At 39.0% G+C, this 72,089-nt stretch overlaps 1 protein-coding gene across 8 annotated transcripts; it reads right to left on the reverse strand.

Annotated features, from left to right (window-relative positions):
* Positions 1-20,151: 20,151 nt before the first annotated feature.
* Positions 20,152-56,583, reverse strand: arhgef37 (Rho guanine nucleotide exchange factor (GEF) 37). Of its 8 annotated transcripts, none has more exons than XM_035949684.2 (17): positions 56,452-56,583; positions 53,607-53,706; positions 47,067-47,149; positions 46,551-46,655; positions 43,266-43,771; positions 41,261-41,390; positions 40,211-40,358; positions 39,915-40,114; positions 39,676-39,806; positions 38,272-38,376; positions 36,737-36,850; positions 36,408-36,577; positions 35,015-35,162; positions 34,661-34,789; positions 33,084-33,279; positions 32,315-32,484; positions 20,152-26,109 (listed from the first exon to the last, which is right to left on the reverse strand). In XM_035949684.2, exons 5-17 carry the CDS (start codon positions 43,758-43,760, stop codon positions 25,891-25,893), a joined length of 2,355 nt encoding a protein of 784 aa, XP_035805577.1. In that variant the 5' UTR covers positions 43,761-43,771; positions 46,551-46,655; positions 47,067-47,149; positions 53,607-53,706; positions 56,452-56,583; the 3' UTR covers positions 20,152-25,890. The 8 variants fall into 8 exon arrangements, with proteins under 8 accessions (XP_035805577.1, XP_035805576.1, XP_023129431.1 ...); XM_035949683.2 differs by having other exon boundaries at positions 46,551-46,658; XM_023273663.3 differs by having other exon boundaries at positions 46,551-46,661.
* Between the last annotated feature and the right edge of the window lie 15,506 nt (positions 56,584-72,089).

Raw genomic sequence — 72,089 nt, forward strand, 5'->3', positions numbered from 1 at the left:
TACATAAAAAATGGTACTCAAAACAAATACTTGTTATAAAAAGACACTGTATAAGGAGATTCAGTATTCACACCTTTTAAATTCGTCATTGAAAGTACTGTATTGGAATTGCATGCTGCCAGACTTTGGAGGTTCTCTGATTTGTAGCTACATGGTTTCCATCAATGGTGCCCAAACACACTGGGAACTTCTGAGTTTTCCAGAAATCCTGTGCTATGTCCACACTCTGCGCTCAGCACACATCAGGAATAATCACACTGACACGTTCCTACAGTCAAATCTGTAACCAGCTGCTCTGTTCTGGAAAAACTGCACAGTCACAGTCAGCCTTTCTGAAACATCCACAGGAGCTCTGTGTGTCTTCCTGTGTTTGATATTAGAGGAAATGCGACTGTCTGCATTGACATATATTCCAGTATGTGTTGTAGTTTCTGTCAAAATCAACACTGGTCAGCACATAGGGATGCAGAAACCACGAACATTTCATTTTTGGGAAAGAAAAGATGAGCAAAAATTACATAGAAGATCTGCAGAGTAGTGTGAAAAGATATTAGCAATAAAGAGATTTTAGCAGTCAACTAACAGACTGATGAAAATGTCAACATGCCAGCTCCATATGTCAGGTTCTTACTAGAAGTTAATCAGGTCTGTTTCACATCATCTCTGTAAGTTTTCTGTTAAAATGTTTGAGGATTTCTGCTGGAGGACAGAAATGGGTGAAACACATGATCTCTATCAGCTTATAGGGAAAGCACTGAGATAAGAGGAGAGACTAAATCAAATCTATGTCCACTTTCATTATAAATATTGACCTTTACCACAACATTTCCATCTTTTTGTACTTTGTAACACATGATTTAATGCTCCAAAAACTCAAGCAAAGTTGGACTTTTCCTGTTAGAATAAGCAAGCACGTATGGAATATACACAAACACCACCATTCAAAAGTTTGGGGTCATTCAAGTAATTTCATGTTTTCCATGAAAACTCCCACTTTTATCCATGTGCTAACATAACTGCACAAGGGTTTTCTAATCATCAATGAGCCTTTCAACACCATTAGCTAACACAATGTAGCATTAGAACACAGGAGTGATGGTTGCTGGAAATGTTCCTCTGTACCCCTATGGAGATATTCCATTAAAAATCAGTTGTTTCCAGCTAGAATAGTCATTTACCACATTAACCATGTCTACACTGGATTTCTGATTCATTTAATGTTATCTTCATTGATAAAAACGACTTTTCTTTCAAAAAAATAAGGACATTTCTAAGTGACCCTAAACTTTTGAACGGTAGTGTACAGTGAGGCAATTCGGGAACCAACAAAAGCAATATAGTAAAGCACAATGATGTAAACAAATTAAATGTGAGCTAAACTTATTGGTCATTTCTTCTTACAGTCTGTCATGCTATTGCTTTGAAAAATTTTAAATTCAGGTCAATCGAGCTGAAAGTAAACACATCGCACTGCAACAAGTAGAATAAATGAACTGCAGACAACACGACTCACGGCTGTTATTTTGAATATTCATTCAATAATATCAAGTAACATAACATCATTAAAGTCAAACTATATTTAGCATCCTCCACATTTTAAACTCAGCTGCACTCAGTCTGTAATTTAGAACACGGTTCGACAGCTAATGAAGAGCGACAGTTCAGGCTGTAAGATGAGAAAGATAAGTGGGTGTGCTCGTGTGTTTGTCTCTTAGAGAGCAACACAGTTTAGATGTGTGTGTGTGTGTGTGTGTGTGTGTGTGTGTGTGTGTGTGTGTGTGTGTGTGTGTGTGTGTGTGTGTGTGTGTGTGTGTGTGTGTGTGTGTGTGTGTGTGTGTGTGTGTGTGAGTGTGTTGTCAGGACTTCAAATCTAAGTCAACGATCACCTGATACATGTGGAGCATGAAGGCCTCTGTCTAAATATAAACTGCACTGCATCATCAGGGTGTAATGTTTTTGGAAAATGTGTGTGAGTCTGGGTTAGGAGTATCGTATGAATCAATTTACTGAGAGTCTGTGATTTTATAACCTTTACTTACCATTGTTGCACTGTACTTTAAAAAAAGCATCCTCTGATCTTCCAAGAACGCAGCCACAACTTGAAATCCACTGCCGAGGCTGCTCCCCCCTGAATCTGAGTACCACCTATAGAGTTGCAAAGAGCAAGAAGAAGCTGTTTGATGAAAAGATCGATATCACTCACATATCTGCCCATTAAATATAAAACTGCAAGCAGCAGGCGGTGAGCTCAGCTTGAATACAGACAGTTTGGTTGTGTTCACAGGTAAAATCTGGATGCTGGCACCTCTGAAGCTGATCAATAAATTATCTTTCTTTTGTTTAGTGTGAAAATTGGACCGTTTCTTAACTGAAACAATGACTTCTGTGTTGAGTTAAGCTAACAGGCTTGTGGTACCACAGAGACATTAGAGTGGTATTGATCTTCTCGTCTAACTGTCGTCAAGAAAGTGAATCAGTGCATTTCCCAAACAGACGTGAACAATGCAGTCTTTCCCCTTCATATGTAGTTTCTTTGGTCACACCAGTGTGCCTGACAGAAAGCAGAGTGTCTGTGACTGTTTCTAGGTAGCCCAGGAAGATAGAAACACTTAATGTCAACATCAGTAAATCTGACATCACAACACTATATTCTATTGCATTGTGGTGCATTTCGAGCAACGTTGCAGCACGTCGTCCCTGAGTTGTCTGCAGCTCATTTGCATAAAGCAGATTTGACTTCTACTTTATGCATATAAGGCACCGGGAGTCTGACACCTCGCGAAACATTCGTAAAACGTCTAAACAAGCCGTTGTTGAACTAACATGAGGACAGAATCAATAACTGCAACTATTTCTTGCCTCAGAAGCTATAAAAGAGAAACTTGACAACCAAGCCGCCATGTTGGTCTGACGCTTCTACAGGACTGAAGGTCTGAAGAGCTGTCATGTGACCACCTAGTGGCCAACTAGTGCACGACCACCAAGTGGGCGATATTCAGATGCGGCGTGTTCCCTTGCGAGAAAAAAAGCTGCTGTGGACATGTACTATAAGGGTCCTTACTGGATAATTGCTCCCTGAATGGGATTTGAACCACTGATCTACTGTGCCAGATGTTACTGAGCCTAGCTACAGTTTCATTTAGCTTTTATCCAAAGCAACGTACATCAGAATGTAGATAAAGCACAAGCAAGGAAATAATCAGGAGAAAACAACCTGGATAAGTGTCATAAAACAAGTTTAAGTGTGAGTGAGTTTGAGTGTCCAGCCATCACCCATACGAAGATGATTTCTGACCAGTTTGATTTCTTTTTCTAGGATCTCCTCATTCCAGACAAAGAGATCCCATTTGGTTCGCACTAGAGACCTAAGGTGCCGTTGTTGAATGGTTCTTAACTGATTTACATGTTTTTGGTGAAGGGTCCATGTTTCATTGCCATACAAAAGAAGACACTGTTCATAGACTTTAACTTTCATTGTCATAGTCAGTTCTCTACAATCAAACACTCCTTTCTGTAAGCGACCAACAGCTGATGCACTTTGTATTCATACTTTAATGTTGCTACGTTCCCAAACACAAAACTTTACCTATGCCAAGTGGAAAAATTCAGTTGTCACGCATTGATACATAGCTGCAGTGCTGAACTTTCAGAAAGCCTTTTTTCCACATAATTTCACTGGAGCTGGTCAGAAATTACAAAAATATTGTATGAAACCAGTAAGCTTGAGATCACTGTAGACACATCCACAGTGTCGACTCCGAAGACATTTATCACACAATCATACTTGTTTAAAATGAGTTGACGCTTCGCTGACACGTGTCAGAGATGCTGAGAGAGACGAGGATGAAGTCAGACAGACATTTACTTATAGCGCTGATGAGACATGGATGACACAGCAGAGCCTCAAGAAAAAATGTGTGAGTGAGCTTATTGCTGTTGCTGTTTTTGGTTTTCTGCCCGTGTGTTTATGAGGGATGTATTGTACACACACATATACCCAGACTCTACACTACACAGGAATGTACTGCATGTTAAATCTACTGACCTTTTGCACATATGTATATAGAGGGAACGTGTTGATGGGTCTTTTTAATGTGACACCACCCCGCTGACCTCCACTGACGAACAAAACAAAGTCACTGCAGCTGTACTAATTTCATCATCTGCCCAGAGTCCATGTAAACCAGTCTACTGCACATGTATTCAATGCATACTCCAAGTGTACCACAAATGAATATAATCTAGAACACGTAGGCATTCGTGTTCTCTGCAGCTGTTTGTATGCAAGGAAGCATAATGCTGGTCTAAGAAAGTATATAAGAGATAGACATGACCTCTGGGTTTGAAAATTAAAGCCTTAAACCTGCATTTTCCCCAAAACCCAGCAGGGGGCGACTCCTCTGATGAAAAAACAAAGTCTGATTGTATCGAAATCTGTGATAGAATGATGCAAGTTTTTATTTGATCTACTTCCTCATCAAACATGTTTCTACTGGTTTCAATTGCTAGCTTCAAGACTTTTCGAATACAGAAAGATGTTTTCATAAATTGTGAACTTAAACTAGGCGGTAAAGTAGATTATTTTATAAAGTGGGGCTACCTTGTGATTGACAGGATGCTACTGTATTTCAGTACATACAGTCCTCAGGTCCTGAAGTCATATCTACCCTTAACTCCAGTGTCAGATGACGAAACGCCAAACTCAAGGCTAGTTTATAAAGCACTGGGTCACATCAGAGTGGATACATCCATCTTTTATATATGGTCTATGATCTCTGCTTAAACAGATGTTGATGTGGAGAGATACCTGGTCTGACAATGGAGATTTTTCAGTAAAACTCAGGTAAAATTAATAATATTGACAATGGCTGCATTCCATACTGGTGTCACGGTGAAGTCAGCAAGCTAGCATGCAAAAATATTACTGCTTTGGAAACCTGAAACAAAAAGTGGTCTTAGTTATAGGTGTTGAGGTTATTAAGTGTTGTTATGGTTAAGCATTGTTTGCTGGTATGAATTATGGTCTTACAAACACTGTAAACCTTCAAAAACGTAACAGCGGTGAAAATTATGGGAATTACCCGTTAAAATACAGAAGGAAACTGCGCATTTTTTACAAACATAAAAGAACAAATTTCAGATAGATAGATAGATAGACAGATAGATAGATAGATAGATAGATAGATAGATAGATAGATAGATAGATAGATAGATAGATAGATAGATAGATAGATAGATAGAACACCTCAACAATGAACAGCTGGTTTCAACTTTTGTTTCCTACCTGATGAAGAGTTTACCATAAAACCCTGGCCTGTAATGGAGACTGACAAAGCTGCCAATAAAGAAGGTAAATCCACCAATCAACTGTGTGTCTATTGACATGAAAATGAGTGACCACCATGAGGCAGTGACTCAGTCTGTTAAGGGTTTGCACTTTTTTGCAAAGCTGATGAATGAGAGGGATATACTATATGTTTACTTGGCATAAGGACATCGCGTTTATTTGCTCATTTGGACGACTCTTGGAAAATCACATGATAACACATTAAGGCCTTGTTTACACACCCGAAAACACAAAAGTATATCCTAAGCCTTGTTGGGTTTACACGACAACGGAGTGAAAAGAAATCTGCATTTACATTGGAATGCTGGAAGGACTGAAAACGTAGTAGGTGGCTGTTACATTTTAGAAAAATTCCACTCTGGAAGCGGTATTCAAAAGTTTCCATTTCAGGTCGTCTAAAATGCCATTTCTGTGTAAATAGGAGGCCGAAATGCTACAAAACTTTTGTTTCATTGTAAAGCCGTTGTCGTGTAAACTGGGCCTATGTTTCAAAATATGATGATTTATTACGATAAAATGTCACACGAATCATCTTTAAATTCTTGATGACTCTGATGTGGGGAGAAATATAAAAATGTTGTGTGAGCGGACTGTGTGTTTCCATGTGTGTCGTGTCAGTTCAGCCCAGCACCTCTCTGTCTCCTCGGGGGGTTTGACTTTGGCTGCTCCTAATTTCAGACATCAGCTGTCACCCAACACACACATAGACACAGAGGACATGGCATTGGCCTACATTCATTCCAGGAGACTCACCAAAACCAGAAACACCACTACCCCAACCTTAAACAAAACCCACCCTGACCAGAGCCTTAAAACAAGTCGTCACTCCAACATTTTGAATGATATCATGAAATCATGCTATGGGGACTCATGTTTTGCCTCTAATAAGGAGGCAGGTCCTCACAAGGTGACTGTGTAAACCCGAGTAACACACACATTACACTTCGCTCTCACAAGTGTGTTGCCAAAGAGTTGGCTGCAGCATCAGAGCCAAGTGACTATAAATCATGACTTTCAGGATCAGCTGTAAATAAGGCAGCCACCATGCAACACACACACACACTCTTCTTGCACGCAGAGGCGCAGATGGCTTGCTCTCACCCTGAGGCTGCCATTAGCAACATGAACAGTTTGGTTGACCGTTGTTGCTCTGAACACACACACACACACACACACACATACTCTCTCTCACACACACTCTCGGCAGCTCCCTAACCAGGATGAAGACACAACATGCTGGTGGAACGACGACGACAAACCACAGCTCTTAAACACGCTGTATGCAAACATCTGACATGTTGTAAACAACGAAACATAAAGAACAACACAAGCATGCAGAGAAAGGAGAATAGAGAATGGCCACTAGGGGTAGGAATCGATGGGCACCTCACGATTTGGTAACGATTACGATTCAGAGGCTATGATCTGATTATAAATCATTTATTGATGCATCTTTATTTTATGTATATTGTAGAGTGTCGGAATGACCGTGTCGGTGAAATAGTGTCGGGATGGGACGATGTATCTGGGCTCCAATGTATGCAGCAGTGCATAGAATACATATAACGTGGCTGTTGTCCAGTTCGCTTCTGCTGTCGATGTTGTAAAAGCTGAAGTGTTTCCACACGTTTGCTTTTAAATTAGAAGGAGCTGTTTGGATCTCAGGGCGAGGTGGGTGGCTGTCAGCCATGTTTGTTTTCCTCTGTGTGGGTGTCTGCGTGTCTGATTCAGGTGCGCATCCCAAAGTGTCCTGGACATGAAGCGTACCGCGCTTCTTAGTTCTGCATTATTTAGAACCTTCTGTATTACTTTAATTATAAGATTTGAATAATCTAAATTTGGATGTTTATGAAACGATTCAGATTCGTCCATGTCTGAATCACGATGCATCAAAGAATCGGAAATTTCCCCCACCCCTAATGGCCACAATGAAAAATTGGATTGAAATACAGAGGATTGTCCTGGAAACTGCAGCCACTAATGGCCTTCCTCCGGTCCACACAAAGCTGAGCTGCTCTTTTGAAATTATACATTGTGGAGGTTCTGTCACATCTCAGTAGTTTAACAGTGAATTTTATGTGCCATGAAGACTAGACAACTAAAACAATCCTTTGTTTTCAGACAGCCGGCTGTATCAGAACATCTGTGACTGAGTGGCGACGCACTTGGCTGTGTTGTGGGATCAAATGTGAGCCAGCTCTGGCAGCATTTAGGCCAACATTCTTCCAGTGACACCACGAGGAAAAACGCCAGCAAGCAGGTGCATCACTTAGTGGACGTCTGCCAATGAATCCAGGAAGATGTGCTAAATGTAGGTCACCATTTTGGTGAGCTGGGGACGGTCAAGTGTTCTTTTTCTGCTTTCGAGAAAGTACATTTTGTGACCACTTTTCATTTCTCCATTCAGCTCAAACTGGAGCAGGAAGCAAACATCATGTTCTGTGTGAGTCAGCAGCTGGATCCTTTCTTTATGTGAAAGATCATCACTGGTGGCTCTGCAGCTATCACCCAGAGAAAAACAAGTTTTCACACGAAAGAGCTGCAGATTCCAAAGTATTCGCAGCATGCTCGTTGTTTTCTTCAACACTCACGTGGTTGTGCACCATGAATTTGTCACCCTGGGTCAGACTGTCAGTGCAGATTTCTGCTGTTACATCCTGAAGTGTCTGACGGAGAACTTTCAGCCGCAGATCACAATTGCTGTTCCCCCGTCCTACTCAAAAGATTTAGCTTCCTGCAACTTCTTTTGAAATTCAAGTTGAAGGGTTTGACACAGTTTAAGAGGCTGATCCGTGATCACAGATGCTGCTTGACATGTTTACATATCAGGACTTCCAGGGAGTGTTAGAAGCGTTGCAGAAGGGCTGGGAGTGGTGTATCACCTCACAAGGAGACGACTACTAAGAGGATTTCAGCCAAATTTAAATCAGGCACAGATTTTGATTTTTACAGGCACAGTCTTTTTGATCCCACCTCGCACATTGTTACTCCGCCAATGGACAGTGGAGTTATGTGACGATCAGCGTCTGTCTGTCTGTCTGTTTGCAACGTTACTCAAAAACGGACTAACAAATTTTGATGAAATTTTCAGGGAAGGTCAGAAATGACACGAGGACCAATTGATTAGATTTTGGCAGTGATGCGGCTTATAGTCTGGATCCATGGATTTGTTAAAGATTTCTGTATCATTGTGAGATAGCAGCATGGCCTCACTGTAACCATGACAACAAGTGAACACTACTGCCTGCTGACGATCACATGATTGCGATCCTACTACAAATCGACTGTAGCGGACTTATCGGGACTTATCTGTGAAATGATACAAGGAACAATTGATTGAATTCTGGAGGTGTTTCTGAGTCCCATCAATTCCTGCTGCCCGCTAAATATTTAGGTCACATGATTCGGTATCCGTACATAATGTACACATGCATAACACATGCCTGTGTTCAGCACAAGGTCATTTTGTTTGTGGGTACATCTATATTAAATATCCACACTCTGTAATGCCATGATTTCTGTCACAAATGTTTTTCAAGATTTCATCCATCAGAAATGATATAACAACTGAGCAGCCTTGGCTCTCTGCACTCTGAGTGCTTTTCATGTTGTTATCAATGTTGTTTTCTTCCCTTTACAGCCTCCACCTTGATTCATGCTGCTCAGTGCACATCTTGATTCTTTCCTGTGAATCATCTTTCAAATCCCAGCAGAGAGCCTCTCCTTAAAGGCACAAAAAAATCTAATTATGCGGAGGAGTAAATCAAACACAAACTGCGATTGTTGTGATGTCAGGCTTGGATGCAGTTCTGTCGTTGTCCTCTAGGCGACGGAGCGAGCTGCATGTCTATTTTTAGCTCAGCCCCAGCTGGAGGACAAGATATTTATAGCCTGAGATCTGTTCACTGTTTCAACGCACACAAACAGCAGCATATGCATCCTCCCACACACACTGGAAGGCATGCACTTGTGCACGCCGAGACTAATTCCTAAACACACACACACTCGTGCATGCAGTCATTTAGAGGCTATCAGGTGCCTGAAGGGGTTCTTCTGAATCAAACTGCTGCTCACAGAGAAAAAAAGCGAGCTGACGTCAGCATTAATGAGCACGACACACATGTTCATGCTTAAAAGTGAACACAGTTGGATGGATACATATGTTCAGTCAAAATGTTAGCAGAAACACGCAGGACACACCAGCCATTTACAAGTATGCATACACACCACTAAGATATTAAAGCATGCATGTGTCCATTTTTACACTGATACGCAAAACTAGAAACACCAAGGAGTATACACTCATGCGAGCAGCGTGCCTTTATGTATGTCAAACACAGAGGCAGCGTTTGTTCACTAAGTGGCCCTCTAAAAGCCCCTAAACCAGCTCTGCAGCTCACACTCCAGTGCCTGCTGAAGCCAGTTAATGCTCCCTGTGGAGATGCCTGGCAACTCAGCTTCATGAAGCTTCGTGCACAACAGACCAAACACTATCGGCACACACGGCTGTGGTTAGCACGCAGCACATGCTACATATGTGTTACCATTAATAAAACACTATGAATACATCAATTCTCTTTATGTCCATTTTCAGACCACTATCACTAAACAAAGCAGGGTAAACCTTCTGCAGCTTCTCAGTAATCCCTGCATTTCCCAGAAAGGCTCAGGTTAAGCAAAAAATCCCACTTTTATGATGCATTTCATACATAACTGAACTGCTATGCTATACTATGCAAGACAGAAGTGAATCTCTATATGAGATTTTCTGAAAATGACAAAAGACGTCAGAAACAGGCGAACGTGCTGTATGTTCCAGATACTAAGCTGTGAAAACCATGTGAGTGATGCTATGGCTGCTTGTTTTCTGCTGAATATGTAACCAAAGGGACATTTTGTTGGCATGGTTTTGTTTAAATATCATGCTGTATAAGCACAGATATGTACATGGACACATAAGCATGCAGGTAATGTGATATGGAGAGTCAGACTGGTTGCATTAATGAGGAGCTGTCTGTAAAGCATTACCCCCCCATGAAGCAGCTATATACCACAGGATGTCATCATTTTATGTGACTAATATGCAATGCTTTGTGATAGTTTTCATTATGACATATTTTTTTTCAGTCTTTCCTAGTTGAATAGAAAAGTGCGTCAGCGTAGGACATCCCAGATTATGTTCAGAGTTTACTTATTTGTCATTTGGAACCCAAAATTAAGTTCTGGTGAAAATAAAAATTTAATTTTGACACTTTCTTATGGAATTTGGGCAAAACTGTTTTCAGCGGATCCAAATGATGACTCCAGCACCATTTTTAATGGACATTTTCAAATGAGGAAGGTATTGTGACCCCAGGAAGTTCCTTTAAGCGAAAATTCATGCATGTGTCCATATTTCTACCTAAAAATACAGTCAGTGGTCAACATTTCACCAACTGTTGAGGCCTCCAACATTAGCAGTATGGCAAAGTTCCAGTTTGTTACTATTTTGATACAGTGATGTGGACTAATTCATAGGTCCACAAAAATTGGTGTGCATGGGGGTCTATATATTGTATATATTGTTGAAATTCAACAACATGTAAGGCTTATGGAGGCCACCTGAACAATGCAGCTGGCCTACTTGGCTGCCTAAACAGAGCCCAGCAGAGTTGTGTTATCATCAATGGGTGCCGCCTAGTCTCACAAAGAAATGCTGGTTTATAGTGTAAAATATGTTATTGTAACAATAACACCCTACAAACTTATAATCCAAAACCATGGCCTTTTCTTGAATCTAACCAAGTAGCTTTGGTGCCAAAACTTAACATTTTGCAGCATGAACAAAGGAAAACTGTGACTCTAGACCAGGAATTAAATGTTTAACCAACATACACTACTGTTCAAAAGTTTGGGGTCACTTAGAAATGTCCTTATTTTTGAAAGAAAAGCAGATTTTTTTTTTCAATGAAGATAACATTAAAGTTATCAGAAATACAGGGTAGACATTGTTAATGTGGTAAATGACTATTCTAGCTGGAAACTGCTGATTTTTAATGGAATATCTACATATTATTATTATGTTAGCACATGAATAAAAGTATGAGTTTTTATGGAAAACATGAAATTATCTGAGTGACCCCAAACTTTTGAATGGTAGTGTAGATAACTGATTACAAAATGAAATCATGATTTGAAACATGCAAAACACATCCGACTGAAGGGTTTAAACTGTTAAACTACGAAGTTGTTAGCAGTTTTACAAATTCTTGTGTGGCACTCCATTCAAGATGAACACAGGCAAAAAGCAAAAATAAAGCAGCCATTCGACAATTTTACAACCCTAATTGTGAAACTAATGCAGTTCTGTGCTGTGGACCAATGTAGCTGTTATGTTTGTTGTGAGACTGCGTTGCTGTGTAATTATCATCACAGAACTGATAATTCCATCAGTCACTGTGCCAACAAGTGTCACCGTAACCTGGGAACATCATCATATGAGTCAAAATTAGCAGAAGAAAAACTGATTCATCTCCTTTAAGGTCCATAGAGTTGAAATCAATCAGTGGATTTTCAAGAAAAACTTCTGCTACCCTAAAGATGTACTTTACCTTCTAAAACTCCTGTTGTTTCTTTCAGTTTGTGCATTATGTCATTAATATCTGTCATCTTGTGCTTCTCTCTGTTTAATCGTGAATCAATACTGGGAGTTCCTTTCTCCATTTAGCATTTCTTTGCTTGCCTCTTTATCAATAACAAATAGAGTCAGCCTAAAAAAATCAAGTGAAGTGACGTTAATACCAAACAGCCCATTAGTGTCTGGATGTTTGCTGTCAGTCTCTGCTGTCTGATGGTGGCGGAGACAACAAATCAGATAAAAGTAGACCCTTCTAACGGTCTGAAAGCAGAGGAAAACAAAGGCGCTGTTTAGGTAGGGTCACAACAAAATACATAGCATGTTAGGGACAGGAAGAAATGCTGTCAAATCATTTTTTTTCTCATTTTTATTTCTCTGCTAGACTGCTGTACATTAACACAGCAGGTGCACAGAGCACTGAAGGCAACACTGAAGTCAGAAACACACCTGAACACACCTCTGTGCAAAAATGTGTGCGTATAGTCTCACAGTAGCTTTATATTGTGTAGTTGTGATAAACTCTGCTGCCAGGAAAGTCCATGAAGACGTGAGTGGTTAGAAATCACCCCAAAAATGTTGGTTCTTTTCAGTTTACTGGCTGAGCTTTAGGTTGCCTAGCAGTGAAGATGTATATTTGAAAGCAACTGTGCTCAGTTAGCAGAGATGCTTACAGCTGCACTGCAGAATTGATATTGTTTTTTGCCAACGCTAACTGTGCTTACAGACACATAATTAAATGGCTTTGGTTTGTAGGAGTTCTGACTAGGGAAACATTCATATGCAAATGAATGCATTCACATCGTACATCGAGCTGCAAGGATGTGCACAAGGCCGGGATGAAGCCTAGTCTGGCAAAGCTGCACCTCTGGAGGAAAAAATATATGTTTTGCTGGTATGGCTGCTTAAAAATGAGTAGTCCATAATTGCTAAAGTTATGTCAAATCAAATCAGCATATCTTTCAAAGTTTACTTTTTGATAGATATAGCTTAGTGATGACAGAGAGGTTAAGAGAAAAACAGGAAGAAAGGAAGAAACTTCACAGTTAGACCAGGAGGGTCAAAGTCATTTTAGCTCAGGGGACACATGAATCCCAATTTGATCTCAAGTGGGCCGGACCAGTAAAATCACAGCATAATGACCTATAAATAAAGACAACTCCAGATTTTGCCCTTTGCTTTAGTTATATACACACACACACACACACACACACACACACACACACACACACACACACACACACATATATACTTTTTGCTTGCTCTGTAAGGTCAGTCATGTCCTCAACTTCTTAGTCTGATCTACCCTTTGCTTGATGCATCTGGTTTCAAAAGCAAACTTCAGACTGAATGTTTCAGAACAGCAGTCCACCATCACTGTCCATACGTCCGTCTTTCATATAAAGTCTGTGGTCCAAGCAAATTTATCCTCCCCTTACAGCCTCCTCCCATGGTCAACCATCCGCAGCACCTCCCTCTCATGCAGTGCACAATTTCAATCATAAAGTCTTTTTATACTGCAGAATATCTTTATAGTGCTTACAATTTCAAACCAGTGAAACACAGTACATTTCATGCTTTTTAATTTTTCCTTTAATTGCATTGTGTCATGGAATAATAAATCCTGTAATCTTGGAAGAAGTGCTTCTGTTCGTCTATTTTACACAGATCTACTGGCTTCTAGCTGGTTCGAGTTTATGATGAAGGGTCAGTATAACCTAAAATTCTTAGCAAACATGCATTTGGGCCACACACTGTCAAAATATCCCTCTGTCCTGTTCCACTTTACACGCTTTGGGGTTGTTTGGGAGCATCGGTAGACTTAAACTATCCTCAAACAATCACATAACTCAGGAACACTGTCATGCCTTTTGGTTCAAAATGACAAATAGTGTAGGTTATAATTAATTTAAAAGAAAAAACTAATTTACCTCCTTTCAGGAGTCTATACCAGTGGATTTCTGAAGAAAACTTGTTCCAGTCTGCTACACTAAAGATGTGCTTGAACTTCTAAAACTCCTGTTGTTTCTTACCCCTCCAGTTTGTGCATTCATGTCATTAATATTAGTCATCTTGTGCTTCTCTCTCTTTAATCGTGAATCAATACTGGGAGTTCTTGTCTCACTTTCTCCATTTAGCATTTCTTTGCTTGCCTCTTTATCTTGCGACAAGACTGACCTCATCTTTATTGGACCTAAATCACTCACACCATTTCCCCACCCCCCCATTACCATTGATAACACCACCCTATCTCCTTCTGCTCACATCCGCAACCTCGGTGTGATATTTGACAGCAACCTCACTTTTGAACCCCACATGAATCAGATCACCAAAACTGCCTATTTCCATCTCTGCAACATCGCCCGTCTCCGCCCCTTCCTCTCCTTCTCAGCCGCTGAAACCCTCATTCATGCCTTCGTCACTTCCCGCCTTGACTACTGCAATAGCATTCTCTTCGGCTCCACCTCCAAAGTTCTCAATAAACTTCAACTTATTCAAAACTCTGCTGCCCGACTCCTCACCCGAACCTGTTCTCACGACCATATCACCCCCGTCCTGCAGAACCTCCATTGGCTCCCCATTTCACACCGCATCCAGTACAAACTGCTTCTCCTCACCTTCAAGTCCATCCACAATCTTGCCCCGTCTTACCTTACCGATCTGCTCCTCCCCTACACCCCCCCCAGGAATCTCCGTTCCTCCCACACAAACCTCCTTTCCATCCCGCACAGGACCAGCCGGCGACATTGGGGGGACAGAGCCTTCGCCATTGCCGCCCCCACACTCTGGAACTCACTCCCCCATGCCCTCCGTGACTGCACCAACCTCACCACATTTAAATCCCTTTTAAAGACTCACCTTTTTAGATCTGCTTTCCTTAAGTGATTCTGTATTTTATCTTGAACTTGTTTTACTATCTATTGATTTTAATTAACAGTTTTGTTTTATCTTATTGTATTTTATGTACAGCGTCTTTGAGTTTTTGGAAAAGCGCTTTATAAATAAAATTTATTATTATTATTATTATTATTATTTATCAATAACAAATAGAGTCAGCCTAAAAAAACCAACCGAGGTGACGTTAATACCAAACAGCCCATTAGTATCTGGATGTTTGCTGTCAGTCTCTGCTGTCTGAGGCAACAAATCGGATAAAAGTAGACCCTGCTAACAGTCTGAAAGCAGAGGAAAACAAACTCCTTGTTTAGGTAGGGTGACAACAAAATACATAGTATGTTAGGAAGAGAGAAAAATGCTGTTTTCCTCACTGTTATTTCTCTGAAACATTTGCTGCTAGACTGCTGTACATTCACACAGCAGGAGCACAGAGCACCGGAGGCAACACTGAACTCATCGGAAACACACCTCAGTGTTAAAGTGTGTGTATATACTATATTCTGCTGCCCTGAAGGTGCATGAACATGACAGGTGTACCTGCGAGCGGTTAAAACTCACACCTGCTGCTGCGGAAAAAACTGAAATGATTAAGGTGGCTTAGAGAAAATGGGAATTGAAGGAAAGTTTTATTACACTCAGTGCTGGAAAATAAGAAAAGTAGAAGTAGACTGGATGTGATGCCGGACCGCTGAATCAATCTCAGGAACAAGATGATGAGTTGCAGAGAGGATGTGAACAATGCTAATAAACAGAGAGAGGCCGGGAACACAAGTAAACAACCTCCTCGATGAACTGCGGATGATGTAGTGACAGCTGTTGTGCAAACAGTCCGACCGTTGTGAGCAACAGGCAGAGTCAGAAACCTGTGAGGAGCTCTGTTTACTCTGCAAACATGTTCAGTCTGGAAGAATCTGCCAGAGCTGGTTTCTACAGAGAGAACACTGCGACACTGACACCGATCTGTAGGATTGCTATGGAGTTTCAGAGATACTGTCACCAACATCAGGGAACAGATTTTCCCTTTTTTTAAGGGATAACGACTACAAACCTGGAAGCATCAGGAGAATAGTCAGACTATACAACTTACTGAGCAATAGTGATTAAAAGTATGAGTTTTTAGATATCTAGGATACATTCAATCATTACTTTACAGCGGGAGTGTCAAACTCATTTTAGTTCAGGGGCCGCATTCAGCCCAATTTGATCTCAAATGGGCCGCACCAGTAAAATCAGAGCATAGTAACCAACAAATAACGACAAATCCAAAAATTTCCTTTGCTTTATGTGCAAGAAAGTATGTTCGGAAAATGTTCACATTTAAGAAACCATCTTTTTTCAAAACATTATGAACAAACTGAAATTTCTGAAGAAAAACAAATTCAATTTCAACAACATAATGCCTCAGTTTATCATTTCCATATTACCACTTACAGATCACAGAGTATCTACAAAGGCATAAAGCCTTTAGCCACAGGTATCCAGAACTTAATGATATAGTATTTTAATTCATGATCAAAACAACAAAAGTCAGACAAAAAAACCCCAAAACAAAACACAAAAAACAAAATAAGAAAATATTTCAAAAATGATACACAAAATGAATAAAAAGAGATACAAAAAGACAAAAGTGAGAAACAAAATGAAAAAAGAACATGAAACAAAACAAAAAAGAGACAAAAAATTGTACAAAAAATGGACAAACGACAAAAACTAGATTAGAATGACAAAAACAAGAAACAATACAAGCGAGACAACAAAACGACAAATAAAGCAAAACAGAAAATGACAAAAATATGACAAAAACACAAGAGAGACAAAAAGGAAACACAAAACAACAAAAACATGAGACAAACGACAAGTCAGACAAAAAACAACAAAAACAAGGCAAAAAAAATGACAGAAATTAGACACTCAATTACAGAAGAACAATGAGCAATACAGTTTTTTACTTTATGATCAAAACAACTTGTCATGGTCAGGAAATTATTTTAAATTTATAGATTTACAAATTTACATTTTGCAGTTAATGTCTCATCTGTAACTTTTACATTTTACAAAGTCATCCCACAGGCCGGCTTGGACCCTCTAGAGGGCCGGTTTTGGTCCACGGGCTGCATGTTTGACACCCCTGCTTTACAGCATTTCATGTGTTGTTAATACCTGCCTCACAGTCAAATTCACTTATGAACAGATACTTTACTTCAGCTTGGAGTTTTCACCAAGTCAGTGTTTAGTAGGTAAGTTTGCAGCACTTCATTGATCAAAAAATAATAATTAACTTGTCAGGCAGCAGTGAAACCAGTGAAAACTACGCATCTCTAAACTCTGAATTCCACCTCAAGAAATACAAACATACACTAAATTTTAAGTTTTGTGACATTTGTTATTAATCAGGTTTTCAACAGTACAGCAGGAGAATTTTGTAAACCTACAGTTAAGCCAAAAACAATTTATACTCATGACAAATTTTGATTTATAGTGAAGTTGTTCTTTGACCAGCAGGTTTCTTCTGACCAAAATCTGTCAGTGGCAATGCCTTTATTTGCCACTACATTAATCAGACAGTTCTTATAACTGCTAACAATCTTTCTGCAGGTCTCCACTATGATTTTGTTCCACTCCTCTTTTGTGATGATCTCCAGGCCTTTGAGGTCAGAAGGCTTCCTCAGCATCACTCTGGTCTCCAGTTCCTCCACAGATTCTTGATATGATTCAGGTGCGGACTTCCAACTGTTCATATTGCTTTCTGTTAACCATTTCATTTTTCATAAAATCATTGTCTTGCTGGAAGGATTAATACTGGCTGATGCCAAGTTTTTCTGCAGTTTTCCTACTTGTTTACGCCACATTCTTAATGACTCCCCATTATTTCTCACGATGCTCTTTAAGGCTGAATGATCCATCAGCTGAAAAATAGCCCCAAAGCATCCCATTCCTACCGCGTTCGACCATAGAGATGGGTTGAATTCTTGTCCTTTCATGCACCAAATTAAATCCACTTCTGTGACCAAACAACTCCACTTTCATCTCATCTGATCACAGGGCTGATGAGCAGACGCTGTCTTCTTTGCCAATTGAGCTTTTGTGCACCCATCTGAGCAGTGTGGAGTCTTCCTTGTTCAGTGTCCATGGAGTGTTTGAGATGCTGCTACCAGAACTTCTCACATTCATCAGCAATATCTTGGAGTCTTCTTACCAGTCCAGGGGTCTGCTTTAGCTTCCTACCACACCCTTTGAGACTTTCCACAGCGCGGAACACCTTGTACTTTTCGTTTCTGCTTTGCACTGTGGCCTCTGACGCTTGAAGACATTTGGATGGTGCTTTATAGCCTTTTCCTGTATTATGAGCAGCCACAATGTGCAACTCTCTCTCTGTAATGGACCTTATAGCAAGTGTTGTGCTCTTAGAAAACCCAACACGCTGCTTGTCCACATCAAGTGTAATTTCTTTTCAATACACAGAAAAACACTCTACCACTTTCAACAAATGCATAGAAAAACTACACCATTATTCAGAAACAAATGCATTTGGTCTTACCACCTGTTGTCTAACTTATCTTTTAAACTCTTAAACTTATATTCTTCTCCAGCTTTAATGTCGAAACATACAGTTTGTTGCATAAAATGTGTGTTAACTACCTTGAGTTGCATGAAAAGATTGTCTTCAGCACTTTACAGAACAGCTATGAGTGCAAATGTGACAGCTAAGCAGACAGACTTTAAACCTGGACCATGAGGTCGCTAGTAGCTAGCTTACATAACAACTGAGTTGCTGTAAACACTTCAGAAAAGTACAAAAAACAAACTTTCTTGCCAGCTGAGACACAGAGGAGACATTACAAACATGTTTGCTAGTTTTAGCAGCTAGTTTCAGCAGCAATTACCTTAAAAATGGTGAGTAGCGAGTGGGATAATTGTAGTTGTCTGTTCCTTGGTGCTCATTCACCTGAAGCTGCAAGACATTACTAGCAGATCGATGCACATCTCACTCCTATACTTGTATCTCTAGCAGCCATTATATAAGACATTAGCAGTGGATCAATGCTAAATCAAACCATATTTACTATCTGTCACACAAGCTCAAGAAAAAATTTTTATTCAAGTTAAATGTGTGATGGGTATGAATAATTTTGAGCTTACATAGGTTACATATCCTTACTATGTCCATGGTCAATCATCTGTAGGACCTCCCTCTCATGTGGTGCAAAATTTTCTATCATTAAGTATTTTTATACTACTCTTTCTAGTGCTTACAGTTTCAAAGCAGTAAAACACAGATTTCATGCTTTTTAATGTTTTCTTTGTTTGTGTTGCATCATGGAAAATAACTCCTGCAATCCTGAGGGAACTGCTTCTGTTCGTCCGTTTTTTTTTGACAGATCTGTGGGCTTCCGTTTATGATGAAGGGTCAGTATAACCTATAATTTGAAACAAATGTACATTTAGGCCACACTGCAACCAGGCCCCTGTCCTGTTTCACTGTGCATACATTACTGTTCAAAAGTTTGGGGTCACCCAGACAATTCCATGTTTTCCATGAAAACTCACACTTTTATTCATGTACTAACATAACTGCACAAGGGTTTTCTAATCATCAATGAGCCTTTCAACACCATTAGCTAACACAATGTAGCATTAGAACACAGGAGTGATGGTTGCTGGAAATGTTCCTCTGTACCCCTATGGAGATATTCCATTAAAAACCAGCCGTTTCCAGCTAGAATAATCATTTATCACATTAACAATGTCTAGACTATATTTCTGATTCATTTAATGTTATCTTCATTGAAAAAAAATGCTTTTCTTTAAAAAATAAGGACAAATCTAAGTGACCCCAAACTTTTGAATGATAGTTTATATCCTTTTTGGATTATGAAAAGTAATGATGAGGGCTTTTCCGACATTTTCACATTTCAAAGACGGTGAGCGGAGTCAGGCTACAGTCAACAGGCCCTGACAGAGTTTTAAATCATATCCATTACAGTGAGTTCCAGCATTTAGCCTCAGGCAGCAAAACATAAAGTCCACCCCTGTAGACTGACTGATAAACTCAGATGTTCTGGTATTTTAAACGAGTAAAAGGTAAAGAAAAAACTGCAGGCAGCCCAGGGCTTTCTAAAATCTGGGAACACAAATGAGGGATAAATTAGAAGACATCACAAGAAAGCTTTGGAAACAAACACTGATACCTGAAAGACTTTTTCCAGTTTGAATTCTACATTAAAATCTGTGTCACCTCGTCGCTTTTTAGGATTCTGCGCTCGTGTCAAATGATGCAAGGACACATAACAGGTTTCAGTTGAGTTTTTATTGAAGCCACACAGTCAGTCCACAGCTGCCCTGACAGATACCGCTGCTGCACTGCAGAAACTCCCATCTGCTGCATGAATACATGTGTGAGTGAGTGAGTTTAACATCACAACTTTGGCAACACTTCAAAGACTTCATGCTTCATCTTGACATCATGTAACCCTGCGGTGCTGAATAAGTTAAAACACCAATATGATTCAAAACACAATTACAAAATAATAAATTACAAAACAGATTTGCTGTACAGACCGTAAAAGCAGGTTAAACACGTTGCTTTGACAGCAGATTAATTAAAAAAACTGAACAATATTAACAGAATGTACAGAATTTTGCTTAACTGAATTCTCAGAGGTTGTCAGGATCAATACTGACAAAGGTAATGATGCTGGTCTTTAACACACATTTTCCAGTTCCACAGTGAAATTAACAGTCTCTCTTTTCGAACACAGCCAACCTCCTCCCTCTAGTGTAGATAAGAAAAACTACAGCCTCCTTTGGTAATTAGTACAGACACACTCAAAACCATACAGACATGTTTATGGCTTAAATATGCCCCAAATATTATCCAGTTCTTGATTTAATAGAAGTCCACCATTCACTATTATTAGAAAGTGGTTCACAATCTTCTTCAGGAGTGGTTTTTAAAGCAAAAATAGTTAAGTATCTGCAAATTTTCTCACAGTAAATACATTTTATAACACGAAATACATTGAAATTTGATTTGCAGGGAACATTACAATAGCAGTCTGTAGTTCATTGGAATTAAAAAAAAATATCCAGTTGAATAGATCCCAAAATGTAAGGCTTAATGCACTTACAGTACATGGCTGAGTTGTTCTTTCACCCTAAAATGGCCTTTGAAGAGGTGAAAGCAGACAAAATGTTCTCAGGTTGAGAGTTTTTCGTTCTCATCTCACTAACCTTGAGGACATTTGGTATTTTGGCATAAGTATCATCACACAGGCTCCCTCTCTCTCTCCCTCTCTGTCCCTCCTGCTGCTCTGCTCCGTCCTGACATTCAGACTGATGGGAACAGCTAAGCTCCAGCTGAGCAGCTCTGAATCCGAGGCTCCCTCTTTCTGCTTCACATCCACAGCAGCTGATGCAGCACAATCCCACATGAAAAGGCTCAAGACACGGCCATGTAACAGGAAGAGCTGATGGTGCGGCCATGTTGGAAGAGGAAAAGAGTCTTTTCCAGTAAAACATGTACAATTCTCTCATGCTGGAAAGGTTGAAGCAGCATTAATATAATTTTGTGGCCACTAGGGGGTAAAATTCCACAAAATCTGACAGATTATGGCTTCGGAAATCTGGTTTGCACATGGTGCAACATTATCTGGTTCTTTAGCTATCCTTTGTTTGCCTGCCTAGATGATAGATTTTTGCAGTTTCAGTGACAATTATCTGCAAAATCATCACCAAAAAGTTCTTCTTTTACACTACCTGTCGTGATTTCAGCCATTTTATGTTTAAAATATTGAGCAATCTAGTTATAAAATGACGATTTAGATTTTTTTTCATGGTTTGAAGGCTAGAAATGGACTTGCAGAATGGGTAGGTAGAATGTTTTTCTTGCCAATTGCTAAAAACAAAACAACTTTAAACACAAATAAAAATCTTCCAACATGGAGTTTCCATACAGAAACTGGTGCAGATTACAATAATATTCTAAACATGCTTAGATGTGGGATGATGTGAGGCAGTGGGAAGGGGTTTCATGAAAATTATGGACCATGAACACATATGGCATTCAAAACAAACTACTGGAAACAAACTATTAGGCTCCAATTCCAGTTTGTCAGTTTACACAATCAGAAAATTACTTAAATTTAGTTTTTGTAGCAAGTTAGGGAGTTGCTTTCCACCCAGAACACCGTATGAATAGGTAATACTGTGACTTTAGAAGTTGAAAGCAGGGAAATAAAATGCATATAGGAGGCATTCACTCTGGACTCTGCGGGGTAAATAGATGAGGAGAAGCCCTTATTATCAATGCCGGTGTGTAAATCTCCAGAAAAGGCCACTGAATGCATGGAGCCCACAGAGATAATGAGGCGGCAAACTTCCAGTGCAGGGGACATGAGCGAGTTAAAATCTGCTGTAGCTAAACGTTTTCACAGTCCGGCTCACTCGGAAGAAATGCCACACAGAGGCATGACCTGCATTGATTGAACTGTATCCATAGCAACGAGCATCATCAGGTGCATATGAATAGAGACGTGAGTGGCTTCTGACTCGTCTACATCTACGATACAAACCTTTTGATGCATAAAACCCGATGGAGGAATCAAACTCTTGCTGTAATGGGCGCTGAACGAGTGAAAACACAATGGTGAGGAGAGAAAAGAGTGAATTTAAATCAGCTCGTGCAGAAAATGGGGAGAAATAGATTCAAACTAACGGGATAACTCTGTGCTGCAGTTCATCGTCTCCTCCCAGCTTGCTATGCCTCCTCACATCTTCTCTCCGTTCACCCTCCAACTCCTTCACTCCTCCTCCCGGTATGAGTTTCTTCCTCTCCCTCCTCTCTCTCTCTCTCTCCTGCTCGGCCCCGGAGACATTTTACATTTACATCACATTACACAGTCTGAGATGACGAGAGCGCTGTGTACCTGTCAGTCTCGATACAGTGCTGCTGCTGCCTCCAGGTGAGGAGGACACTCGGCGAAAACACACACACACACACACACACACACACACACACACACACACACACACACACACACACACACACACACACACACACACACACACACACACACACACACACACACACACTCACCTGTCAGCACAATTTCATCTCACGCACATGCACACATGCACGCAATTTGCTCTCTATAATGTCTAAGTGTTCCAGTTAGCTCGCTAACACACACGCCCTCTAACGAGAACATGCAGCCTATCTTTTTCAATTCTAAGTGTCCTTCTCAGCCTCTGAGGATCACGTGAAATGAGTCAAGGGTAAGCCCGGACTCTTCTCCTCTCATTCAGCTCATATGGCCCCCCCGAGCCTTCGAAACTATTCCCCTCATTGTCTCTGGTGCCTTGTAACAAGCCATAGCAAATTTTCAGTGCAACTTTAAGATTGTTCTTCAGCCTAAAGTCACAGAAAGCATCTAACCTTCCCCGAATGTCCATGACACCAAATAACAACCAGCTGCAGGGCTGCTGCTTCCTTCCTGTGTCACATAAGCCCTTTTCAGACATGGAATACAGAACACTGCTGCTTCATCAGTCTGGTAAAGTGATGGCATTCTGTCATTCAGACATAAGTCACCTTCCCATTAATGTTCCTCACAGCTTCAATCAGACATATCCACATTTGTCACGAGACTGGACTAGACAGAAAAATGTTTCAATGTCAGGAATATGGATCTTGCTACTGCTTGATGCTGCAGGTATTTAAAAAAACTCAGAAGAAAAATTCCTACAAACAGCTGGAAGCAATAAGCCAAACTTCAGCTGCTGTTAACATCTCGGTGGGAATAAAAAAAAGTTAAGTCTTTCTCCTAACACTGGTCTTCAAGCAAAATGCTTCCAGAATTAAAGTAGTTAAACTTTACCTACTTTCAGTTACTAAAAAAGAAAAAAATAAGTCAAAAGTGATGGTTGGCTCATGTTATCAAGATACAGTAATAAGTCAAGTATTGAAATTCTATATGAAGTAATGAGAGAGCAATTACTAATTGAAAAGATATGTATGTGTCTGAGTTACAAGTTCTGACTCAAAACATTTCTGCAATGTAAAACATACTCATCTATGCTAATGTTTTATGATAGAACATGCCCTCTTTGACATATTATATGCTTTTTTGCATTTCATAAACCATGGCGAGCATCAATCTAAGTCATGCGTAGCAGCTTTTGTCAGTGTGATACCTTTATCAAATTGTCTCATACTTTCTACCTGAGGAACCAGAGATGCCTCAAAATTGTGTAAACAACGAAAATAACTTCTGCTATATTTGTGGTGAAGTAACCTTTGCATCACAAAAGTGCAATATAACTACTGTAGTGAAAAAGGCATATCATCTTTATTTTGGATGCAGGACAAGAGTTGGGCCCCACATCATTGTTGTAACACACGTGCAACTAATCTTGCAGTGGCTCCACAAAAAAAGAAAATCTATGCCTTTTGCAGTTCCAATGATTTAACGAGAACCAACAGATCACAGTAGTGACTGCTATTTTTGTATGGTTCCCCCAGTTACAAAAGGAATGTCAAGAAAGAAGAAAAATGGATTGTGCAGTGTCCAAATAATCCACCAGGGAAAATGGAATCCATCTATGCTGGCTGACTACTGTTGAAATGTCAAGGGATGATGCTGTGTACAAGAGACAAGCCAAAAAGTTCCATATACATACTGAATAACTGTTGTTCTGAGTGGTGTTTTAGGTGATGTTTGTATTTCCCAAATACATTTAGTTACAATAAGTCATGAGACTTTTGTTTAATCCTTGCCAGGGCACTTGTACACTTCAGATAGAAGTATTCTTTCAAACGCAAGATTTATGTACATATATATACATAATAAAACTTTGTCATTAAATATCTTGGAAACATTAGCCAATCACCAGTTTTTTTCATTTGTTTTCCACTTCAACTTATTAAGGTATGTAAGATTTAACCAATTTTATCTCGGAAGCAGACAATTTCCAAACATTTGTTTACCAGTGTAATCAATGTTTTTCTACAATGTAGCGCCATTATTGACCCAAACTTTGTCTCTGCTCTCTGTTATGGCTTCAAGAAAAAAATGGTGATGGGTGCAGTTCAGACTTTGTCATATGAAAGTGATACTGAAAGTAGTTCTAACCTGGTGAGATTGCCCTTGCAGCTTTTACGGACAATAATAGCTGCTGTCTGGTTAATGGAAAGGACTGAATGTCTGAAAAATGTTCTAAATTATAACTTGGAAAAGTCAAAAATTCTGTACATCAAAGGCTTTTCATCTACCTTTACAGATTTACCATCCACACTGAAATAAAAAAATAGTAGCAATGTATAAATTGTCTATTGCACACATTCCAGCCACTTAAACCAGCAGCTTTCTCACATTTTCTGACTGTTGAACTGTCCAGTACTTTTTGATGTTTGGCTAGAGCTCATATGATGCTACGGTCAAAAAAAGAGAGAGAGAAAAACTGAATTTGTCCATAGAATTATACCAAACTTGTGTCATGCTCACTTCAGAGGTTTTCGCGCTACAAAATGCAGGATTAGATTGATTTTCATATGCATTCAAGTTAGTACAGGAATAGCCTAAGACATGGCCAATGACCCCTTACCTGCGAAAGCTAAAGGTCGCCACACTTTATCTTTCTTTTAATGAATTTTCTAGATTTCAAAATTCTCCCTGCACTGCTTTGCACAGGATTTGGGTGTCAAGAAAGCCATGAAAAGATATTTAAAAATTCCAGTTGTCAAATTGAATACAGCAGACAGCTAACAAAATTTAGCATTTTAGTGTTCACACAGTGACCATTGCATACATGTAGATTAAGTAGCTGCTCTGATATCTTTTTAAAAACACTGATTTCAACACCGAAAATAAAAATATTTGATGGCCAAGCTGTAGTTGCATGCTACTGTTTGAGGAGCAGCTGTAGCTTCATTTAAAACATATTGCTGTTAGCATTCAAAAGACAGTATTGGAAAAGATCCTTCTCATACTGCACATGCTGATACACGCTGCCCTACTTTCTTCCTCCATCCCTCCTAGCAGTAAGGGTAGTAGCTGCTGGACGGCCCTGTCCCCGTAGGCATCATGGCGAGGTAGTTGGAGGGCACGTATCCTCTCTGACCGTCTCCTGCCTCCACCAGGCTCCATTCAGGGTTCCCTCGTTTGTCATGTGGCTCCAGGACACGAACGGGTTCTCCAGCCCGGACAGAAACTTCATGGTTCCCCCTCGCCGTGAAGTCGTAGGCTGCCAACACCTGGAAAATGAAACACTGAATTAATAACAGATGAAAAATCTCTACTGATCATGTTATTCCCCCCCAAAAAATTATCTCATAGCTGTTTAGACCTGACCTTCTTCCTTTTAGTGATTATTAATTCTTAAGTTATGACCAAAAGCCTGTTTTGTGAGACCACAGAAACATTTGACTACTAGTTAGCTCATCCTTGAGTCCATGTGGATGTTTGTGATCAATTCCTTAAGGCAGACTGTTTCAGTTCAGGGGCCTGATACATCCCAATTTGATTTCAAGTGACCAGTAAAATCAGAGCATAAAAAACTATAAATAACAACAACTCCGAATTTTTCCTTGTGTTTTAGTGCAAAAAGCACAATTCTGAAAATATTCACATTTAATGAACTATCTTTTTCCAAAACATTATGAACAACCTAAAGTTTCTTAAGAAAAATAAGTGAAATTGTAACAATATTATGCCTCAGTTTATCATTTACACATGTGCATTAGAACTTACAGATCACAGTGTATCTACAAAGGCACACAACATTTAGTGTCAGGCATCTGGACCTGAAGCATATACTAGATCTACAAATTACTTCACATTTGCAGTTTTACAAATTTACTATTTGCAGTTGATGACTTCACAAAGTCATCCTGCGGGGCGGATTGCAGCATCTGGCGGGCCGGTTCTGGCCCTCGGGCCGCATGTTTGACGCCCCTGCCTCAAGGCATTCAAGAGACATCATGCTCAAGTTCCTATAACGCCTCTGGCTTTGGCTGTTGGCATAACAAAAAGAACATGACAACAAACCAGTCACAACAACTGACATGTAAGATGTGGATGTTAACTATTAACAAGCTAAAACACATGCACTTAACATACATGCACTGTAGTTGGTAACAGGTGTTCTGTTAGGATGGTGGATGTTGCCTTGTTGGCAAACAAACAGATTTCATGTATATAGTTAGCATTTTAAATATGTCTATTTCCTATATGTATATACACTTAACAAGCAAATAATTCAATATTGTTTACTGATTAAGAGAAACCCTCTTGTAATGTATACCAGTGGAACAGATTTCATTATTTTTAATCATTGTTTCATACATGGTTTTACTTACATACACACATGACCTATTTTGATTTATACTGAAGTTGGAAACTCTACTGGACTAACAAGCAAAAATGTCACATTACATTGCAACATGCTGATGTTAGAGTTTACTATCAACATAAAGGTGAGATTGATGGACGTAGTTTTTGAGATATTCTACAAAATTACTGTCTTCGCAAAACTGCTTGGAGCAATAATTGAGATAATTAATGCTGACTGAAAAAACACACCAACAAAATGTATGCGTACAATATAAACCAATATCTATAGCACGGGCATTTCCCCTGTGTTTTTCTCATTGCTATTAGATAGCACACAGCACATCATAGTGTGAGTTACACACTTACACACAACTGTGCAAACGAGCAAGCAGGAGAGAATGCACGTGCACAGGTATGGTACAAATGTGAACACTCATGGACACATACACACACATACACACACAATACCACAACCACAAATCATTGTAATATTCTGTGAAAAGGTTAAGCCCACTAGTTATGTCTTGACAAATCCCATCTCATCACCCCCCTCACACACATACACAGAATGAAGGCTTCCTAATGAGCCTTGTGTTGGTATGACAGAGTGCCCCAGTAGTGCTAATAGTCGAGTTTAGCCAGCTGCTTGGTGTCATTAACAAACCCTTCACCCCAGCTCACCTCTCAGCTACGACATTAGCTCTGCCCTGACGGTCTACACCAATTAGCATTTAATTTGCATTTTGCCAGGCAGAGACAGGGATGAGGGGAAACAGAAAAAATTCTAAAACGTAAAGTGACCACGGCCATCGCCAGAGGAGTGATTCATGTTATGGAGCCGGGCGAACATTTGCTGCAGCTAAGTTTGTGATGGAAATGAAAAAAGTTAAGGGGAGTGTAGTTCAGCTAATCAGCACCTCTTTGTGCTGGTGTATGGTCATGACATCACGGCGGTGCCATAAAGGTGGGAGAAAGAAACAGAGTTAATTGAGTCTGCCTGTATGTCTCTAAAAGCCAGACTGGAATATATGAATAATACTCTTACTTTGATGCCTAAAAGCTTTACTCCCACTGCATTTGTCAGGATTTTTGACAGACGTAGGAGGAAATCTAAATATGGTTATTTCTAATAGAAGTGAAAATGTGAACGTCAGGCTGAAAGCAAGGAAGCTCTGTACACTAAAGCGAAATGGAAATTTCATGTAATGTATTTCTATCTCCTTTTTTTGCATCGCAGTTTCCTTATTTTTAATGACAGCAATACACTACAACAGAAATGCTTTGTTTTACCACCATTTGCCACATTAACAATGTCTAGACTGTATTTCTGATTAATTTAATGTTATCTTCATTAAAAAAGATATGTCTAAGTGACCCCAAACTTTTGAACAGTAGTGTATATCAATATAACAATATTTTCTCTAGGCAAACAATCTTATGTTAACAGCTGAGTATATCACAATGTTTTTTTTTGTTGTTACAAAGAGTACCTAAGTGTTAAAAAAATAAATGTATTTACTCTATCCCAAATATTTCTAACAATGTTTAAACCCAGAGACCCATCATTTTATTCAATGTAAAGAAGTAGGAATGTTAATGATTATTTGCTGATAATTCACCCACTAAAAATACATTAACCAATGAGTCAGACAATGCATTATACATTTAGCTGTAGTACTGGGTTGCACCAGCAGGTGCCTCTTACTGTTCATTAGGATGGAGGACTGAAGCCATGCGAGTCACGTAGACTAGGAGCAGTTTCATTTGACAACCAAAGAGTGTTGTGGGGCTTTAGCTAACAAAGGGCCACCATGACAACAACTGATGTGGCATTCAAGGGTTTCTGGCACGTGTTAAAGCCAAGCTGCCCAGGGTAGTGGTTCAATGACAAATAATTGAATGCTGATTGATTACAAGAATCTATTAACTATAAAAATTTTGCATCCCTGTAACAGTGCATTTCATTCTGGTCACCTGAGAATGGTGTTGCATCTTCTTTACTCCCTCCCCTGCTTGCATTTTTTAAAAAACTTTTTCTATTCAAAGTGCTCTTTTTATAATGTGTACTTTTTTTTGGTAATGTACATTTGTATTTCTCTTGTTTATTGCTGCTGCTCTTATTTTTTTCACAGTTTTATTGTATTTTTTCCTATATACACTGCCATTCAAAAGTTTGGGGTCACTTAGAAATGTCCTTATTTTTGAAAGAAAAGCAGGTTTTTCAATGAAGATAACATTAAGTTGATCAGAAATACAGTCCAGACATTGCTAATGTGGTAAATGACTATTCTAGCTGGAAACGGCTGATTTTTAATGGAATATCTCCATAGAGGTACAGAGGAACATTTCCAGCAACCATCACTCCTGTGTTCTAATGCTACGTTGTGTTAGCTAATGGTGTTGAACGGCTCACTGATGATTAGAAAACCCTTGTACAATTATGTTAGCACATGGATAAAAGTGAGTTTTCATGGAAGACATGAAATTGCCTGAATGACCCTAAACTTGTGAACGGCAGTGTAAAAAGCTGACTTGAGAAAACCCACAAAGAATTCCAATGTACCTGTACTGTAATGTACCCGTGCAAATGGCAATAAAACTCTATTCTATTCATAATGGATCCCGATTATTTTAGTATGATTGTTTTGGCCACAGGTAACAGCGCTAAGCTACGTTACCCTTATGGTTGACATATATGTGAATATACGTGACTAAATGTAACCTAAAGAAAGTTTAATACATTACCTTGACACCTCATAATATGATTTCTGTCTGAGTTCCATCAGATTGTTTTTCACTGGCAATCGTTTTCAATATGATCCCACATTACCACATTATCAAACTATATCTTTAGTTAATGCTTTGACTGAGACTCCTAATGACAAAAATGTGCATCTAACTATCACAACACATTACCCAATTAAAGCCATGTACTCTCATTATCTTACTGCAACGAAGAAACATTAACCTTGTAGCTGAAATAAGACAAAGAGTTGATCAGTTTTTCAAGAGAAAACAAAGCAGCCAACATGAAGCGTTGTCGATCTCAGCTCACAGTGAGGTATACTTGGAATGTTTCTCAGTTGGTGTAGCACTAACAATTGCATTGGATAGCAGCCAGATGTGGCTTTGCACTTGTCATGCAGAGCTTTGTGGTGCTGATTTAAATGGCCAAACAAATTAGCTGTGTTGTCTAATGTGGTGACAACAACTGAAAGACACTGCTGACAGAGCACCCGGGTTTGGTCAACACCATCCTTGCGGACGAAACATTTCCATACTAGATGTCGCGTTACTTTTTGCAAACAAATCTTCCTTTTCAGTGTTTGTCTCCTGTTCCTCGCTCATTTTGCTGTGCAAATATGGAACCTGCCCGTACACAAACTGGGTCTTGTGAGTAAAAAAAAAAAAAAAAAGGAACTACTGTATCCAAGTTTCCTTAAATCAGACGTTCTAACAGACAGACTTCTCTTGTTATGGAAAGAGGAAGCCGTGTGGACGTTCTTTTTGTATCGTGCAATTTTGCTGTTGTATTATTTACAGCTAAGGTGACAGACGTATATAATCCTCATTTCCCTCAGTCTTTAACAGAAGAACAGCATGACCAGCATTTTCTGCAGTGGAAAACAACAGCTTAGTGTGGATGAAAGAAAAGAAAGAAGTGAAAATTGGTGTTTTATCTGCAGTACCATGGACAGAGCCTGGGTATGTGTATGTTTTGAGTATGAGCACACTCAGGGTCCTGTGGAAAGGGGGAGGAAAAACTGCCTATATAAGGTCACCGGAGCAATCACTCACTTTAACAGGCGACGCAGCATGAAGGCACATCTCACACACATGGACACACACTCACACACAGATGCACACAACTAAATCTCCCTCTCCCTCTCTCATGTACACTCAGTCACATAAAGCATCACAAATTTATAAGCCATGACACTCCCCTCTCACACTCACATGTGCCACAAATGTAAATCAATCTTGCAACAAGCTTTATCTCAGCCTGCAGCCCTGCATTGCATAAATTAATGGGCAACCCTTCACAAAGTAACCCACTTACAAGGTTAAACAGCTAATTACGGACCTTTCCATTAATAATGCATGCACACACACATGGACACACACACACGGACACACACACACACACACACACACACACACACACACACCCACATATACACACACACATATACACACACACACAGAGTCAGGCATGTGACAGATTGATGCTTCCGCTGGAGAACGCTGTCACATCGATCAGTCAATTCTTCAGACACACCGAGTCTGCAACATTTAATTTAGGAACTTAGACACACACACTCAGTTTTGGAGTCGGATAATTTAAATGCTTTGCAACAAGCCGAGATCCGTGTCATGAACAGTTTCATTCAGATTTGTTTAGCTGCCTATATGCATGTTCATGGGACACATTTGGATTCACTGGTTGTATGTTTTTGCAAAGCCTTAATCTTAACCTGTATATTAGTCAGGTAACTAATTAGAGTGTATAATACTGTGGTTTATTCATTGTAAAGTTTTTAAAGTAGTCAGGTAAATTTGCACAGTTAACAATATTGTAGAGTTTTAACCTTAATGTTTAATTTTGTCCAGTTTATTCATATTTCGAATGGTTTAGTAGGGTTTCAACTAAGACATTTAAATTACCTTGGTAAATTCACAAAATAAATAATACTCTGGGATCTTATGCCAAATATTTAAACTTGTTAGGTAAATTTGTAATGCAATTTTATTTCACTACTGTTTTAAATGTGTGATATATATAATGGTGACTTAACTTGCCAAATATGAGTTGACAGGAACAAGCATAAGTTTTGGCTTTTTCACTTTTTTTTTCTTTAGTTTTCTAGCTTTCTAGTGTCAATTAACTTATTGCCAACAAGACATCCCCAGATTTGCCGCACTGCAAACCTCACGAGTCCTTTAACAACCACAAACTAAACAATCCATACAGTCAGATGCAAGAGTTAACAAGGCTGCTTTTAATCTTTAGCTGCACACATCCCAGCTCCGAGTTTTCTGTCATTAGTGTGATTGTTTGTCGTCTTTTGTTGGTGGTGGCACACGATTTAAGCTATCAATCACTCTATAAACCACTCAGTGAATTACCTGGAAGCAAGGCTGCCTCGTGATCGTCAGTGGCTGGCTCTGTGGGGTGTAGGAGTGTCTTCTGACTCCGCTCATGCCCTCCGGCAGGGTCAAGTGTGGCGAAGGGGGCGGGTCCTCCGCTGGCTGGTGATATCTAATGAGCTTCGAGTTCGGAACGTAGCCTCTTCTGCCTGCAGGTGACACACACAGGTTAAGACTAAAGTGGTCCATATAGATGATAGCAGTGTATTCAATAAGATATCCCTTACCTGTTAAAAAGCAACAACTACTTACAAAAGCAGATACTCAAATTTTTTTCCCAATCTAAATATCCAGGTTAAGACACTGCAATATTGACTATATAAATTTACTATATTAACTGAAATATTAAGGTTACGAAGCTACAATCAAACAAAGTTGGTTCATTGTATTAACAACAATCAACCACAAGATGGCCCCAATGTGTTGCATTTAAGCAAAGCTGCACTGATGTCACAGTATTTGCCATACAGAGGTCAACATCATCCTTGGTTTTACTCTGAACTTCTGGCTTCTACGCATGTCTTTGTCATATTCACCAAAAATCATACAAGGTATAAAGTCATAGTTGTTATTCACAATATGTACATGTAGACAACAATTTGTTCTTAATCCATTTCTAGCAGATATGTTGCTTTTTTTGGCCTTGTAACCAGAATAACAAACACTGTCTTCTATAGCAAACTGTGCAGCTTAGTTGAGTTGCGGTTAAGAATGGTAATCATTTTCATAGTAACATAGCGGCTTTCACCTCCTGCATCAACCAGCCATCTTCGTTTGTCTCCGCGGGTGTCAGCCTCGCTGATTATAGCCACCAGCTCCCCCTTAACCAGGTTCAGGTCCAGGTCCCGGCTACCCACCACTGTGGTCATCACCTGGTAGATCTTTCCAGAACCATGCTTGTCTGTTAGCTGCTTCAGACGGCGCTGAGAGGATGGGCTCAGAGGCTGATGGAAAAGAAAAGAAAAAAAAAACCACAAAAAAGCAGAATATTAAGTTAAGTGTTAATATACATACATACATCTCTGTTTCAGCTATGTTGAATAATTTAAAAGCAAAAAAAGAAAAAAGCTAAAATGTAAGCATACAGGCGTTTGGAATTTGTTGTACAACAGTTGTAACTAATTAATGACACAATGGGAGTACTTGGTCATAAACATTCAACGTTTCCTGTCAGCAATTATAAGAACATATTGGGAAACATTTAAGAAAGTTGCAGAACAAGAAGTCTCACATTCAGAATCTATGACTGACTTGTAATTCCACATGACTGACAACACGCAGCCTGATGATTTGGCAAATTCTTCAGCCAAAACAACATGTTGGACAGCACAGCTGAATTATCACCTGTCTAATGTTATTATTGTAACCTCACACAAAGCATGACGTGACTGTACATCCTGCTCTGTCAGTGGGTTATTAACAAAAGTTGCTTGGCAAGTTTGAAAGAATGTGACCTACTTCAAGTTCATCTGATGGGCAGCAGAACAAGATATACAAGTGGAAAATAAAGTTAACACAGGTAGATATGAGTCCTTAAGGTAACTTATCATGAGCTGTTGGTGGTGCTACAAGAAAATCATACATTCAAGTCCAGTTGACATTACCAATATTTAACAAAAACTGGCCTTTTTGTTAAATATTCAAATGTAAACCTTGGGGTAAGGGATGTTGGTTGGGTAATATAAAGTGTATATTAAAGGTGGATTTGTTAGCCAAAGTTTAGGGCTAATATGTTTTGTTGTTTATTTGAAATAGGCTTTGATGAGGAGGCATGCACAGAAAGAACTACTAAAATAACTTCTTCTTTGGCACGAATTGAGTCTCAAGTGCAGCAATTAGTCTTAAAAATTGCCAGTGGACATGGCAAAGAGCATTTTGAGGATCCACCAGCATCGGTTCAGTCTGCTAGATGGGAGCATTATGCATTTAGTTCCACCCATTATTGAAAAACTGTGATGAAGACATTACTTTTGAGTATTCCTATGACGAACGGTTATCTCCTGCAACGTTTTTCCCGGCACTTTATGTAGCAACTGTAAATTGGAGAGCTGGTTGCGTATTGTCTTGAACAATTAAACAGTTCAAATTTCCTGGGCACTTGTTGTACTGAAAGAAAGGAATGTGACTGAGCTCAGGTGTCCAACAACAGCTGGTTTTGTTGACTAACAGTATTGTTAATTTACGGTCTGTTAATCAGCATTGTGTGTCTGTTGTCATTTTAGCTACCTTCTATCTGGGGATTACAAATTCAACCTGTGCAAAATTAAACAAATAAAACACACCAGCAATTCACCCAATGAAAAACAACAAAAATTCAACTCCTACCTGCACGACTGGTGAATTCAGTGAGTCCTGCACACTTTGACATAGAGTCTGCAGCCTCCTCGCACCTTCAAGCACCGCAGACTCTGCCCACTCCCAGAATGCAGCAGGATGGACGGAGCTGTGAGGGAGCTGGAGGGAGACAGATGGAGCAAAAGAAAGAGACACTGCATTTAACTTTAATGTCACCTTTGAACATAATCAATGATTAGATCATTACTGATTAGTGCACTTGAAGATAGCTTCCTTGAGGTTTTCTCCACTGCAATAACAGTAAGTTTTCAAGATATCTTAGAACCATCTTGGGCACATTTCTTTTATTATATTATCTGTGTCGGGGTGATTACAAGCTTGTACCTGCTGTGCAAAGCTCTGGAACAGCTGTTCCATGTCTGAGGCAAGGTCTTTGTGCAGACAGCTGAATGTCCCCAACATGCTCCAGATCATCTGCAGAGCCAGACCGTTAAACTGAGGAAGCTCGTTAAGGAGTAGCGTGTTCATGGTCCTGAGAGGAGAAGAGGAGACAGCAGGAGAGGTGAGATGTCTGCATTTAAAAACATCCTTCCATCATCTATTCACTGTTTACTCCTCTGTAGGGTCATGAGGGACTTCAGTCTATCCCAGCCAACTGAGGGTGAAGGCAGGGGACATCGTGGACAGGTCGCCAGTCTACCACAGGGCTACATAGAGAGACAGACAACCAAGCACACTCACATTCAAACCTATGGAAATTTAGAATCACCAATTAACCTCTGCATATTTTTGGACTGAGAACTCACGCAGCACAGACAGGTCAAGGATCTTCTAGCTGTGAGGCGGCGGTTGGACCGACCAAGCCACCATGCAGCCCCGTTTAAAAACAGATTTACAAAACACAAATTTTGATACAAACGTGACACCACTGGAGAACAGTGAATTCACAATTTCCCAACTGCATTATTAAAAATGCTCTTTAAGCTCAATTTCGATGAACATTATCACCGAAGGACATATTGACTGAAATTACTTAAATCACGAGACCAATCTTTCTTTTAAAAAAATGATTAGTCTAACAACACTATGTACTATTATTTTTTTTTATATATATATATATATATATATATATATATATATATATATATAGACACACACACACTCATATATATATATATATATATATATATATATATATATATATATATATATATATGTATATATAAAAAATACTGTATTGATGGATACTAAGGGTGCAACAGATCACAAACCTCACATAATGTCATGTTTTTTTGAAGAACAAAAATAATATACTGCCATGATGGTCAACATGCCCTGTTTTCATGTTGTATCTTGTCACTGCCGCTTCACATCAAGATTTAGGTAATTATTTCTCGTCAAAGCAGAGATATGTTTTCAGTGTTGTTTGTTTGTCTGACAGCAGGATTACGCAAAACTAAGTGGAAAGGTGGAGCATGGCCAATTAAGTTTTGATGTAAATCTAAATAACTTTCTTTAAAAGTGTGAGAGAGGGCACTGGCTTTGCGCTATCCACCATTCAAAAAACAGCAACAGTAAACCTGTATTTCACACTATTATGGTTAAACTTTACAATGAATTCATACTTCACATTTTCCAAACTGTAGGTGGGGACCCATATGGTTCATGGATGAACTAAGCTCTAAGTTACACCATTAATTTATGCCCTCAATTAGTGGACAGACTTAACAAAACCATCCTTGTTACAGCCTGTAATTCTACAACAACCTCTCTCTACCTGTATGTGTTTGCCACGGCCTGTTCCTCGTAGCTCAGATTTGATTTGGCCTCTATCAGTTCGTAGTCGAGAAGCTTGTCAAGTCTCTTTCTGATCAGATTCCTTGGGCCGACGAGGAGGTCACGGAGCGCACACAGTGGCTTGTGGATCAAAGTCCTCATCCTCTTCTCCTGGAAGGAAGGAGGAAAGCAGCGATCATGGACACAGCACTTTTTGTTTAGTGTCAGAAACTTCACACTGGCTGGGTCCATTGTTCACATCGTTTTTGTTTTGTTTTGAAGCATGTGACTACTTCTTCCACCAGGGGCATCTACATGTGAATGACTTACAAATGTAGGAAGGATCCATTGTCTGAGTGCAGTAGTGATCTCCTTGTAGCAAATAGGTGCCTTCTCTCCATCCATATCAAAGTCAAACTCTTCAGTCTTGCAGGCCAGGAACGCCTAAAGATCAACAACAAACAGCTGAGTACTGTGCTGTGGAAACTGTGAGGATACTTACAGCACAGCAACTGTAAACAACAGGAAAGAAAGAAAGAAAGAAAATGAAAGAAACAAACAAAGAAAGAAAGAAAAGTAAACATATACAGTACTTGGCTAAATATTAGCAGTAAAATGTAAAAAAAGGCCCCTGTTGGGAACAGAAAGGGAGAAAAATAGCTTGGAGGGTAATTTTAGAGTGGAAAGGTACACATGACCGCAGAGACGTAAAGGCACCTCCTGAGTTTACACAGTGTGACTCAAAAACATATGACAAGCACATAAATAAATATCTTCTCATATACACTTCTCCACCGGTGACTAGTGACTGGAGAGACACCAGTCACAGTCTATGTTGGTAAAATATAAACAGGGGAAGATAATAAGATGTGCTCTTCACTCTTCATTTAAGGCTTGTAAGACCTTTAAATACAATAATTTTGAATACAACCATGCTGACAAAGGTACAGATACATGTCAAATTAAATTCTGTGAACACAAACAATTGTAGATATGACCGTGTTACACAGATGTGATGTTCTCACATTAGCATATGAGGCAAAAGTTTCAGTATTTAGTCACCAAAGAAGCTTGCCAAAGAAGAATCAGCAAGAATCAAGATAAAACAATCTGACAGAAGACACACAGATGATACACTCAGTATCTGGTGAGGCGCCACAGTTAATCAAAGTGTGAATGGAAACAAAAAACACATGTTTTACATTCAAGCAATGTGGGGTGCCTCAATCAAGGGCAAATAACAATTTCTGACAGTTAACAGGATATATATTATGCCTCCAATTTAAATTAGGAATTGCATAAAAGAGTGGTATTCTAATCCTTATGCATCAAACCCATACTGTTCCTCATTGTAATACAATCTTGTTATTAATCAAAAAACAAAAGATCATAGCTGCTAAAAAGAATATTTTTACTTGACAGGGTTACCATCTAAGCTGCTAAAATATTTTCTTTCTCCAAGAACATGAGATTGTAATTCAATTCATAGAGAAATATGAGTACATTTTAGATTTGAACATATAAACAGCAACTATCCAGCCATCCATTATCTATACAATGCATGATCCTGTATAGGGATGCATGGGGCCTGGAGCCTATCTTAGCTGACTTAAGGTGAAATGGATTACACCTTCAGGCAATGTAGAATCACCAATTATGTATTTGGACTGTTGGAGGAAGCCGGAGCACCTGGTGAAAACCTACAAAGGCATAGGGAGAACATGCAAACTCCACACATAAAGACCCCAGCAGAGATTTGAACCCAGGACCTTCTAGTTGTGACAATGTTAACCATAGCACCACCGAGCAACCAGTCTTACTAAAATGCACAACCCATTAAACAGCTTTGGACATTTGCAGTTTACCTGTAAGTGGTTCAGGTATGTCTCCACGTTCTCAAGAAGTTCCAGGATCCCGTTCTCCAGAACGTAAAAGAAACCTTCCAAGGCGTCAAACTCCTCGTCCACTAGCTGCAACAGAATTCACAGAAAGACATTCACAGTTCGTAACGTCTCAAATTGCACGTCAGGACTTAGATGCTTTGATTATCAACTCAACATCATTAGCACTGCAGTCACTTCTCTGTAATTACTCTTTAATGTAATCTTCACCTGAGAAATACTCTACATTCAGGGTGTCATTATAGTGTTAACTAAATGTTTACTGCAGATAATACAAGTACAAAACTGTCTTTATAAGCTTGGGTTGCATGATGACAGGCTTCTTTTTCAGCTGTCAGATTAGCACCTTTGGTATAATGTCACACATTGTTTAATCACCTATAATTTGAAATAATTATAATACTTGTGCTAGACCTCAGATTTGTTTGTATTTATACAACTGTGATAGATTTTTCCAACATGGGTTTAAACATATGTTGCTTCTTCCCATTCTTCAAGTTATACTGCTCTTCTGCAAACTTTTACAGTGTTCAGCATTCACTATTAGCAGGAAAAACATGAGGACGGTGCCATTAATCAGTTCAGTCCTTTCAGACGGCTGTATTTATTTAAGTGCACTCTAATATTGCAGTAAAAACTTGAGCTTTAAAGGTCCCATAGTGTGCCCCTTTTCAGCAAATTAACTGAAGTGTCACACATCCCTACAGTGTGTCTTTCAGGTTTTCAGCTGAAAATCACAGTTTGAGCTAGACAACTACTGGTTAGTTAGGTGTTATCCAGCACCTGGTTCAAATTCTTACAATTTTGCAAAGCTGGGAGGCTAACTAGTTGTGAGAGGGACTTGAGGAAAGGCAAAAATAAACATCTTAACAGTTTAACAGCCTCTGTTTTACATCTTTGAGTTTAGAATAACCACAAAACATAATTTAAAAGGATTTTAGCAATATGAGATCTTTAAAGTTCTTTTATATTTTGACTGTAATGCAATCAGGTTTAAACCTAAAATGAGAAGTATAAAAACATAAATCAAAATGAAGCTGCAGGAGACATATAATGACGCCCTTAGATGTGAACTCTTTAATGACACCTGTAAAACGTCACTGGCCTGACGATGGCAACTGCAGTGTTGTGCCGTGGATCAGACCAGAGTAAACAGCTGGTTCAGTAAAAGGTCATATCATGCACTGCCTCTGCACATTCCCAGTTAACCATTAACTACTGAGGTGCAGGCAGATCAGGGCATGGTATGTATTGAGAAATATTTTATGGCTCAGCATCCTGAGACACCACTATTACGTGCTACTTTATTGATTTTATGGGTTAGACTCGCCGCTCTCATGCCTAACTTGGTAAAGGGATTGGTCCTACCTTAGCTGCTATCCCAGTCTCATGTTTGAAGTGCTGGCTGAACCTCGCGGTCTTCTTTGCGATGCTGTGGGAGTTGAGGCGGTTGATCTTGTCCTTGATGGTCAGGGTTTCCGTCTTCTTGTATTTATCAGCTGCAAAACATTAGGGACAGCTAAAACCTTTTCAGCATCTGTACTACCAGCTCTTTTTTGCCAGCATTATCAGTTTATTTCTTTAGTCTTGGCAGAAAACTTTCTTACCAACTTCTCTGAAGCGTTTGTACTCATTGATGCGACAGTTTAAGGCGATGGAGGTGTGGGCTGTCTGCTCCAGGAGCGGATAGGCCGGGTGAGTCGGGTCGGTGTGTTTCTGGATGGTCTGCAGTAGAAGTGGGTAGCGGGCGATCCGCTGCACCGGCATGACCAGGAAGAAACTCAGAGAGGTGGCATTGACTTCAGGCCTGGAGGGACAAACACAGATTGTGAGCACTATCACCAGTTCTACAGCTTATCCAGTACTTTCTGTACCAGTGTGTGTCAGAATGACTTAAACCTACGCTGAGGCCTTGATGACTTTTACTATCTCATTCCAGAGCGCCTCTTTCTGTTTGTAGCCGTTTTCTATCACCGTCACTTGATTGTAGTTGGCCAAGTATTCCTTATAGGCAGCTTCTATGTCTGAAGACAGGCTGAGGAATGAATTGCCTGCCAGGAAGGAAAAACATACATTTACTTCACTACATGCAGGATTCATGAAGAACACAAATATCAGAAATTTAATCTCCACATATGTAAGTAAAACCAGAAAGGTAAGTAACAAAAACTTTAAAATACAGGCAAAACAACTAAATTAAATTGCAGATTTACTCGTATCAAATTCATGTGTTGGCCATCTGTTGGAATAATCACAACAAATAAGAAAGGCGGTGCATGTGAAACACAATTCATGCTTTCAGGGAAGCAAGTACCATAGCATGGGTGTAATAAAAAGCACTCTCTTGTTGTAGACAGACAAATTTAATCTTAAGCCTTAATGCTGAGAAACTATAAAATGTCGTCATGGGAAGAAACCAGTCTAGACATGCCCTGACTAAGAGAACATGGAATAAAATCAGATATTTTCAGTCTGTTTTACAGTTTGTGCAAGTTGGGTTGTATTTTCAAATGAAAAATAGCACATAAAGAATCTTAGAAGGAATGTGGTACAATCTCTTAACCTTTGACATTGTTGTCAATATTGCAACAATAAGGAATAACACAGATACGAAAAGAATATTGAGGCCTTTTAACAATGGCTTCATACCTATGCAAATGCAATAAAATGTGTATAAAGTCTGAACAATAAACTCTATTAACACCTCCAGAGAGCTTGCAGAAATGGCTTCTCACATGAATGCAAAAACCACTTTTCAGATGACAAGATGAGAACAGAAAAGTACAACAGGAGCAACTCATCTAAAACAGAAAAGCTCTCTGAAAGCACCTTACCATGTCCTGCTGGAACTCTAAACAGGCTCACGTTATGAAATGACCACAGGTAATAAGATTTGAGTTTTGGCGGACATTACAGCTTCATGGAGAAATTAAAGACAGTATGAAGTCCTTACAGAGTGTCTCAAGGAAATGAGGGTCTCCGGGCTTAACCTGCTTCTGGTCCAGCAGGCTGAGCAGACGGCCCGACACGTCGATCACCTCCTCTATGTACAGAAACATGCTGTCCAGGTTGGCTAGAGGAGGCTTTGGTGGATATGTGGATAGAAAAAAACACTTGTGTAAAATGTACTGTTCAGTGAGTCTTTTGCAACTAAACACCAGAGAGAACATTTTTTAATATTTATCCATCTTGCCTGCATATAAACCAGACTCTATGAAGCCATATATCTTTAAAATAGGCAACTTAGCTACATTTTCCTAAAAACAGAACAAAAATATTACATGTTAAATGGCAATATCAACACAGTCAACACATAATTCAGAAATCTGGGCATTATCATAACACAAAGAGTAAAAATTGTCACTTGAGCAACATACGTATGAGCTCATTCTTAGAGGGAAAATGCTAATGTGGCTGATAAAGACCTATTTTGTCCTGTTTCATTCTATTGTAATGAGTGAAGAGTGGGCACACTAACTGGTGCAAGACTGAACAATCTGCACATTGCCAGAGAAAAACAATCCAGTAACTTTTCTGTCTCACAATGCCACTATTCATCCACATTTATTCCAGTTTTCCCTCTGGTCAGTGCTCCTGCACTCTGCCACTTTACTCAGTATTTTCTCTTTCTGTCCTTCATGCAGCCATCATATGATGATATTTTTTAAAGCACCTCCATGTCTCAATTCTACATTAGACAAATGGCGCATAAAAGTCATAAATTTATTTTTTAATAACCATCTCATCAACTGCCCCTCCATTCACCAGTTAATTACCTTCCCTTAACAGGTCATCGGCTCATAATTTAGTGCCTTTCACTCCTTTTCATTTCCATTTGAGTCTCCTCTCCCTCTTCTCCTGTTCTCTGGGTGTGTTGTCATTTTCATGCTCATCTACAGCTCAGTCCTTCCAGCTCATAAAGCCTGATTCCATTATGTTTTATGAGGCTTCATTTCATTACCAGAGATAATAAATGATTATTTAGCAGTAATAAGCAATACCTCAAGACATAATGAAAAGCTGAAAGCCAACAAGGGGCCGCAGCAGAACAGTATATCTGGATGCTGCAATGCCATTACAACATGTAGTGATAACTTATTGTTTAAGAGCACAATCAACACAGTTGTTCTGCCATAAAAAAACATGGTTCACAACCGCTCATTTTAAATTTGTATGTAAAACTGTACGTTGATCTTGACTTTCTGTAACGGTTTCTTATGACGTCTGCCATTAAAGGAAGGCACAGGAAACTGTCTTTCCTGGGTGATACCTAAAGCTATGGGAGAAAAAAAAACACGTTTCGCAAAAAATACTATTTTCACTACAGGGACACATATTTAAAAATCTGTCAAAATATTGTTATTTTATTATTGTTTACATAATGTTCAGTCAAATGTAACATATTTAGCTTAATACCCTAAAAGTAAAATTGCACAAAAATCATATATATATTTATTTATGTTTTTTATTCTTTTTTTAACTTTAATTTATTTATGTATTGATTTATTTATTTTATTTAAGTAAGGACAGTCTATGAGAAATACTGGAGTGACAACAATTAGGCTAAATAAAGAGATGTGAGATGAAATTTATTAATTCTGTTTTGTGAAGTGTGCATACATTAATCATGCCTGCTCAATTTATTTACTTTATTTAATATAAACTATTTAGGTTCAGTTTCTCAACTCAATAAATTTTGGTGTATATGAACTGAATTTTATTAGTTCTCTTTAAAAAAAATCACATAAATTAGCTGTAATTCCTGGCTTAATATCACTAAAAAACCAAAAGTTTGGGTATTTGGTCGGCTGACAAATTCAAAAGACGTGATGATCAAGTCATGCAAAATCAAAGGACAAATAATCCACACATTAAATCCTATTTCGAATTATTGTTTTTGCACAGCCATCCTTAGTATCATGCTCTATCCACTTATTTATCGTGTTGTTGATTCATACCTGTAGTTTCTGCAAGTTGCTCCTGATAGTCACAGTGCTGAGTTGCAGCATTCGAAGGTAATTCCTCTCAGACTGGACCAGCTCTTCTATAGCCAGCAGCTGTCTCTGTGCTGCCCTCTCTTTAGCTGCTGCTGCCTCCTCTTCAGACTTCTTTTTAGCCTCTTTGGCCTCCTCTGCCAACCTCTCCTCTGATATTGAGCTCTCCTCTGAAAAACTATCCTGTGAGGGAAGTCTTGAATTTGTTCGAGCAGTACTTGTATCTACAAGTTCTGAGGAGTCGGCAGATGCCTCCACAAACACAGACACACCTGACTCAAACGTCTCCTCCTCCGAGTTTCTCTTTCCTTGTCCAACTTGATCATCTGTCCTCTCCAGCTTTTCTTTCATTGGACCTTTCTTGGTAACCTTCTCTACAGCTCCCATGGCAGACATAGATGAGGCTGGTTTAGGAAGAGCCAGCATGAAGGAGGGCTGAGGCCTCCTGGGCACCTCCATGTTGAAGATCACTGTCAAAGACAAATGCTGTTAGACACTGTTCTTCGTGTTTACATTCATTTTGTATCTACAAATAATTACATCATATGTAACAATATCTTTATTGCTATTTCTCCCACCGATTAAAACTGCCATTTAAAAGATTTTTGTTCAAGATTAGAGGGAAAAACAGCCTCCTGGGACCCCATTTGGACAGAAGTTTTCTGGCTGCAGAGCACAGCAATTGTAACAGGAGGCTTAAATTTTATATTGATTGAGTAATCAGTGTGAAGGGCAACAGGTGCATCGTGTCACATGTTCTCATCCCTATGTGGATATTGATGGATGGAAGAACTCGTATGAACTTGTTTCAGCTTGATTTAGCAGCATCACAGACAACAATGGCAAAAAAAAAAACCTGAATATGTCAAAATACTTAAATGGACCTTGATGTATTGACTTATTGTTGTTAATCTGTGTGTGTGCTTCTTCATGATATCTTTGTAGAACGGAAATTTTCTATTACAAGTCACATTTGTCTGTATTAGTATGTATAACATTTTTCTTGTGCTGTTCATCACGAGACAGAAACTGTGTAAATATCTGTCTACCATTTTCAGATTAGGAAATAGTAGCAACTTAACAAAGTGTATAAAAAGCAACAACACTGTTTTTTATTTACACCGTTTCTGAAAATACCCTAAAACTGAAGTAGAAGGCATTCATGTTTGAGAAAAACACTGGCTCAGTGTTATCATTTGAATGTGCTGAAAACAAGTGAGAGGCACAAACTGGACCTAAATAGCTGCAGATGAAGCCGTGTGAATCCTCTCTGCATCTTTCCTGTATTTGCACAGCTGTGTCGAAACGGCATAGCTGTCAAAACGCGCAAGTAACCAGACTGTATGTCTGCTCTGCATAACTGAAAAAAACACAGTTTGCAAAACCATAACACATTTTGAGGTAATAATCAGTTGGCATGCTTTCGGGAATTAAGTATCACATAAACAACCTCTCCATAGAAAGGTCAGTTTACATCAGGGGTGTCAGGCCAAAACCGGCCCGCCAGAGGGTCCAATCTGGCCTGCGGGACAAGTTTGCAAAGTGTAAAAATTTTGCAGAAGCCATCAACTGCAAAGTGTACATTTGTAAATCCATAAACTTAAAAATAATTTTTAGACCGTGACAAGTTGTTTCGATCATAAAGTAAAATTCTATATCATTCAGTTCCGGATGTCTGTGACTAAATGTTTTGTGCCTTTGTAGACACACTGTGATCTCTAAGTTGTAATTTGTAAATGATAAACTGAGGCTTAATATTGCTGAAAATGAACTTATTTTTATTAAGAAATTTCAGGTTGTTCAAAATGTCTTGTAAAAAGATAGTTTCTTAAATGTGAACATTTTCAGAAAGCACAGTTTGCACTAAAAGAAAGGGAAAAATTAGGAGTTGTGGCTGTTTATAGGTTATTATGCTGTGATTTTACTGGTCCGACCCACTATAGATTAAATTGGTCTGAATGTGGCTCTTGAACTAAAATGAGTTTGACACTCTTGGTTTACAGCATCTAATGTGGACAGTCTGAAGAGAGTTATTCAGTCAGTCATATAAATACAATTTACATTTTCTAGCCTCTATCTGAAATTCAGAGTTTTTCTTATCATTTCCTGACAGAGAAGTCTCCTACAGAAAAAATCTTAGAACTGCAATGCTGATAATGATGCATTCCTTCACTCCATTTGATGCTCAGTTTTGCAAAGTGCAAACAACACCACAGCAACCAGGGCGTGTTTGAAGCGGCAGAAGGAAACATATAATCAAGCTTTATGTGGATTACCAGTTCTGTTAATATAGCTTTTATAACTGCATAAATCAGCAGGAAGCAGCAGAGTTGCAGATGAGAAAGCTTTGTTTATATTGCTTACTGCACACAAACACACAGCTAGGGGAGATTGTATTGTCATGGATCCTCTGAGTTGGAACACCACGTGTTGACCCACCAGGAGGATGGCAAGCTGCTTACAGAGCAACTAATGCTGCCACCGCTGTGACAATTAGCTATGACATGGTTCAGAAGAACAGCCCTCTGTGGCTTTTAAGGACAGGCTCTAATGACAATTTTATTTTTGACTCTGTGATTAAATCAAAATGTCAGCGTGAAGACTTACCAATGACATTTAACATCAAAAGATTTGGAGTTTCTTGTGTATGTCATAGTCTGTAGGTGTTTTTTTTCCAGTAGTTTGACACCTGGGTTTGAGTACCTATTCAAAGGTCTTTGTGATACATATATTTTCCTACACTTCACTCTATGCACTGTTCTCGGGACACATTTCATTAGTTAACTATCTGATGATATGCTGCACTTTTCCTTCACCAAATTCTCACCTTCAGCTGCACATTACTGCATGAATATACATAATAAAACTGTTCTGCTGCATGCGAATGTAGTGAGTCCATTTTCAGTTGTGCTGTTTGTATTTCAATGTCTATTTAAATTGAATGTGAGGTCCTGCTGTTTCTAAAACATGAGTCAGACAATTTAGCATTAATATGAAGAACTGATACATTACTGTGACAAAATTTGCCCTCAAAGCAATGCTACCAATATGCTCTTCAATTAACTCACAAACACATATCAAAACAGACAAGTCACAAACTGGAGCAAAGACTCACCATCCCAAAACAAGTGTTTAAAAGTTCAACGCCGACCAAAAACTACAGCAAACTCATCATTGTCCTGACAATAACGTGTGTTTGAGTGAAAGAGTATCATTAGAAACATTTACAGGAGATGAGGCTGTCATTACCTTGACTAGAATCCCTGATTCAGCTGCAGCAAAGCTCGATCCTCTCTCTCGGTCTCCTTGCACTGTATCCCAACTGAAGCAAAATGTGCTGCAGTGGAGACGCTGCTGCTGCTGCATGGAAAACACACACACACACAAACCGGTGTAACTTTCTCCAGTGACTCACACACAGCAGGCTGTGGCTGGGCCTCATGTGGCAGGAGTGTGTGAGTGTATATTCACAAGCGTGTGCGAGAGAAAGACAGCGTATAAAGTGTGTGAGGGAAAAGGGGGATGGGAGTGGAAAGAGGGTGGGATGGCTGTTTTGTAGAGGAAAGAGAGGGGAGGGGGGAGGAAAGAGTGACCACACACACACACACACACACACACACACACACACACACACACACACACACACACACACACACACACACACACACACACACACACACACACACACACTTACACACACACACTCGTGCAGCTGAATAAGCTGATTGACTGCAGCAGCTGGTGGGAAGGGGAAGCAGCACTCACCCAGATGGCAGCCGATTGGCCGACGGGTCTTCAGTGGATTTGGGGGACCAATCAGACGACACTTCGAGAGTCTTCATGAGACACTGTGTGGACCAATGAAAACAGAGCGCTGAAGTGATTGAAGTTTCCTATCACAGGAAACAAAAGCTCCGCGGGACATCCCATCCTCTTCCAATTGCAAAGGGATTGTCTGGATTTTCTGGTGGAGGGTAACAAAGACAGATTTACAGCTCGCTCCTTAAGAGTTTCTCAGCCAGAAGTAAAAGATTTACGCTGGTTGTGCCTCTGTTTTATTGCAAACTAATTAAAGAAACTATTATAGAAAGCATATGCCGACTGAGCCTGCATTGGTTACAGCAAAGGAATTCAAATAAAAGAAGAGGACTAAAAACATTTGCATTCAACTTCGTTCAATGTAAAAAGCGGAGATCAGCAAAAATTACTTCTAAAAGTCTTAAACCACACAAACAAACTTGGTTTTATTGTGAGACATCAGTGCCAATACATCGGAACACAAAGGAATTTCATTGGTGATGGTAAAAGCAGAGAAAAGTTTGTTGCTTTGTGCTAAACTAAATTCAACATGCTAACATGTTTATATCTAACATTAACAATCTAAGTTTAGCATGCTAGCAGTCTCACATTTACTAATTAGTGCAAAGTGCAGCTGAGTATCCTGGGAATTTTATTAGTTATGCTGGTATAAATATTACACATTATATTTTGGCTTCATGTGTGATGGTGCTACGGCCGGATGCAAGAATTGGGGATTGACAGATTATTACTGGTTCTACTTATGTTTTTATTTTTAGTTCATATTTTGTGCTAATGTTTATCAAAATAGTTTGTACTGTTTATAGTTCTGACTTTGAATGGGAGGAACTGCATAATAAATAAAACATTTCTGGTTCTGATTCTGTTTACTGTGCAGCATTTTTCCAAATATCGGTATTGTGATGTTTATTAACTGATTAAATAAAAATAATATAATAAATTAAATGTGCTACTTTGGCTCTGATGTGGCTAACTCTCTCTCTCTCTCAAGTCTATCTGATTGGCTGTTACATGTCCCATGTAAAAGCCAGTCAACTAAGAGGTTTAATAAACACCATAATCTCAAATTAGCATCTCGTTTCCTTGTGACAATACCCGGCGGTGCTAGCCTAAAGCTATAATTAAGAAGTTTGCTGTGCCTCTTAGCCTGTGGCAATGCTACCTAGAGTACCTGGAATATCTTCCTAATGCAAGATTAACTTTAACAATCTCCCCTAACTGACAGACATGTCTCTCTAGCAGAGACACAACATGCAAAAACTAAATGAGCAGCACGGCCATCAGAACGTGTTTGGCTTTCACAGGGGCTAAGGCTGTGCTAAAGGCTAGTTGCTAACTGAGGGGGCAATGACAGATTTCCTCAAAACAGTGTCTGATAAACAATAGCAAAACAATACTTTGAAATATGGGTCTTAATGGACAACAAAGGTGATGTAACTGCAGGAGAAGCGGAGATCAACTGTTCAATTTAAAAAAACTGGGCTCCAAGTAAACAGGAGTGCATTCTAGCTTGATGATCTGGTTTCTTTAACACAAGCAGCAATGACCAAAACATACACACTCACATAGCCATATGTTCTCCTGAGCCCTGAGAATAATTATAAAAAGATGTCTGCCTGACCTTGGCCTGAGACAATGAACGTATTCACAGCAGCCAGTCCTGATGAGACTGGAATGAGGGAGGCATGAAGGCAGCAGCTAATCTGGTTCATCAGATCGGTATGTAGGGAAGGAATGCTGCCGGGCCGGACTCTTTTATCAGCTGACTTGTGGCATCTGACGGCAACCTTAAGGTGTGCTGCTGCTTTCTCAGAACCAAAACATGCATTTTGAAGAAGTGAAATGCTCAGTTCCTTGGAGACACTCATAATTCCTCTGCAAAGGGAGGAAATTTCAAAAGCTGTTATGATTTTTGGCAATAAAGTCAGACATTGGCAATAAGACCAGACGGAAATACAGCTGATATCATCTTATTGCAGAACTACCTCATACTAAGAAGTTCATATGATGGCCAATAAAGTAAAACAAAATTGTAATACAGAAACGATGTAATTTAGAAACAGTGTGATCATTTCAATGTCCACCAGAGACTGCAGTCAAGCATGTTGTAAAAATGTAAAATAACGATCAGTATGCATCTTGTTATTGATATTGTTATTTCTGTACAATGTACCAGTTTATTGCTGATAAATTGCTTGAACACTCAACTATCAATACCAACATCTGCCTCGAATATCCCATTTGGGCAAGGTTTTATTGATTCTGGGTAACGGCAATCTAGTGGCAAACTATACAATAACTATACAAAATATAAATGCCTGACTGTACCAAAAACTTATCAGTTGTTCCTTGGCTGGTGGTCTTAAATTTCTACCACATTTTGGCCCACTGAGTCTGTTTTTGAGATATCCTGCAAAATAAAGGTAGACAAGTAGAACCAAAACCCATGTATCCTTCACCTTTTGTTTAGACTAAGATGTTATCAGCGTTGCAGGGCTGCAGTCTGAATGCAAAAACAGGGATTTCAAGGATTAAGTCTGAAACGACGTGTGCACTTTTAACCAGACACGTACAGACCTTGCTTTTAAAAAAGCAGTGCCAAACACTTCTTGGACAAGTAAGTTTTTGAGAAAGCACTTGGCATGTCTACATTCCTATTTTTAACCACTCTAGGACTCTACAACCCTATATACACAGCTAGAGTTCATCTTGTGCTATACATGCATGATTTTCACACTTTAAATGTATATATTCTTCTGCTTTTTTCTCAAAACTACAGTAATTATGTATTGGGTTCTGCTAAAATGTAGAATGACTACACTCAATACTCTCAGAGCACAGAAACTGCTGCTGCGCCTACGTACTGCTATTGCTACACATTCTATGTAGACACTGTGTTAGGGAGAATATCATGATTTCAAATCCCACATTGACAAGCTCATGAAACTATTTCTCCACCTTGCAAAATATTTGTAAAGTATGACCATTTATAAATGGAAGAGAAGCTGAGAAACTGATTCATGCCCATATTGAAAGCCGACTCAATTACTGCAAAGCGCTTTTTAGGGGCCTTCTGATAAAAAAAAAAACACAGAGAGACTTCAGCTCATTCCAAATTCTGCAGCTTGGCTAATAAGCAGAACTAAGAGGAGACAGCGCATTAGTACAATTTTGGCTGATCTGCACTGGTGTTCTGTAACATTTAGAATTGATTTTAGGGTCTTTCTCCTTATACACAAACCCCTTAATTGGCCAGGACCGAGCTACATTTCTAAATCCAGGCTTAACTACGCATTTATACTATCTATAGATATCAGGGAAGTCTGTCTTCACATTACTTATATTATACATTCAATGTGCTCTAATTTTAGGTTTACTTTTACCTTATTTTATTACTATTATGAAGTGGATTTTGTCTGCAATCTTATATTACATTAAGCATGGCATTTTAACACTATATTTATATTTATTCTGTCTTTTTTCATGTGAAGCTCATAAAAGGTGCTATACAAATAACGTTTTCCTATAATAACGATGAATGCTATTATTCCCAAAACAAAGAGCTAGATAAAACAGACACAGGCAAATTCAGACAGCCTAAACATCACATCTCCCTCTGTCTGGATGAACAACCATTTAATGTTGGCCTGTTTGTCTTATTGAATTTTAAGTGAGACATGGATATCTGAGTTTATGATTAGCGATACATTAGCTACAGAACAGTGGAGGAAGAGTCAGAGCAGGGTGGAGTCATGACTCAGAAACTGTGTTCCACATATAGCCATGTTACTGAGTCATGACTCCATGTTTAGTGTAATTGTAGGGTTGGACTAGTTTCTGGCCACTGTGCATGTGAGTTTTTACATGAAGACTTAGCTTTGTGCAAAAAGGAAACCATGATACATTATCTCTCTATATCAGACATGTGATACTAGCTATCTCGGGAACCTTCAAAAAATTGTGATACAAAATAATTAAGTTCACAAAAATGGAATGAATTGTAACATGCTCCTCTTAACAAACACTCCAACCTTGCATCAGTATGAAGTTGTCATTTGCTGACCTGCTTCTTAAGGTCTCCTAAAAACCCACACTGAGGTTTTCCTGCTGCATTCTGCCTGACAAACAGCTGAGAAAAAACAACAAAGCTGAAAACGAAAGCCACGATGATTGCATCTTGTCTGTTGTCTCAGCAGTAAACATGCTTCCTTTCAATTCACGCTGCAGCAGCATTAGATGCACTGAGTGAAGCATCATAGCGGAGTGACAACAGATTAAGGGTTCAATCACGTTTAGGGGGAAAGCTTATGTTGTCTTTTTAGACTTGTTGAGTTTTCAGAGTTTGCTTTACATCATGGACTCGCATACTGCTGAATTTTGGAGTTGTAGTAATCTGGAATATAAATATGTAAAGGCAGCAATCTAATTATTGTGAGATTATTATGTGTGCTGGAGAGTAAGTGTTACAGTCTTGGTGAGCAGCTTTCTCATGTTTTTAATCCTCTCCACTAACCACCTCTTACAGATTTGTCGCTGATATTCAGAAACTTTCTGCAAAAAAGCATGTGATTCTTAATTTAGAGATGTTTAAATTAACAGCAGGGAGACTTTGTTTGACGCTTTAATCAGGGGTGTCAGTACATTTTGTTTTGTCTGTTAAGTCATAGGGAGTTAATTAGAGTAGGTTTTTATTAATTTTCCATTGTTTGCAGCCAGCTTTACATATAGCCTATCTATCTGATTACAGGCCCTATAAAATGTAAAATCAGCGTGTGGGTTTAAAAGGCATGTAATTTAAAAAAAAAAAAAAACTCATCACAATTACACTGTTTTTCAAATCCAGAATGGAAAATGCATTCATTGCATTAACAAGACTCTGTAAAACACAAAACATTTTCGGCACGACAGGAAAGTCATTACTAAATCTGCTACAGCCAGCAGTAACATTAAAAAAATTCAGGGATGATCTGACTGAACTACAGGAAGATAGCATAGAAACAAATTAAAAATGTAGGAACTAAAATATCTGTAGCATGTTTCCCATTAGTTGTAACACCTGTGGGCACTTGGAAAAGTATTGTACATGTTGATTGTGCAGATTTTGTTGATGTTTTTTTCATAACAACTAATACAAATTAATAAAATGTATGGCTCTTACACTGCACATAAGACATTTCTGAGCTCTCTTCTAGCCATTGTTGTGCTGTTTCCATAGAGGTACAGGACTGTGTACTGCAGTGAAAAATGGGGACAGGAGCGAAATCCAAATATATGACTTGATGATCAGCTGTACAGTAACTTCACTTGACACACAGGTGTATAAAGAGTCAGAGCTGGGTGGAGTGATGACTTGAGAAAAAGGCTAAATATAGAATAACACAGTAAGCAGGGGTGTTGCCAGAGTGTTGTGCTTGACTAGGTAAGTTGTAGAGAATTAGCGCAGGTTTTAATTTACTTTACATTGTCTACAGTCAGGCAGCTAAGATAACACCTCTATGTTTTTTTTAATACCTTATTTGGATCAGAAACACCCACAGGCCCTTAATTCCTGTATTGATTTTTGTATATCTTTAGCTTACCTGCTATGCAATAAGTAAGTTGCTATACCGAATTCATCTAAAACTATGCTGCTATACTCCTCATTAGGCTGGACTGTCAAGAGCAAACATGTACTATTAAATGCTAATTATTAAAGAAGGTAAGTATGTACAGCTTTAGAAGAACTTGGACTGTTTGGAATAGAATAAAACCTTGGATTTTCCCATAGACTGTGACAGTTTGCAATGGGTATGAATCATTTTGGACATGCCACTTTTTGTTTAAATGTAAATAGCCATCTTATTATCTTTTAGGAGAAGCCTGTATCATTTCCAGTCTTGCTGGTTGAAGAAAAGCAACTTTAAGTCAAAATTTGCCTGGGGTATGAATAATTTCGGGCTTGACTGTATTAGCAACCTGTCCTAACAGAATTATCATACAAGACAAAAAAAAGGAATTAAATACGTCTCAGTTTGGTGTGGAAGTCATGTTTCATTGACTCCAAACTGTTAACAAATTGCAAAAAGATAAGAGAGAAACAGACTGGATGCATGTTTAAACTCCAAATTATTGTCCTGAACCAATTAACCAACTTCAAAATGGAAGTTAGCACAACACAATACAATTAGCAAAGCACAAAGGCTGCAATTTCGGGATATATATCATACAGTGTGCCTGACTGAGGATTTAAATCATCACACTCGTGGTTGTACAAACACATGCCATCCTCCTTGTGTCACTTTTGATGGTATATCATGCTGTCGTACTCCATCGCATGTTTATTATCTATTACAGTGTGAAAATTGAACTGAAGCTTGACTTAACATATCTAGCTGTAATTGCAATATGTCTCAGAAAACTCCCCCAAATTGTTGAGCCAAATTACAATCACCATGACGAAGCCCAGAATCATAACAATAATAAAATGATCGCTAATCATATTATTACCTTGATGCATCAGATTCCTTCTCTCATTGCAGTTCCTCTCTGGGTGTCAGAAACGGCAGCAGAAGGAGGGAACATCCTGACAACCTTGGCTTTCTAATCACTGGAGAAGTGAAATAAACACATTTAGACAAAAGAAACAGCTCTCATATCTCTCTCTAAACACACTTTATTTTACTTTTTCATAATCTGAACGACACAACAATAATAAAGCACTTGATTTAGATTAAGCATTATTCCCATGACTAAGAATATGAATAAGAAAACAGATGCTGCTGCCTGCTTTCAGCACTACAGAAGGTTTGGTTTGTTCTTCTGTTCTGTTTTAACAGCAGTTGGCATTGAGAAAGTTTGTCGTTTTTTCTGATCTTCATGATGTTGCGCTGTCAGAATTTGATAGTGATTGCAAGAACAGCAGGCGTGCTAGTGTCTTTATAAAAGTGGAAGAGTAATTAAATCGCCCTCACAGCGATTTAGTCGAGGAGTGCAAGAGTCACTTCTTTCATTTTGATGCAGGAAGTGGTGTCTTAAGCTGTTTCTTCCACCCAATATCCTTTCATTTTGCTGCTGCCAGGTCGCTTTCTCTTTTGATTTGAATGAAACAGTGTTACAAAACAGTGCATTGGAAAGAAGTCGCAGCAGCATTTTTCTGTATAGATGCAGGAAGTATGAGTCAGACTTCAATAATAGTCTCATTTTACACATGATCAGCAGAGCAACAAATTTATCTTGGTCTCAATCTGACCAAAGAATTTGCTCCAAATGATCATCAGACTTCTTTAGCAAAGTTTAATCTTTCAGTTCTGTGCTAAGGGTTTGTTTCTTGGATGTCATTCATAGAGGGAGATGTTACGCAATGTCTCTCACGCTGTCTGAGCCTGAACAGCAACGCTGATTTCCACTGATAAACCGTGTCTCAAGCCTGGTGTCATTTTAGGAGGACGACCAATTAACGGTGCTTTGGCTCCTTCTATGATTCCTGAATGATGTGTTTCCGCTGATCCACTGATGTTTGTGATGTCTCATAGTGAGCTATGTGGAACCAAACATGGTCCATAGGTTCAAAACTAAGAGTATTCGGGTCGTTTTAACAGCACGAGCATGAAAATAAGACTAAATGTAAATCACACATGTATCCACATGCATTATTACAGTCATTTCACTTCTGTTTTCAAACCAACAAGGGCAATATAACATCTGTATACCACAAACTATGTGCAATTTACTTCTTAAGATATCTATTTTTAACATTTTTCTTATACAAAGCGCTTTTTTATCATGTGTACCTATAGTGTTTATTTCCTGTATAGAAAGATTTCAATCCAATGTACCTGTACTGTAATGTGTCCAAGCAAATGGCAATAAATTTCTATTCTCTATATTCTATTCTATCCAATTTAGGGTCAAACACCTTTTAGTCTTATACTATGGTACCTGTTCACAAGAGAAAAACACTCAGATATTATGTAATTATTAAAAGGTGATTTCATTTTGAACAATTTGACATTTAAGTGATATTCAGCAGGTCTGTACTGTAGCTCTAAAGCTTTGTGAACAGATAAGTTTTGGTGGAAAACAAATGTAAAAAATTCTATTTTCACGACAGACAAAGTATTATTTTTTGCATAATGTTAACATTTGATAGATAGATAGAAAGATTAAGGGTGTTTAAATTTTACGTCATGATGATTTTGCTTTGAATTTTAATTAAGAAATCAGAAATTGTAAAAATTGTCCTGCTATCAATCTCTCAACACACATCAGTCTGTTTGGTGAAGAGCTAAGAGACAAAAAGTCATATTTCTGGAAAAGATAAAGATTTGAAAAGTTAAATGAAACTGTGAAAATTAAAAAAAAAAATGGTACTCACTTTTTAGTTATTTTAGTTACCTTTTTATGCAACTTCACAATCCTGCTGCGCTACATTTCACAGGGAAATATTGTACTTTTTACTCCTCTACATCGATTTAGGTGTAAATAATAGTTACTTTTCCGATATTAAAAATATATAATCGTATTAAAAACAACACATAGCGTTAAGAAGTACTCAACAGATTGTTGTTAACACGTTAACTGCCTTGACTGCATTAAATTCACAATATCATATAGGTCACACACAGATAAAGGAACAATGTACAAAAGAGCATGCAATTCATGTACAGCAATAATAAAATGCTGGTATTTATAGAAATGTGCAAAAAATTATAATACTAGTAATAATAATAAGGTGCAAAGTGTAGGTATTTATAATAAAATAGAGTACTGTGGGAGTAACTGTGAGGATATTTCTGTCATTTCAAGTATGAACCCCAAAAGCAATCACACAAGGAAGATGTGTAAAATGTTTTTTTTTATGATTTATGTGCACATATTTCACATAATTCTCACGTGCAACAGGTGAACATGTTATAGGAACGTTATTTTTTATGGTAGCCTACTGTAAATAAAAGGTCTGCCCGTATACAGAGCCTGGGTTTATGGTTATATTACCCGCTTCAGCTGAGATAGAAAGGATCATATTGGGTTATCTAACCCTCCATCAGAACACCATGTGTTTTGATTTCATTTTGAGTGAGAGCAGAAAGGGGCGGCAACCAATCAATGTATACTAGCATTTTAAAAAAAACAAAAACAAAACGTTTTCCAGGGTTTTTTCCACTCACGCTTTAAGTAGACGCTAACATTAGTGAAATAGAAGATTAAGATAAGCAGCAGAATTAGCTAACCGTCGAGGAGAGCGATAAAAAGGTGAAACCGTCGTCGGGTTTTGGGAATAATTCGGTCTGTGTGCTGCCTCCGTCTGGATAAAAAAATACATAAATGACGAGAAATGTGATAAAACGCTTACCTTTCTGTCTCCGACCTCTCGTCTCGGTTTGTGTCCCGCTCAGGTGTTTCTGTCTCTCCGTGTTCTGCCGTGAACTCCGCTTCACCTGCCGGCACTCACCCGCCGACCGCAATCCGCTCTACACAATAAAAGCAGCAGAAAGACGGTTCTTCAGAATAAAAGCGGCAGATCAAACATGCTGCTGAATGACGTATAAAAATAAGGCAGAATATTTATTAGTTATCTTGTGGTTATTATCATTATTAGTTGATTAGTATTAGTGGTAGTAGTATATTTTACTCTGTTATGGAAAGCAATAAGTGTCATAATTCACCTTTGTTTGCATGTTGTGCCAATCAAGATCGAATTATGAAGCTGGCAAAACATTAAATAGCACTACTTCTTAAATTTTCTTTTTCATAATTTGTTTTGCATTCCAATTCAAGATTTCTTTACTTTTTTTGTTTGAATTACACCACCCTTTTTTTCAACATCAAAAGCAACCAGATTTTTAAAATTACTATGACTATTATTATTTACATATTTATTATTATATGGACATTCAATTGCAACACCACATTTTACAAAACTAAAAGTTGGCATGATGCTGCTTTGAATGACATCAGAAGTCAAATACCTTTTAACTCTGCAATTATTATTAAGGGTAGTAGTAATATTAGGATTATTCTTAGAATTATTAGTATTATTATTGTTGGTGTTATGACTAATATGCTTGTTGTTATGGAAAGCAAAAAGTGCCATAATTCACCTTTGTCTGCATGCTGTGCCAATCAAGATCTATTTTTTAAGCTAGCAAAACCTTTAATAGCACTTTTTTCTTAATTATATATATATATATATATATATATATATATATATATATATATATATATATATATATATATATATATATATATATATATATATATATACACGTGTGTGTTTCAATTACTCCATTAATGGCAAAACTGGCCTGAAGGCAGTTTTTATGGCAGTTCACACACATTTTACAAAGTCAAAAGCTGACATGCTGCTGCTGTTAATGACATCAAAAGCTGAATACCTTGTTGTGATGGAAAGCAATCAGTAGCATAATTCACCTATGGCTTGCATGCAGGGCCAATCAAGACTTTGCTTTTTAAATCAGCAAAACCGGAAGCAGAACAATTTTTTCAGAATTTCTTAATTTTTCTTTTTAGATTTTTTTTGTTGACAGTTTTTCAATTACACCACTCTTTTTGCGACATCAAAAGCACTTTTTTATGGCACTTTAATTAAAACACCACATTTTACAAAGTCGAACACTGGCATGATGCTGTTTTTTTATTACACCAAAAGCACCACCTTTGCACCTCACTTGATACATCTCACTTGAGCACCTTTGTAAAGTGTCAGATGTATCAGGACACCACTTTGAACAGAACACTGAATACGTTTTAGTTCTTTGAGATTTTGTAATTATTCCTGTGCTTTTCAATTAGATAAAATGCACATAAAGGCTTCTGCCATCTTTTAATGTTATAAGATGCCAATTAGAGCATTTTATTTATTTATCTTCTATTTATATGATGACATCAACCATGGCTGATTTTTTGTGAATATTTTTACGACGTTAAAAATCAATGGGTTTCAAGTTGTAGTAAATACAGTGCAAACATTTAAGGAAAAAAAATAAAAATAAACCAAAATAGACATAAATACTGGTTCGAAAAAATAACATTATTGCACACATCAGAGGTATTGCACGGTTTTGATTATTGGGCAGTGAGATGAAGATGAAGACGAGGGTCGTGGTGTTCAGATGAAGATGAGGGTTGTGCTATTCAGATGAAGACGAGGGTCGTGGTGTTGAGATGAAGACGAGGGTCCTGATATTGAGATGAAGATGAAGACGAGGGTCGTGGTGTTAAGATGAAGATGAAGACAAGAGTCTTGGTGTTCAAGTGAAGATGAAGGTCCTGGTGTTCAGATAAAGATGAAGACGAGAGTCCTGGTCTTCAGATGAAGACGAGGGTCCTGGTGTTCAGATGAAGACAAGAGTCTTGGTGTTCAAGTGAAGATGAAGGTCATGGTCTTCAGATGAAGACGAGGGTCCTGGTCTTCAGATGAAGATGAGAGTCCTGGTCTTCAGATGAAGATGAAAGTCCTGGTCTTCAGATGAAGATGAGAGTCCTGGTGTTCAAGTGAAGATGAAGGTCCTGGTATTCAGATGAAGACGAGGGTCCTGGTGTTCAGATGAAGATGAAGACGAGAGTCCTGGTCTTCAGATGAAGACGAGGGTCCTGGTGTTTAGATGAAGATGAAGACAAGAGTCTTGGTGTTCAAGTGAAGATGAAGGTCCTGGTATTCAGATGAAGACGAGGGTCCTGGTCTTCAGAAGAAGATGAGAGTCCTGGTCTTCAGATGAAGACGAGGGTCCTGGTGTTAAGATGAAGACAAGAGTCTTGGTGTTCAAGTGAAGATGAAGGTCCTGGTATTCAGATGAAGATGAAGGTCCTGGTCTTCAGATGAAGATGAAGATCCTGGTCTTCAGATGAAGATGAACATGAAGACAAGAGTCTTGGTGTTAGAGTGAAGATGAAGGTCCTGGTATTCAGATAAAGATGAAGACGAGGGTCCTGGTGTTCAGATGAAGATGAAGACGAGAGTCCTGGTCTTCAGATGAAGACGAGGGTCCTGGTGTTCAGATGAAGATGAAGACAAGAGTCTTGGTGTTCAAGTGAAGATGAAGGTCCTGGTATTCAGATGAAGACGAGGGTCCTGGTCTTCAGATGAAGATGAGAGTCCTGGTCTTCAGATGAAGATGAGAGTCCTGGTCTTCAGATGAAGACGAGGGTCCTGGTGTTAAGATGAAGACAAGAGTCTTGGTGTTCAAGTGAAGATGAAGGTCCTGGTATTCGGATGAAGATGAAGGTCCTGATCTTCAGATGAAGATGAAGATCCTGGTCTTCAGATGAAGATGAACATGAAGACAAGAGTCTTGGTGTTCAAGTGAAGATGAAGGTCCTGGTATTCAGATAAAGATGAAGACGAGAGTCCTGGTCTTCAGATGAAGACGAGGGTCCTGGTGTTCAGATGAAGATGAAGACAAGAGTCTTGGTGTTCAAGTGAAGATGAAGGTCCTGGTATTCAGATGAAGATGAGAGTCCTGGTATTCAGATGAAGATGAGAGTCCTGGTCTTCAGATGAAGATGAAGATGACAGTCCTGGTTTTCAGATGAAGACGAGAATCCTGGTGTTCAGATGAAGATGAAGACAAGAGTCTCGGTGTTCAAGTGAAGATGAAGGTCCTGGTATTCAGATGAAGACGAGGGTCCTGGTCTTCAGATGAAGATGAGAGTCCTGGTCTTCATATGAAGATGAAGATCCTGGTCTTCAGATGAAGATGAACATGAAGACGAGAGTCTTGGTGTTCAAGTGAAGATGAAGGTCCTGGTATTCAGATGAAGGTCCTGGTGTTCAGATAAAGATGAAGACGAGAGTCCTGGTGTTCAGATGAAGACGAGGGTCCTGGTGTTAAGATGAAGATGAAGACAAGAGTCTTGGTGTTCAAGTGAAGATGAAGGTCTTGGTATTCAGATGAAAAAGAAGGTCCTGGTCTTCAGATAAAGATGAAGATCCTGGTCTTCAGATGAAGATGGACATGAAGACAAGAGTCTTGGTGTTCAAGTGAAGATGAAGGTCCTGGTATTCAGATGAAGATGAGAGTCCTGGTCTTCAGATGAAGATGAAAGTCCTGGTCTTCAGATGAAGATGAGAGTCCTGGTCTTCAGATGAAGATGAAGATGAAAGTCCTGGTTTTCAGATGAAGACAAGAATCCTGGTCTTCAGATGAAGACGAGGGTCCTGGTGTTCAGATGAAGACAAGAGTCTTGGTGTTCAAGTGAAGATGAAGGTCCTGGTATTCAGATGAAAAAGAAGGTCCTGGTCTTCAGATAAAGATGAAGATCCTGGTCTTCAGATGAAGATGGACATGAAGACAAGAGTCTTGGTGTTCAAGTGAAGATGAAGGTCCTGGTATTCAGATGAAGATGAGAGTCCTGGTCTTCAGATGAAGATGAAAGTCCTGGTATTCAGATGAAGATGAGAGTCCTGGTCTTCAGATGAAGATGAAGATGAAAGTCCTGGTTTTCAGATGAAGACAAGAATCCTGGTCTTCAGATGAAGACGAGGGTCCTGGTGTTCAGATGAAGATGAAGAGAAGAGTCTTGGTGTTCAAGTGAAGATGAAGGTCCTGGTATTCAGATGAAGACGAGGGTCCTGGTCTTCAGATGAAGTTGAGAGTCCTGGTCTTCACATGAAGATGAAGATGACAGTCCTGGTCTTCAGATGAAGATGAGAGTCCTGGTCTTCAGATGAAGATGACGATGCTGGTCTTCAGATGAAGATGAACATGAAGACGAGAGTCTTGGTGTTCAACTGAAGATGAAGGTCCTGGTATTCAGATGAAGATGAAGACGAGGGTCCTGGTGTTCAGATGAAGATGAAGACGAGAGTCCTGGTCTTCAGATGAAGACGAGGGTCCTGGTGTTCAGATGAAGATGAACATAAAGATGAGAGTCCTGGTCTTCAGATGAAGACGAGGGTCCTGGTCTTCAGATGAAGATGAACATGAAGACGAGAGTCTTGGTGTTCAAGTGAAGATGAAGGTCCTGGTATTCAGATGAAGATGAAGGTCCTGGTGTTCAGATAAAGATGAAGACGAGAGTCTTGGTCTTCAGATGAAGATGGGAGTCCTGGTCTTCAGATGAAGATGAAGATGACAGTCCTGGTCTGAAGATGAAGATGACAGTCCTGGTCTGAAGATGAAGATGACAGTCCTGGTCTTCAGATAAAGATGAGAGTCCTGGTCTTCAGATGAAGACGGAGGGTACTGGTGTTAAGATGAAGATGAAGACAAGAGTCTTGGTGTTCAAGTGAAGATGAAGGTCCTGGTATTCAGATGAATAAGAAGGTCCTGGTCTTCAGATAAAGATGAAGATCCTGGTCTTCAGATGAAGATGGACATGAAGACAAGAGTCTTGGTGTTCATGTGAAGATGAAGGTCCTGGTATTCAGATGAAGATGAAGGTCCTGGTGTTCAGATGAAGATGAGAGTCCTGGTCTTCAGATGAAGATGAAGATGACAGTCCTGGTTTTCAGATGAAGACGAGAATCCTGGTCTTCAGATGAAGACGAGGGTCCTGGTGTTAAGATGAAGATGAAGACAAGGGTCTTGGTGTTCAAGTGAAGATGAAGGTCCTGGTATTCACATGAAGACGAAGGTCCTAGTCTTCAGATGAGGATGAAGATCCTGGTCTTCAGATGAAGATGAACATGAAGACGAGAGTCTTGATGTTCAAGTGAAGAGGACGGTCCTGGTATTCAGATGAAGATGAAGGTCCTGGTGTTCAGATAAAGATGAAGACGAGAGTCCTGGTCTTCAGATGAAGACGAGGGTCCTGGTGTTCAGATGAAGATGAAGACAAGAGTCTTGGTGTTCAAGTGAAGATGAAGGTCCTGGTATTCAGATGAAGACGAGGGTCCTGGTATTCAGATGAAGATGAAGACGAGGGTCCTGGTGTTCAGATGAAGATGAAGACGAGAGTCCTGGTCTTCAGATGAAGACGAGAGTCCTGGTGTTCAGATGAAGATGAAGACAAGAGTCTTGGTGTTCAAGTGAAGATGAACGTCCTGGTAGTCAGATGAAGACGAGGGTCATGGTCTTCAGATGAAGATGAGAGTCCTGGTCTTCAGATGAAGACGAGTGTCCTGGTGTTAAGATGAAGATGAAGACAAGAGTCTTGGTGTTCAAGTGAAGATGAAGGTCCTGGTATTCAGATGAAGATGAAGACGAGGGTCCGGGTCTTCAGATGAAGATGAGAGTCCTGGTCTTCAGATGAAAGTCCTGGTCTTCAGATGAAGATGAAGATGACAGTCCTGGTTTTCAGATGAAGACGAGAATCCGGGTCTTCAGATGAAGACGAGGGTCCTGGTGTTCAGATGAAGATGAAGACAAGAGTCTGGGTGTTCAAGTGAAGATGAAGGTCCTGGTATTCAGATGAAGACGAGGGTCCTGGTCTTCAGATGAAGATGAGAGTCCTGGTCTTCAGATGAAGATGACAGTCCTGGTCTTCAGATGAAGATGAGAGTCCTGGTCTTCAGATGAAGATGAAGATGCTGGTCTTCAGATGAAGATGAACATGAAGACGAGAGTCTTGGTGTTCAAGTGAAGATGAAGGTCCTGGTATTCAGATGAAGATGAAGACGAGGGTCCTGGTGTTCAGATGAAGATGAAGACGAGAGTCCTGGTCTTCAGATGAAGACGAGGGTCCTGGTGTTAAGATGAAGATGAAGACGAGAGTTTTGGTGTTCAAGTGAAGATGAAGGTCCTGGTATTCAGATGAAGACGAGGGTCCAGGTCTTCAGATGAAGATGAGAGTCCTGGTCTTCAGATGAAGATGAGATTCCTGGTCTTCAGATGAAGACGAGTGTCCTGGTGTTAAGATGAAGATGAAGACAAGAGTCTTGATGTTCAAGTGAAGATGAAGGTCCTGGTATTCAGATGAAGACGAAGGTCCTGGTCTTCAGATAAAGATGAAGATCCTGGTCTTCAGATGAAGATGGACATGAAGACAAGAGTCTTGGTGTTCAAGTGAAGATGAAGGTCCTGGTATTCAGATGAAGACGAAGGTCCTGGTCTTCAGATAAAGATGAAGATCCTGGTCTTCAGATGAAGATGGACATGAAGACAAGAGTCTTGGTGTTCAAGTGAAGATGAAGGTCCTGGTATTCAGATGAAGATGAAGACGAGGGTCCTGGTGTTCAGATGAAGATGAAGACGAGAATCCTGGTCTTCAGATGAAGACGAGGGTCCTGGTGTTCAGATGAAGACAAGAGTCTTGGTGTTCAAGTGAAGATGAAGATCCTGGTTTTCAGATGAAGATGAACATGAAGACAAGAGTCTTGGTGTTCAAGTGAAGATGAAGGTCCTGGTATTCAGATGAAGATGAAAGTCCTGGTATTCAGATGAAGATGAAGATCCTGGTCTTCAGATGAAGATGAGAGTCCTGGTCTTCAGGTGAAGATGAAGGTCCTGGTGTTCAGATGAAAATGAAGACGAGAGTCTTGGTGTTCAAGTGAAGATGAAGGTCCTGGTATTCAGATGAAGATGAGAGTCCTGGTCTTCAGATGAAGATGAAAGTCCTGGTCTTCAGATGAAGATGAGAGTCCTGGTGTTCAAGTGAAGATGAAGGTCCTGGTATTCAGATGAAGACGAGGGTCCTGGTGTTCAGATGAAGATGAAGACGAGAGTCCTGGTCTTCAGATGAAGACGAGGGTCCTGGTGTTAAGATGAAGATGAACACAAGAGTCTTGGTGTTCAAGTGAAGATGAAGGTCCTGGTATTCAGATGAAGACGAAGGTCCTGGTCTTCAGATGAAGATGAAGATCCTGGTCTTCAGATGAAGATGAACATGAAGACGAGAGTCTTGGTGTTCAAGTGAAGATGAAGGTCCTGGTGTTCAGATAAAGATGAAGATCCAATCCAGAAACAATTGGACAAATGAAATCATTATTTTGTTGGATGCAACTCAAAAAAACAACGTTACTAATAAGTTGACACTAAATTGGCAAAACTGATTGACTGATTATGCAAGAAGAAAAAAAAACATGTCCCTCTTCAACTAATAAAAGTGCACATTATTATAGATTATTGCAATTTAACAAGTGTATTGTTTAAAAAAAAATGCCTGTCCCCTTTAGATAGACCAGTGACCCTTCTTAGGGTTCCAGGGCTAACTCTGTGGTGAAACTGAATGATAGGAACCAAAATCAGGCTGATCCATGCTGTGTTCACCGAGTTTCATTTTTGCCTGAAACCAAAAGTAAGTTTGAACGGGGAATTCAGAGTTTATTTCTGAAGAAATGGCTGAATACTTAGACGATTCTGAATACTTGTATGTTGTATTTGAATTTGATTTGTGGATTCTCTCCAAAATGTTGTCAAATGTTTGCAATAATATGGATAACAAAACAAACTCTAGAGTATCACAACAGCATGGCTGGCTGAAACTCTGCAGTCTGTTGCCCCTCTCTTCTGTTGCAGTTTCTCATCAGTTCAAATACATAATGTAGGTCATCAAATTCAAATACCTAATCCAATGTTCAAAATCTTCTAAATATTCAGCCATCACTTCAGAAACAAATTACAAGTTTCTGTGTCTGTCACTCCACACACACACACCCCTGCTTCAAATGACAGACTACATAACAGGATGTAAACAAGGGCAAGAAGCGACGTAAGGTAAATAAAAAGGTAGAATTTGTGTCCATAATGTTGTCAGATACTTATTATAGCAATCTGAGCTGGTTAGTAACAAAATAAACACTTTTATTGACATACTTTTGATGCAAGAAAGATCCCCACACAGCCCCATTCAAACTTAGTTTTAGTTCCTATCATTGAGTTGCAGCGCTGGACTACCTACCTTAAAGGTACTGAGGAGCCGGTTACAAGCATGGAGAGCAAAGCTTAAACAAAACAGAAATAAGAGGCCCATGGGCCTTGACGGTCACCTGAATTTTTGATGTAGTCAGTTTTGCTGTTTATGGAAAAAAAAAGGTATCCACATTTTGAATGGTATACCACGTAACTAAACAATTTTTGATTCAACAAAGTTTGTGACTTTAGGATTTATGCTGCTACAGTCATGTAGCAGCATAAATCGGCATCAAGGTTAAGATTACTATTTTTAGATAAACTTTGCCCACTCCCTACGGGGAAATGTGAAACCCTGGGGCCTGGACTCTTCCATCCACAAAGTGTATTTGATTCTACCATATCTGGATGTTACGAAGATCTTTGAAATTTGTAATGAATTAAGGTCCTTGACTTCTCTCAGGTGACCTAATAAAAACTGTCTGAAAGTGGTAAAAAATTGTGGTAGCATTAAAATACACCTCATAGTCAGCTATGCATTTATTGTGATTGACTTACGAAGTTCAGCAGTTTATATCATCATATCACACATTCTCTTTTTAAAACTGCCTATCAGTTAATTTTAAAACATTTGAATTGCCAGTTTGTTTTGAATGATGTAGTAAATGTTGAATGAAAAAGGTTCTGCAATGTTGTGGAAAAAAGGAATGTGTGCTTCTGTTTAAAATGAATACCAGTAAATCTTGTCAATCATTACTACTATATAAACATGTTGATATATTTTCTTACATCACACATCCTGATGATCTCTGAAGTATCCTCCGAGAAGAAATGTGGAAGACCAAGAAGGGCAGCTGTCCTCCTATTCTGATTTGTGTCCTACATAAAGTTAGACAAAAGTGAGCTCATGCAATACTACAGTTCTTATGGAAGTTCACATTGACAAATTCACACTATACATACCTCTTTATCAAGGTACTGCATAACACTTTGAAGGGTCAACCTCCTGCTTGATGAAATGGCTGCTTTATACAACTGCAAGAGAAAAAAAATTAAAATGAGCTGCATGTTTTGAAAAGGATAATGTGAGTCAATTTTTAACCTATCTGCATCATCTTATATCACATGAGTGACTAAGAGTGAGAGAAATAGATATTTTGGGTCCTTCGACATGAAACTGCATTTACGTTAAGTATTTCTACAAAGAACCAAAAAATCTAGTACAACATTTTAAAAAAGATGCAGGGACTGGATCTAACAAATATTTGACATTATTAGATAAGTCGTATAGAAAACAAATTCCAGTATTTCAATCAATAAAAATAAAGAAAATTAATTTCCCCAAATTTCCCTTTTACAAGCTTCCAATTATTATTTTTTTTTTTTTTTTAAAAAAGTGCTCCAATGTTTTGTTTAATGTGAGTGAAAATAATCTATTTGGGACAAATTTGAGGGTGTCACCATGCACTTAATCAAGCTGTGATTAAGAATTTTATCAATATTATTCAAGGATCAAGGAATCTTTTATTGTCCCCGTGGGGCAAATCACTCTACAGTCAGCAGAACAAGAGTCACAACAATCGCGGAGTACCAGTTACATAAAGCACAGACGACAATAATAAATAGGACGAACAGGTTAGTCAGTCACTTGTTTAGCAGGACAGGGGTTTTTTTTTATTGCTCCTGTCACGTCCGAAGCATTTGTAACCTAAATGAACGCTGTCAACTAAAATATGTCCCCCATGGACAACAGTGGTGTAATCTACTAATGCGCCATTTCAAACTTCGATTAACACGATGGATTAGCACAGAGAAAAACACGGAAATGTAGTCATATTCGCAAAGCTCTGTCAATGTGCTGACTTTACTCCATTTTATCACAGAAGAAAATGACATTGTTTTTAAATTTTATCGACAAAAACTCAAATGCACTTTCAGAAGATAACTTACCTCCTCGCCGTCTCTCTTCTCCCAGCAGAATGACGTATCCCTCCGCCCTGGTCAGTTGTACTCTGCTGCGTCACTGCGTCAGATTGCAGCTAGCGGGAAAAAGGTGTCCCTCCGCCGCTGGAAGTAGTCCAAGCTGTTTTCAAAAATGTTTCGTCAATAATTAAGTTGTGGTTGAAATACGATGGTTTGTCCAATTTAGAGAACTGATGAGCACGATAATTATTAGATATCATAGCTTTACAGTTTTATTTTTGACTAATCCCAAAATTATGGTATTTCTTCTGCAGGACCCTCCTCTCCCTCCACCCAGCACCCCGTTTCTTTTTTCAAGGTATAACTTACAGAAATAAGTTAAATCAACACTGAAGGTCCAGATAAAACTTACAAATAGTCAAGACAATTAATTACTTTAACTTTAATTTTCTAAAACTTATAAACTTGAGTTCAACATTCAAAACTTACCATGACAATTTGAGATAAAGAACACAAACAAGTTCACATAACTTAATGGAGCTGGTAAAAAAAAAAACCCAAAACCTGTCCTCCCCAGGTAAAACTGCCCCCTAAACTCGCCTTACCAAGTAAAACTACCTCATACCTGCCCTCCCCTTTAAAAAAAAAAAAAAAAAAAAAAAAAAGGGGGGGGGGGGGCAAAATTTCACTCCTAATTGACACTTACCTAGAAAAACTACCCCAAAACCTGCCCTCAATGAGAAAAATTACCCCCAAATCTATCGGTCCCGGGCAAAAAACAGCCCAAAACCTTTCCTCACCAAGGAAAACTGCCCCCAAATCTACCACCCTGGGTGAAAAGTAGCCCAAAACCTCATATCCTCTTGTAAAACTACCCCCAAACCTGCCCTCACCAAGTAAAAAAAGCCCAAAAAATGCCCTCAACAAGTGAAACTGCCCCTAAACCTGCCCTCAACGAATAAAACTGGCCCCAAATCTACCCCCATCAAGTAAAAAATAGCCCAAAGCTTGTCCTCACCAAGTAAAACTGCCCCAAATCTATCCTCAGCAAGTAAAAAACAGCCCAACACCTGCCCTCAACAAGTAAAACTGCCCTTAAACCTGCCGTCCCTGAGTAAAACTACCCCCAAATCTGCCCTCAAAGTAAAACCAGCCCCAAACCTGCTCTCATTAAAACTACTCCCAAAGTTGCCCTCCCCAAGTAAAAAAAAAACAGCCCAAAACCTGCCCTCCTCTAGTAAGAAACTATAAAAACAGGAAGATTGTCACCTTTCAGAAGGTTCCAAAACATCAAAATTATAACATTTATCAGGAAGATTCATCCTGAGAGCCCTGAAACCTGCAGAAAGATGCTAAATTTAGAGGAAAAACATCAAAATAACAACTTTTATGAGGTAGAGACTCACCCTGAAACCTGCAGGAAGATGCTAGATTTAGAGGAAAAACTGAGAAATTACACCAAAACCTGCAGGAAGACATTGAGCTTAGAGGAAAACCATCAGAATTATAACATTTATCAGGCAGAGATTCATCCCAAGAGGCCTGAAAGCTGCAGAAAGATGCTAAATTTAGAGGAAAAACATCAAAATAACAACTTTTATGAGGTAGAGACTCACCCTGAAACCTGCAGGAAGATGCTAGATTTAGAGGAAAAACCGAGAAATTACACCAAATTACACCATCGAGCTTCGAGGAAAAACATCAGAATTATAACATTTATCAGGCAGAAATTCATCCCAAGAAGCCTGAAAGCTGCAGGAAAACGTAAAATTAAGAGGAAAAACATCAGAATTATAACATTTATCAGGTAGAGATTCATCCTGAAACCTGTAAAAAGATGCTAAATTTCGAGGAAAAATTGAGAAATTACAGTTTTAGCTGTAACACATTAGATCTAATACATTAGCTGTGGTACAATAGATACAAAAAATGAACTCGTATTCATTAGCTGCGGTACAATAGATGCAAAACATTAGCTCTTAGACATTAGCTGGGTTACAATAAACAACGCAAAAAATGAGCTCGTATACATTAGCTGCGGTGCAATACACAATGGAAAAAATGAGCTCTGATAAATTAGCTACAATACAATACACTGCAAAAAAATGAGCTCAAACATTAGCTGTGATACAAAGGATGCAAAAATTGAGCTCTTAAATATTAGCTGCGGTACAACACACAATGCAAAAAATGAGCTCTGATACATTCGCTGTGATACAACAGATGGAAAAACTGAGCTCTTCAATATTAGCTGCGGTACAACATACAATGGAAAAAATGAGCTCTGATAAATTAGCTGGGGTACAATACACAATGCAAAAAATGAGCTCTTAAACATTAGCTGTGATACAAGATGTGCAAAAACTGAACTCTTAAATATTAGCTGCGGTATACAAAAAATGAGCTTGTATACATTAGCTGGGGTACAATACACAATGCAAAAAATGAGCTCTGATAAATTAGCTGGGGTACAATACACAATGCAAAAAATGAGCTCTTAAACATTAGCTGTGATACAACAGGTACAAAAACTGAACTCTTAAATATTAGCTGCAGTATAACATACAGAAAATGAGCTCGTATACATTAGCTGCGGAACAATACACAATGGAAAAAATGAGCTCTGATACATTAGCTGTATTACAACAGATGCAAAAACTGAGCTCTTAAATATTAGCTGCGGTATACAAAAAATTAGCTCGGATACATTAGCTGGGGTACAATACACAATGCAAAAAATGAGGTCAAACATTAGCTGTGATACAATGGAAAAACTGAGCTCTTCAATATTAGCTGCGGTACAACACGTACAAAAAATGAGCTCTGATGAATTAGCTGGGGTACAATACACAATGCAAAAAACGAGCTCAAACATTGGCTGTCATACAAGAGGTGCAAAAACTGAACTCTTAAATATTAGCTGCGGTACAACAGGAAGGGCGGCGGAGTGAGCGAACGAACGGACACCTGTGATCAAATACCTTTAGCTGGATCCTCTCCCTGGACAGCTTTCAACTTGGCTGGAACACTTTGGCTGGAACACCTGGGCTGGAACACACTTGATATTAGTAGTACATTAGCTTTAACACATTAGATCAAATTCATTAGTTGTGGTACAATAGATACAAAACATTAGCTCTTAGACATTAGCTGGGTCACAATACACAATGCAAAAAATGAGCTCAAACATTAGCTGTGATACAACAGATGCAAAAATTGAGCTCTTAAATATTAGCTGCGGTATACAAAAAACGAGCTCGTATACATTAGCTGGGGTACAACACACAATGCAAAAAATAAGCTCAAACATTAGCTGTGATACAATGGAAAAACTGAGCTCTTCAATATTAGCTGCGGTACAACAGGTACAAAAAATGAGCTCTGATAAATTAGCTGGGGTACAATACACAATGCAAAAAAAATGAGCTCAAACATTAGCTGTGATACAACAGATGCAAAAACTGAACTCTTAAATATTACCTGCGGTATACAAAAAAATAGCTTGTATACATTAGCTGGGGTACAACACACAATGCAAAAAATAAGCTCAAACATTAGCTGTGATACAATGGAAAAACTGAGCACTTCAATATTAGCTGCGGTAAAACAGGTACAAAAAATGAGCTCTGATAAATTAGCTGGGTTACAATAGACAATGCAAAAAATGAGCTCGTATACATTAGCTGGGGTACAATACACAATGCAAAAAATAAGCTCAAACATTAGCTGTGAAACAATGGAAAAACTGAGCTCTTCAATGTTAGCTGGGGTACAACAGGTAAAAAAAATCAGCTCTGATAAATTAGCTGGGGTACATTACACAATGAAAAAATGAGCTCTGATAAATTAGCTGGGGTACAATACACAATGCAAAAAAATGAGCTCAAACATTAGCTGTGATACAAAGGATGCAAAAATTGAGCTCTTAAATATTACCTGCGGTATACAAAAAAATAGCTTGTATACATTAGCTGGGGTACAACACACAATGCAAAAAATAAGCTCAAACATTAGCTGTGATACAATGGAAAAACTGAGCACTTCAATATTAGCTGCGGTAAAACAGGTACAAAAAATGAGCTCTGATAAATTAGCTGGGTTACAATAGACAATGCAAAAAATGAGCTCGTATACATTAGCTGGGGTACAATACACAATGCAAAAAATAAGCTCAAACATTAGCTGTGAAACAATGGAAAAACTGAGCTCTTCAATGTTAGCTGGGGTACAACAGGTAAAAAAAATCAGCTCTGATAAATTAGCTGGGGTACATTACACAATGAAAAAATGAGCTCTGATAAATTAGCTGGGGTACAATACACAATGCAAAAAATGAGCTCAAACATTAGCTGTGATACAATGGAAAAACTGAGCTCTTCAATATTAGCTGCGGTACAACAGGTACAAAAAATGAGATCTGATAAATTAGCTGGGGTACAATACACAATGCAAAAAATGAGCTCAAATATTAGCTGCGGTACAACAGGAAGGGCGGCGGAGCGAGCGAGCGAACGGACACCTGTGATCAAATACCTTTAGCTGGATCCTCTCCCTGGACAGCTTTCAACTTGGCTGGAACACTTTGGCTGGAACACTTTGGCTGGAACACCTGGGCTGGAACACACTTGACATTAGTAGTACATTAGCTTTAACACATTAGCTGTAACACATTAGATCAAATTCATTAGTTGTGGTACAATAGATACAAAACATTAGCTCTTAGACATTAGCTGGGTCACAATACACAACGCAAAAAATGAGCTCTTAAACATTAGCTGTGTTACAAAAGATGGAAAAACTGAGCTCTTCAATATTAGCTGCGGTACAACAGATACAAAAAAATGAGCTCATATACATTAGCTGCGGTACAATACACAGTGGAAAAAATGAGCTCTGATATATTAGCTGGGGTACAACACACAATGCAAAAAATGAGCTCTTAAACATTAGCTGTGATACAACAGATGCAAAAACTGAGCTCTTAAATATTAGCTGCGGTACAACCGGTACAAAAAATGAGCTCTGATAAATAAGCTGGGGTACAATACACAATGGAAAAAAATGAGCTCTGATAAATTAGCTACAATACAATACACAATGCAAAAAAATGAGCTCAAACATTAGCTGTGATACAAAGGATGCAAAAACTGAGCTCTTAAATATTAGCTGCGGTACAACAGGTACAAAAAATGAGCTTCTATACATTAGCTGCGGTACAATACACAATGAAAAAATGAGCTCTGATAAATTAGCTGGGGAACAATACACAATGCAAAAAATGAGCTCTTAAACATTAGCTGTGATACAACAGATGCAA

The sequence above is a fragment of the Amphiprion ocellaris genome, chromosome 13 (genome assembly GCF_022539595.1).
Source record: "Amphiprion ocellaris isolate individual 3 ecotype Okinawa chromosome 13, ASM2253959v1, whole genome shotgun sequence".
In the NCBI taxonomy this organism is placed as follows: Eukaryota; Metazoa; Chordata; class Actinopteri; family Pomacentridae; genus Amphiprion; species Amphiprion ocellaris.

Coding starts and splice junctions, on each gene's coding strand:
- arhgef37 (XM_035949684.2), bottom strand. CDS start 43,760: ATGGAGGTGCCCAGGAGGCCTCAGCCCTCCTTCATGCTGGCTCTTCCT. Junction 41,391..43,265: donor GCAACTTGCAGAAACTACAG/GTATGAATCAAC, acceptor TATCCACCAAAG/CCTCCTCTAGCCAACCTGGA. Junction 35,163..36,407: donor GCCGTGGCAAACACATACAG/GTAGAGAGAGGT, acceptor TTCTCCTCTCAG/GACCATGAACACGCTACTCC.